We start from the raw sequence: 72,089 nt of genomic DNA, 5'->3' as shown, positions 1-72,089 counted from the left end.
TTCGCCCGAATTTTTTCCCGTATTATTTTTCGGTATTCTTTCGCGTATTGAAAGTTAGCGAGTTTTGCTTTTCGCCCGAATTTTTCCCGTATTATTTTTCGGTATTCTTTCGCGTACTGAAAGTTAGCGAGTTTTGCTTTTCGCCCGAATTTTTCCCGTATTATTTTTCGGTATTCTTTCGCGTATTGAAAGTTAGCGAGTTTTGCTTTTCGCCCGTATTTTTTCCCGTATTATTTTTCGGTATTCTTTCGCGTACTGAAAGTTAGCGAGTTTTGCTTTTCGCCCGAATTTTTCCCGTATTATTTTTCGGTATTCTTTCGCGTATTGAAAGTTAGCGAGTTTTGCTTTTCGCCCGAATTTTTCCCGTATTATTTTTCGGTATTCTTTCGCGTATTGAAAGTTAGCGAGTTTTGCTTTTCGCCGGCATTCTTTACCGTATTATTTTTCAGTTTTCTTTCGCGTATTGAAAATTAGCGAGTTTTGTGTTCGCCCGTATTCCTAACCTTATTTTTTCGGTATTCTTTCGCCTATTGAAAGTTAGCGATTTTTACTTTTCGCCCGTATTCTTTTGCGTATTGAAAGTTAACGGGTTTTGCTGGGTTTTCAATTCCTAGTTAGCTTTTCAGTCGGCTAATTAAAGAACAAACTCATAGTTATCTCCCAAAAGTTATTAGGAAGAATCGTCAGAAGGAAATAAAAATACGAAGTTTTCTGAGGTCGTTTTTGTTATGGTGCCGTACTTTTATTCCATACAAATCCAAAAGACCCCGGGCGAAGCCGGGTATTAAAGCTAGTATCATATAAATAAAAAAGGTCCCTGGAAACTCTACGTGATGAGTTAAAAGACTGAATTAAAATAGCTTAATAACTAAAGCCTTCGTCGTGGATAACCCGTATTTGAATCTCAATTTGATTTTACTGGAATTCAGCTCAATTATATATTGTAAAGTTTTTTTTAAATAAAGCTAATACCCAAGGCACCACCTTCGACCACATAAGCAATGTTGCTTGCGCGTGATCATGTATCAGGTGGCCGGAATACAATGCGTAGGAGGGTCGTGGCAAGCCCTTCATGCCACGCGAGCCAACCGTCAGCTCCCTACACTTACTATTACCGTTAACATTAGCAAGTTTTTATGAGGTCAAAAAGAATTTAATTTTTTAATCTTACGTTTACTGTGATCTCTCCGCGGCATTTCTCCGTCTCACCGAGAACAGACGACAGCAGAGAGGATTTCCCAGATCCGACTTTTCCCACAACAGCAGCCAAAATCCCTTTTTCACATTCCACACTTATACCGTGGACAACGGGCTCGTACGAAGAATCCCAAGAGAAATATCCGTCAATTAATTCGATTGCTTCAAAAGAAAACAGTAAATAGCGCAAAAACAATTCATATGAAATAAAACCCATATACCAAGTTGCATAGAATTTTGTAATTTTTTTAAGAATAAATCTTTATCATTGCCGTGTTATTGGTTTCGCCAATAAAATAACCGCGTTAGGTTTTATCAAGAGCATATGATATGATTTTATTCATTTTTAACAACTAACAAATTATTGTATTATTTCGAAAGGGCCACCTCCTTGCTTTTTTCAAATATTATTCGATTGAATTACTTTAATTAACAAATTATGTCAAACCTCACATCTCAAATTTAGATTTTTGGTCTTAGTAAGGGTTTGCCACTGGGCCACTGTATTACCGTTTGTAACATAACATATTATCTCACTATTTTCTGTAACCATGCTATAGAACCTCTTGATAGAAAAGCAATTTTTAGTGGAAAAATAACAATTATTTTACCAGTGCTCTTTTTATGCTTTGAGTGGCCAGTTTGAACGTAGGATTTTATTTCACTGCCGTTCAGAATTCCGTTAATTCGTTTCAATGAAACCCTTAACTAAAAAGGAAACAAATAAATAATTATTTTAAACATTATAGAATTACTCTAGAATTAGGTTTACCATTGAAAGTTCATTTATAAAATTTGGCAAACCAAAAGAATTTGCAGAGACTGCTGCTAATATTTGCAAAGATGTAAACGCAATTGAAGGTGACAAGACATTATCATCATCCAACAAAACGAACATCGTGAAAGATAGAAACGCTCCCTGCAAAATATGTTGTTTATAATTAGACAAAAATATAACTTGGTAAATAGTTCAATAGTTTTCACTCAAAGTTACTTTGGTACATCAATAAACATTTATTGTAGAATTTATAGCCTAAACTCTCGATTATAATACAAAACAAAAGCCCATCCGGGGTGTTATCTTTCAAGCATGCTGTTTTTTAAATATTGATTTTAAATTACTGATATTAACTTAACCGATAATTAACAAAGCTAGAGCTCGGCGAAACAGATAAATTAACCGCTAAAATTTCAATTAACCATAAAAATAACGATTAACTGTTTATTCGTGGATATTATCCAGACTAAAAAGCAATTTAACATGTAAAAATAATAGATTTTTTCGGATAATTTGTGGATAAAAATAAATAAAGTGATTAATTCTTATCCAAACACCGAGCTCTAGACAAAGCTCACAGAATTAAATTATGTTGCTTAATGGGAATATAGCCTCAAGTCGTTTTTTATGTTTTTTTATGTAAGTAGTTTTGGCGGGCTGTCACTAATATCTAAAGTCACCAAAAACCTGAGGTTATATTCCCTTTAATGTTGGGGTTACAAACTTATAAACTGATAAACTCATTAATTTCTGATTAATAACTTTATCATTTCATAAGTTCTGATTCATAGTATATTAAAAATTAACTTTTAGTTTTATGCTTTTCAACTATTGTGTTATAATATTATCTTAAATTTGATCGATTTCGTTTTTTACCATATACATGTTTGTATTTAAGGAGATAGTCATTAACCTTATCGAGAGTATGGGTTTATTCAAGGTGGTTTGATTCATAATTATTTTGATGCATCCATAGCTAAATTTGTATTAAACTTTGGGGCTCTATAAATTCTGGAATTGCGGCTAGACTCGAACACTTATGAGTTATATTGTATCTGGTAAAAAACCTTAAGCTTAAAATTCGCAAGGTCCTCTGCTTAAAAACCAAAATGTGTCGTCCACCCAATAGCTACAAATCAAGTTATGGGCAAGGTCTTAATTTGTCCACCAGTATACGTTGTCAAATCATAATTATGGACAAATTCTAAATAGTCTAAGAACCCATGCCAAAATAAGCATGTGATAAGGTACACGGTGGGTCAATACATATTTGAACGACTAATCAAATGTCTAACTAATATCGCTTTGTTTTACAGGTCAAAGTGGATGCTTTTCGAAGATACGGTCCATCTGAGGTCATTTCCGGAGACCTATTAAGCATGTCATAAGTACACTGCTGAAACACGCGTCATATATTGGCCATATGCATATAAAAAGGAATTGTCGAGTCAGAAAAAGGGCGTACGTCATATCAGACTGATTTACGTCACAGGCTGTAGGGACCATTAAGCAAGTGATAAGGTAAACACTTGATATTATTCTCAATTCGATAGGTCTCGACGTGTACTGTACTTTCTTTTAAACATCGGCGAAATATCCGAAATGGGGGCAAACGGCGAATCTGACAACTTTTGTCACATCCCACCCAATAATTTCGATGTATCTCAAGTCGTTGGGAATGCGATTACAAATCGATTCTAATTCGTCGGGGCGCTGCTCTAGAATATGCAGGTTTTGATACTAAATATAAAATCGGATGAAAAATAACGGTTAAATACCATAAATCGACAGCCAGGTTTCAGAAGAAAAAAACCTCGATCATTCGTTGAATTTAGCTGGCGTACATGCAGCTAGTGCATGCGCTAACTAATGTGTTCTCTACATTTTTTACCTATCCGAGGGGTTTTACAAACACCGTGTCTGTCTGTCTGTGTGTGTTGGTGAGGGTGTGTGTGCCTGCGTTCGCTGCGCAGGGTCAAAGTTCAAAAACCGTGTTCACAGTTTAAAGGTAAAGTTGCCTCACCATCAGGGCGGTTTCAACTAAGTTTTATTGGAAAGTTTGTTATTGTAATGTTAATGTGTAGTGTGGGAATGTTGAGTTTGTGTTATGGCGGTTGCGGGTGATGAGTATGTTGTGTATGCGTTTTGTATGTATCGCTGCTTCCCCTCCAACTTCTTCTTTTGACTTTTGGGACCGACCGAGTGCTGAGGGTTACGATACACGTCCAAATGGCAGGGTTTCCACCAATTGTTTACGGTATTCGTCTTAGTATTAATTTACGATCGCATCGGGCGGGATTTGAACCCGAGCCCTCCTACATGTCAGGCGAGTGTTCTACCACTGAACCACAAATACGTGTTGCGGTTCAATGAATATTATAAGCTCAGCTTAAGCGGAAGAGTATATTAATAGTTTTTAAAGTCTAAATTGTTTTACGTATGAAAACTTTAAGATCAAATCTTGTTTTAGCGCAGTCAACAGATAAGATGGTTAAAGGGTAGACCCGGGGATGGTCCACTTAGTTAATTTTTTATAATTTATTTGGTTTTTTCAGTCGTATAGTTTTATCGATTGTGTTTTAGCGTATTTAGTTTCCAAGCGTAATCGTTCATTTATGAAGACAATTTCGAGTTGTATACATCGTGCTCTTACACTTATGTTGGTCTGGTTTTGAACTGGGTCGTCATTATTTATATTTATTTTACACGTTTTCTCGACGGATTAAGATGTTTAATGCAGTTCATCAATTGGGGTAGTTTGTTTTTAATTATAAAGAGCCCTAACTATTTAGTCTACGGTCATTTATTGTACGTTGTAAGCCGTGTATTGCCAACGGTAATGTGTTTTTAGTTTTTCCTTTTACATAATTTTTTCAACTTTCAGTATTTGGGTTTATATAGGGTGTTTTTTTTCTCGAAATAGTGATTTTTTTCATAAACTATGTTTTCTAGAACGTTGAAATTTGTACTGTGCATTATACGCCGGGGGACACTTTCTACCAAAATTGCATCTAAATCAAAAATTATTTTCACGTTTTTTGAAAATTTAAATTTTAACCGCTAGGTGCTATAAGAAAATTTGTCAATGAGAAAATTGTAGAGCGTCACCGAAAACATACAAATAGCGTTGGCGCGAAAAATAGAGGTGTTTTTCACTGACAAAATACGACTTGAAAAAGTTTTAAGTTGGGCAAGCTAAAATATCTTTTTTGAATTCCATTGGGAGAGTAGTGTAACTTTATGAAAGTCAGAAATTTGTTATCCTGGTGTTTGATGCTATAAACACCACTGAAAAATCGAGGAGGCAATGGCGAAGAAATTAAATTAATTAATTAAATTATTAATGGCCGAACCGTTTCACCCTATTCATCGTTTTGAAAAAGAGTATTTCACATTTCGGGGGTCATGAGGCGTGGCACTCTTTTTGAAACCACAATCTGGCTCATTTAGCTATTGACCTTTCCTATTAGATCGCGACTATTTGTCACCGAAAATCGGGGGTGTCTGATTGTCGGTGGCAAGTAGTCTAACCGCGCGGCCAAAGCTATTTTCCACCGACACGAACCAAGCCCCGACTTTCGGTGGCAAATAGTCTAACCGCGCGGCCAAAGCTATTTTCGACCGACACGAACCAAGCCCCGACTTTCGGTGGCAAATAGTCTAACTGCGCGGCCAAAGCTATTTTCCACCGACACGAACCAAGCCCCGACTTTCGGTGGCAAATAGTCTAACCGCGCGGCCAAAGCTATTTTCCACCGACACGAAACAAGCCCCGACATTCGGTGGCAAATAGTCTAACCGCGCGGCCAAAGGTATTTTCCACCGACACGAACCAAGCCCCGACTTTCGGTGGCAAATAGTCTAACCGCGCGGCCAAAGCTATTTTCCACCGACACGAACCAAGCCCCGACTTTCGGTGGCAAATAGTCTAACCGCGCGGCCAAAGCTATTTTCCACCGACACGAAACAAGCCCCGACTTTCGGTGGCAAATAGTCTAACCGCGCGGCCAAAGGTATTTTCCACCGACACGAACCAAGCCCCGACTTTCGGTGGCAAATAGTCTAACCGCGCGGCCAAAGCTATTTTCCACCGACACGAACCAAGCCCCGACTTTCGGTGGCAAATAGTCTAACCGCGCGGCCAAAGCTATTTTCCACCGACACGAACCAAGCCCCGACTTTCGGTGGCAAATAGTCTAACCGCGCGGCCAAAGGTATTTTCCACCGACACGAACCAAGCCCCGACTTTCGGTGGCAAATAGTCTAACCGCGCGGCCAAAGCTATTTTCCACCGACACGAACCAAGCCCCGACTTTCGGTGGCAAATAGTCTAACCGCGCGGCCAAAGCTATTTTCCACCGACACGAACCAAGCCCCGACTTTCGGTGGCAAATAGTCTAACCGCGCGGCCAAAGCTATTTTCCACCGACACGAACCAATCCCCGAATTTCGGGGGCAAATAGTCTAACCACGCGGCCAAAGCTATTTTCCACCGACACGAACCAAGCCCCGACTTTCGGTGGCAAATAGTCTAACCGCGCGGCCAAAGCTATTTTCCACCGACACGAACCAAGCCCCTTTCGGTGGCAAATAATCTAACCAATGACGACGTCTATTTTCCACCTTAAATCTGAAAATGGCCGAAATCGTTTTTTTTTTTCATTTTTATTTCATCTGAGCAGAGAGTTTGAATATACCTAAGCAGCTGAAATTTTCAATTTGGACTAATCTAATGGTGCCATATCCATTAATATTGACGATTTTTCGATATTTCTTGATGGAAGCTAGTTTCGCCGCCAGGAGGCGCAGTGCTTCCGTTCTTATATTTTATTAAATCGTATAGTGAACTGAACAAGAATATGTAAAAATATTTCGACATCAGTTTTCATGGAATTTATTCCAAAATTTAGGCTCTCTGAAACACTGTGCACTCCCATCACAAACTGACCATTATTTACTACCTTGACCACTCCCAACCCAAACTGACCAATTTTGACCATCTTGACCACTTTCAAGCCAAACTGACCATTTATGACCATCTTGACCCCTCCCGGTTCAAACTGGGCAGTTTTGTTCATTTGAACCAATTTCTAAATTGTAATTATTTTTCAGTGGTATAAAAATTTAAGTATTCATCAACCGAAAGGCCACGGCGATAGAGGGCGTCCCGAATTGGGCTCAGCATAGCGCATTTTCTACTTCCATTAATTGATGCAAATTTGTACCAATAAATACGCCTTAAATGTTATTTTAATAGTAATTTAGCTGATCTTTCCTATCCGCATACCAGTGTATTTGTAAATTGAATAGAATTTTAACTAAAGCTTATTCCCCAAACCATCTGTAGTGCCATGTCATTTATTTTTGTTGATTTTCAGTGAAGGAAAGTTCTATCCCTCCCAGTATAAAATTTTAATTATAATTAAAATAATTGCGACGAAACAACCGATTTTAATTTATTCAGAATAATATAAATTAAGTAGTTACAGCAGTGCTTTAGACGTACTAAAACAATGCACATTTGAATTTAACCCTTTTTACAGTACAAGTTTATCAGTTGAATTTAATACGAAGCCAATTTTAATGAAAGAAATATCTACAGAGGGTATTTGTATTTTTCTCGCTTACGAAATAGTTGCCGCATCTTTAACGCTCATTTTATTTCAACACTCACCCTTGATGAAGATACCGTAGAATAGCTATATTCGACATCTGGTAGTAGACGACTCGTAGACTTCCAGTTGACGTTGTGACACATACCGCATGAAAAACACCAATTCCGTCCAAATACCAATATCATATAATGACTCGAACACCCAGGAATTCACAGACTGCGTTAGAAATCGTAGATATCCAAATATCCACACCAAATGTATTTACAAGAAGCAAAAACCTTACCATCAACAAAGCACAGAGAGCCACTTGACTAACCGACAGCTCTTAAAGCCATAAACGTTAAATTATCGCCTTTGCATTAACATAACTATATATAGGTCGATAATAAAACCCGTAAATAAATAACAAAAAACTAACAAAGTGGACCACCCACACGGTCTACCCTTTAACCCTCTTATCTCGGCTGACTGCGCTAAAACAAGATTTGACCTTTAAAATTGCATACGTAAAAAATTTAGACTTTAAAAATCATTAATATACTCTTCCGCTAAGCTGAGTTTATAATTTTCAAAGTAGCGTAACATCTATCGGTGGTTCTGTGTTAGAACATTCGCCTGTCATGCAGAAAGGCTCGGGTTCGAAACTTAGCCGGCGCTTTCGTTTTTAATCAACAGAGAATACGCTACATAAGAATTACTTCGATGCAATAATTTAAATGGAACACTAAATTTTGTTATATTTAATAAAAACCGAAATTTAATAATCTGTTAATTTGTAATAAACGCTTCCGATAAAGCTGAAGGTCTAATTTTCGATAAAGCGTAATAAGCGTCGGTGGTTCTGTGGTAGAACGTCCACCTATCAAACAGGAGGTCTCGGGTTCAAATCCCGCCTGATGCGATCGCAAATTGATACTAAGACGAAAACCGTAAACAATTGGTGGAAACCCTGCCATTTGGACGTTGAGACGTTTATCGTAACCCTCAGCACACAGTCCGTCCCAAAACGTCAATAAGAGAAGTTAGAGAGAAAACGCCCATACATTCAAAATTCAAACGCAACGCACTGAACACCCACAACCGCCATAACACAAACTCAACATTCCCACATCACGCATAAACATTACAATAACATAATTTCCAATGAAACTGAGTCGAAACCGTCACGACGGTGAGCGTTAACGAAAAAACAACCATACCAAACCGCACCAACCGTCAATTTCTCCGTAAACGCTCACCGTCAGACGGTGGTTTTGCCAACCTTTAAACTGCAAAAACGGTTTTTCGACTTTGCTCCGGTAACGCGTTTTGGACTTTGCCCCGGTAACGCGTTCGCAGCCCACAGACAGACAATCACACACACTCACAGACAGACACGATGAGTGTATAACCCCTCCTAGGGGACATAATCCCCTCGGAGAGGTAAAAAGAACCGCATTGAAGACTTATAAGCGATGAGCTTGAATGCTAACAAGTGTATTACTTCATGTTACCGTTACTTACCTAGTGTACAAGTAACAAGAACAAGTAATAATAATAAGCTAGGCACCACCCTCGGCCTAAGTCATCGTGCGACTTTTAAGTTTATTATGATTATTGAATTTATCCTAGGTTGCCCGTTTAGGGATTGTCTAAACTAAAATACATTTTTGAAAAAGAAATTGGAAAAACGAAAAAGTAAATATCTTTTATATTTACAGATAATTTATCAGAACTATTTTTTTTGAAACTTGCTTTTTTCTAAGTGAAAAATATATAATGGAAGAATAAAAATAACTTTTTTTAAAGTTTTATAATAGCTATTTTATAAGATCAATTTATTTAAAAAAAATATATATATTTTCTATCTGAGTAAGCTAAAGTAATAAAACCAATATGAATATTACTTGAAACAATAAAGGGAATGAAACTAGTTCGACTAAAGGACCGCTAATGAAAGGAACGCAGATTAATTAAAATATGGTTGATTGAATGATGTTTGACAGGAACACTAAAAATTCCTATAATATTTACAGTTTATATATACGCTACTAAAAACAACGCATTTATCAAATACGAAAAAAAACCTTGTCGTTAAAGCAAAAGTAAAAGATAGTTTTATTATTTTTGAACCGAACATTTGCCCCGCCTTGACATCACAGTCAATTACTTAAGTTGTCGGTTATGGGAAGGGGTCAAAGTTTCATGATAGGCCTTTTGTACGTCTTGTTGTTACTTTTCACTGTGACGACACGAACGACTTCATCCGACCCGGGATGAATTTCGACTACTCTTGCCAAATTCCAACGGGTAGGTGGTTATTGCTCATCTTTAAGGAGTACAATATCATAGATCTTCAGACCTGATTGCATCGTGGCCCATTTGGGACGTTGCTGAAGTCTGGATAAATACTCCTCGGACCAACTTATTAGACTAAGACCCGATGAGGAAGTTGATTTTACGAGAGTGTCTGCTGGTGATGACGATGATTGCGTCTGTTTGTCTTCTCGCCGTCACTGAGAAGAACGATAAAGCAGTGTATGATGGCCACCTTTACACAGTTGGCATGATGACGATCGACAATCCGACGCCAAGTGTCCTTCCCGAAGACAGTTGAAACAAAGAGACTTCTGGCGAGCTACAGCTGAACGCTCGTGAATTGGTAACAACTATAGAATTGATGCGACTCGGCACACCCTAGACCATTGGACGCAGAGCTGGTTGAGTGACATCCAATGATCGACTGTTTCCGCTGTGGGGAGCTGAATCGGGAGGACGTAGCCTGATGACATCCCTTTATGTTTGAGATTGCTTCAAAGGCTCGACAACGCTTTTCAATAAAGATGATCAACATCTCGAATGTGGGTAATGAGTCTTTTGGAGATGCCAGTTCCCACTGACGCCGAGACTCTGGATCGAGTTTGTTTGAAGTTAAGTAGACCAGAAGAGTGTCCCAGTGTTCTGTTTGTTGTCCAATAACTTGAAGCGAACGGGTTGATTCTACGGTAGTTTCGAGTAATTTGCGTAGATCTGACACGGACTCTTGTAGTAATTTTTTCTAACCAAATAGCGTATCTAATTGAGATTGGATGATATAACAGTTGTTGTTATATCGTTTCTGGAGTAATATCCATGCTTCTTCATAATTAGCGTCGGTGACTGCCAACGGACGGATCAAGGATGCTGCTTCTCCCTTCAATGAAGACTTCAGATAGTGAAGGTGCTGTGCGTTTGTCAACGCTTCGTTCTGATGAATAGCGTCAACGAACAGATCTCGAAATTACAACCAGTCTTGATAGTTGCCAGAGAATGTCGGTAGGTCTAGTTGAGGCAACTTGACGTTGTACGTTGCTCGGCTGCTTTGAGACGTTGATGCTAATTTCCCTATAGCGTCTTGAATGTCTGCATATAGTTGATAGTAGAATGTCTCGAACTCAGTGCGCTCGAACTCTTGTAATGCATAGTCTTCGTTATCGCAACATAAGTCCTCTATCAGCTCCTGTATTTCCTGAAATCGTCTCCACTGATCTTCGACGGTTTTAAAACGTACTTCGAGCTCGAATTTCGTCATACTTTGCGTTAGGGAAGCCTGAATTCTTTTGACCGCTCCAATGATGGAACTTCGTTTCCTTTGTAGTGCGTCCATTTGCGATAACCGGTTCGACGGACCAAAATGAATGTTACTTGAAACAAAAGGGAATGATACTAGTTCGACTAAAGGACCGCTAATGAAAGGAACGCAGATAAATTAAAATATAGTTTATAGAATTATGTTTGACAAGAACACTAAAAATTCCTATAATATTTAAAGTTTATACATGTATATACGGTACTAAAAAACATCGCATTTATGAAACACAAAAAAACCTTGTCGTAAAAAGCAAAAGTAAAAGATAGTTTCATTATTTTTGAACCAAACACAATATTTATAATTTTTTTTAGATTTAAAGCTATTTTAAAGGATTTCATTTGTTTTTTGACTTTTCTGAATTAAATTATCTTTACAATTAACTAGAAATAGAAAAACGGATAAAAATAACCGATTTTGGCGGTTATTTGAAAAATAACCGAAATTTCCTCGGATAATGGCTGGATAAAGCCGACCACTAGTATTGACTACAAGAGTTCCAATTAGAGTTAAACGAGTAGCCGAAACAAGATGGAGTTCTGTATTCGATGCAGTTCAGGCTCGGGTTGGTCAAGTTGATACTATAATATACACGTTGGAAACGTTTTTGGCCAGATTATTTATAATTTGTAGTTCCATAACTATTAGCTGAATACTCGTTAACGAAGACTTTAATGAAATGGGGTAAGTCGATTCGAAAAACAGCATTTGGCCACCACTCATTTGTAATGTCAAAACGAAGTGTAAAGATAGATTATAGATATAATAATTTTTTAAACATAAAATTTGACGTGGAGCAAAAGAGTTTCTTCATTAACAAAATGATGGTTAGGTCCTGGGGCTTATCGAATAAGCAGTTTTTGCTCTAAGAGTGGACTGCAAGGAGAAGTATGTAAAGAGAAGAAGATTATTTTTTTACCATTTGGCTATCTTTGACTACTTCCCATTCTTAGCATAATTATCCAAGAGTGAAAGTTTCAATAAATTTTTACGTTTGCGTGTGAGCTTTTCACTGGTATCAACTACACGAATTTGTAAGGTCAATAAATATTTCCAATCACTTCTTCCAATCAATTTTTCCTTTTTTTATTTAGTAGGCTTTTGACATACTTATCAACTCAGTCGTTCTCGAAAGCATGTAATGATTTAAATACGATTATATAATCGTATAGACGAAACAATGGTTGATTGGAACTTTTTTCTTCAGTAAGATCATCGGAATACCTCGTAAAAGCATCAATTCAAAAGGGAATACTCAATGATTAATAAATTCCAAACTTTGAATTTGGGTAAAATTGTTTATTGCTTCGGAATGGTAAATTTAGAGTTTGATTTAATTTAATTTGAGCGGAGACTTTGATAATAAATGTCTTGATGTAAAGAGAATGCTCACCAATAGCTATGCAATAAAAGTAGTGTAATATTGTTAATCTCAGTAAAATTTGAACGTTATTTTTAACCTTAGGTATGAAAATTTCAAACGCAATGATATAACTTGATCGACTGCAGGAAAAGTTATTAAAAATCCGTATTTTTGGTGTTATCAAAATCGATTGAACGAAGGATTTGGTGGCGCCAATGAGACTTTGTTCGGGTATAAAAAGTGTTATTTTGATCCTGGCTCATCTTAGAAAGTAATATGCTAGTTACATGAACCAATCTTGTAAACGGTTTTACTTAGGTTAGGGTTATATGGGATCACGTGGATTGATAGGCTTGCCACCAGCGTCCTAGGCATTGTAACCCTGCCACCGGATTTAAACGCCATAAACGTCACTTGGTGACTTGAGCCCAAGATGGTGTTTCAGTTATTTGCCTAGTTGATTATTGTTATCGTTAGGTCAAAATGTACTTACCAAGTAGGGAGTTATTGGAATAACGCGCAGACTTATAGCTTGTAAAATGGCTGCTTTTTTCATCAGAATCACTTCTTGATCCCTGAGCTCATCAACTTTCGCCTGAAACGACTTCTCCCAGGCGTACATCTTCAGAACACGAGCTCCGTTCAAAATCTCGCTCATCAGTTTTATTCGTTTGTCTTTGCAATTTAGTACATGGCGCTAAACATAGAATAACCAAGGTTATTTGTATCTTTATTTATAAAGTTCTTTTCTAAACTGTTCTAATAATTTACATATTTTATATCTGCTTATTTTTGGCCTTAATGAAATCTTTTTTGTTATCACTTCTCTCAATAGCTCACTTATAGTTTTAACTCGTCTTACGAAGACATCACAGTTCGTGATACATAAAATAATTGTACACATTTGGTCACCAAAACAAATTAATTGGTTAACTTAGTAAGATTAATAGCAAATTCAAAGCCTATTTGATAACCTGGTATTCTTTGGAAGTATTCGCTAATAGTTGAAGGAATGGCACAGCTAAAATGACACTAATGATGCCAACTAACGCTGAGACTCCCAATAACGTCCACAGAAGATACGTTGCGATTACGATTGTAACGGGAAAACAGATTATTTGATGGTAAAAAACAGCCAGAAACTGAAATCGTGCTGAGTCGACTGCCATGCAGTTAAGTAAGGTACCACTGGCAAAATCATTTCGACCTTTATGAGACAGTCGCAGACACTATAAACAAAAAATAATAATAAAATATCAATAGCACTCCATTTTATTTAAATTGAATTGAATTTTACCAACGTACTTCAAATTATTCAAAAATCTAGTAATTAATTTCCTTTTAAAAGAACGTAAATATGCTGTAGGCGTACAGGCATTGTAAGTAAAGTAAAACTGTTGCCGATTTCTCAAAACTTGCGTTGATTAATATCGCATGAAAATTAAAATTTAACGTTGCAAGTTTTTTGTTGCATTGTGTAATTGATTAGAGCCATTTATGAAACAAATAAATATCGTTTGCTGACTAGTTAGAGCTAAGACAACATATCATTGTCTTAACATTAAATTTCTCGATTTCTTCGAGACAAAAATGTTGTCAAAGATTTTTTATTCTGTGGGGTTTTATGCAATTTAATCATGTCCGAAGCATTTCCTGTAATAGTGACGGATGTGGATTATTAAATTTAAAATAATTGAATTACTTTCTTCACACTTAAATAAATTAGCCTAAGAAGATTCAAACTATTTGATAATGAAATCGGAACTGATTACAGTTTAATTTTGTCACCTTCTGGATTTTTTCAATAAGAACTTGCGGAAGTTGAGACAAATTAGAAATAAGGGAAAGTGATTACATCTACCCCAGGAATGGTTTTCTATATTAACAAAAATTATTCTCTCAGTGGTTGGTTTTCTTCGGATATTCATTAAGATCGAATCAAAGCCGTAAAATTTCGGCATTTTTATAAATATAAAGCAACGTTTTTGCGTTAGTACAAGCAGAAAAGACATTCTTTTTTACTACTGCTAGGTTTTCTTAGTCACATGGAATTAACAGTTCTCTGATTTAATGCTGCCCAGTATGTTATTTGTTCCGTAGATATCCATTTTCGTCGTGGTTAATATGGTCTGCTAGATATTTTCAATAATTAACGACATCTTGTTGTAATCGGCTCGATTTGGTTTCACATAAAGTAAATAGCGCCAAAGTGCCAGTCCAAAACATATTCCATGAAAATAGCAAAGCATAAGATAAAGCGGAAATTTTCGGAAGCAGCGTAATCGAAATCTACTTGACTTTTCTAGTTTGGGTTTAGACCAATCGTTTCCCCTAAAAATCTCGCAATCTATCACATCGCCAGTTGGTTGGTATCGCGCAATTTTTGGTATCGTCTTAAATAGGCTCATTAAGAACTGAAAATATATTTTTTGTTCGATGTTTTAGCAAATTTCCAAAACAGGACCTGAGAAAGCCGGACAGTTGAGATCCTCCATTTTGGCGCGTATCTGGTAAGTGCCTCTTTCTTTTCTGCCTCCCCCATTTGCTCCCGCGGATCGGTGCTCTTGGCTTACCTTTTTATATAAACAACTGACAGTAGAAGATCGTAATGCGGATGCCATTGTATTAGCAAGTTTCAATCTATATTCGGAGATTATAATTCTAATAAAAGATGTAATAGTAAGTAGAATGACGAATAGTATCCCATGCCACATTGGCGTATCAGATGAGGCGAATTCAATGAGCCACCTAGAACGGAAAACAGTCCTATAATTTCTTAAAATTTGGTATTAAAATATTTTGTAAAACGTCAACGCCACCCATTTTAAAATACCACAACAAGCAAAAGTGTACCATGGTAGTAAGTGTTCAGAATATTTATCTAGCACTTAGTAAGGGGAAAGAAAAACATTTGCATAATCTCGATTATCAATTGTAGTTTTAATATTGTTTCATTAAATTACGTATTTCGAAATTGTTTTTAAAAAAACAATTGAATACCGAAATCAGAGTGGGAAAGAAAATATACTATAGATATATAATATAAGTCAACCTAATTGTTCAGAATTTGGAAATTATCACAGTAATGTAAGTTTTTTTAATATTAAAATTAAATTTACTCGCAGCGCCCCACTGCGGCTTTTATTTTGAACGAATATTTTAATAAGCCTAGTTTGTGACGTCATTAACTACGGTTGTGTTTGAATTATTCCCACTGCTCTGGTAGATTATATAGTTCCCACTATCTTACCCGGGTCATACTCACTTGGATTGGCAAGCCTTTACTACACGCCAGTGAGAAAAGGCAGACGCCGGGGAAACGGCCAAAATTCGCCAGCTGCCGGTCGCAAAAAAATATTCTTATCACAAGAGCTTTTCGCCACCTATTGTTTACTGAAGTTGATATCAAGCGCGAAGTCAAGCCTAACTATAGACGCCAAATGTTTGATGGTTACTTTTACGAAAAATTATTTTTTCAAAATGGTTAAAAGTTGTTCATTGCCAAAATTATAAATTAACCCCCACAAAGCCGAGCACAAATGTTAATTTCCATATGTTGTAACAGTTTGTAAATATTTATATTAATTGTAGGCCTATAATTGTTTTAAACCATAGGTTTCAAAGTGGAAAAAGCTGTGAACAGTGATGATTAGCACCCAAACAACACTGACTTTGTTTGAAGTGATCATTTTTTCCCCGAAAATCTTCAGATTTTAAATGGCAAACACAAACTTTTACACGACACCATTCCATAATTTGGTTTATGAAATTGAAATAAGTGACACATTCTTTGATCACAAATCTGTTCGTTTAGGTTTAAGCTTGTTTTTAAACTATGTAAGCACTAAATTCAGTAGTTGAATGGTTCTATAGGAGATTTTTTGGTTTCGATCACGTAATCAAAAGCATCATCATTTTATACGCGAGCCTAAACTCTATGTTGGGGATAGTAACTTATGAGAAATAACGTGTAGTCAATGACGTTAATCACCACGCTAAAATTTGAAATTGTTTTGGCGTTCTTCTAATTATTTCCAATTTACTACTAAACGGAAAGTAACGAAACCTTATATTTGGGTATTTTAAACGTAAACGCTTCATTTAATAACAAAATCAAGGCGGTTACAAATAATTTGCAACTTACTCTTTAAGAAAGCATGGAACTAGAAAATTGCCGTGAGCTTGAATTTTGCCATGGCAACCGAGAACGCTTTCGTTAATTCAAAACTAAAAATTCTTTCATTTTAAGGATCCCAATTTTCATTCTATTAACCAAAATATACCTAAACTTACCCATCGTTAGATTTTGTTTTGAAAAATTATGAAATTATCAGTATTTTGAAAAATAAAATAAGCTTTTTTGTGTTTATTCATAAGGTAAACGTGTTCGGTTTCCACAGCAAAAAATTAACCCCATGGCAACATTTCCCTTTAGGAATTTGACTCACGAGTTGAAAGATATTTTGTGAAAATAACTCCGGGATGTCCCCTTTTGAGATTTTTATTTAGAAAGTTATACTTTAAATCATCGTTCGAACATTAAATACGATAGACAGGTTTGACAATTTGAAGTCCCTAGTGACGAAGCTTCGTCTCCTTCCCATAAAAAAATGATAATTAATTAGTATTTGTCACGTCTAACCAGGCCCTTTGAATTTGGAGAAGCACCAATTTCGAACTCCTCTGATATTATTTAAGAAATTTCGAACTGGATATTTGCATTGAGAACTATTATATATTTTTTTCAAATTTCATTAGGATTAATTAATTTTCTTTAGCCCATATCGTTTTTCGAGCTAATCATCTCATGATAATTATTTTCTTTTATTAAACTTGTATTAAGCATTTTATATATTAATTGAAACATTTTTTTTGAAAACGTAGAACAATATTTTTTAGTCGTTATTTATATCGTTCGACGGATAACATATATATCTACTAACACCAACGTACATGGAAAAACACGGCGATATAATGCTACTGATCGTTATCGATTAAAAAGGCTCATCAAGCTCATTAGTCACTTCCAAATCCCAAATATGAGGAATTGTTAAATTATTTAGACGTTGTTGTGATATTATTAATGTACGTCTAATTACTATAGCGTATTTCGAACACCCGAACAAATTTCCAGATTGCAAAAGCAAGGCTTATGACATATTAGCCAATAAGTATATCCGAAGTGAAAATTGCCATTTGTTTGGTATGTTATGCAATTGGAGGGATTTATTCCCTTTCGTCGATAAGATTTAGAGACATATAAATATTTTTCCTTTTATAATCGGTAGAAAATTTATTTGTGTAACTCTATAATGCACAGTGTGACTTGCAAAGGTACTTTACCTACAACGAATTTGTCGTCGTTGATACGTTCTGTTACATTGAATCGTTTCCTTACAGAACTAAGTTTTTGGCAAAATTTAATTTATCCGAATTTTCTGATAAATTGCTTATAAGTTAAGGCAAAGTTATTTTTGTGCTAGCACGGTTTACAATTTGAATTTTACTGTATTGAGTTCCATGTACTAAGTTCAAAAGCGTTCCATTTAGAGATTCAAACGAAAAGCAAGACACTGACCACAAAGAACCTAAATTCCTAACGCAGTTCGCGGCATGCATTTGAGAATGCGGGTTATCTGTCACATGACGTTTTCCGTACAACGTTTCAAAGTCACATTCATATCGACATAGCATTTTTTCATCTCGATCAATTTCCTGTTTTTAATGATGTTTTTGTTCAGTGAAAATATTCCCGAGATGAGTAACACATGATGGTTTAAATATTTGCTCTCCATAATTCCATTTAAAATTGGGATAGAATAGTATAATAACGAGTACTTGTACTCTGCGAATTTCCAATACTTTATATCGTTTAAACTTCTTGGAACTCGATACTTAACAATCTGGAATTAATGTCAGTTTTCGGAAAAAATTCAATTTCCGTTTCAGAATTTGTATCTGCCTGTAGTAGAAAAGCACTGTTGCTTCTCTGACTATATGTACTCGCCTAATTTGGCTGTACTAAAATAGTAAATAGAGACACTACCAGCAATTGTTGTTCTATATATGGTATGTATGACTTTAGCTAAGGAATTTGGCCTAGTTTTGAATATGGAATCAAACAATAAATAGCGGTCAGTGGCTTACTTCCAACTCTTCAGCAACCTATCTACCGCTCAAGTGAGGATTAGCATTAAAATGTGCTAGAACAAGTAGGTTGTCATTTATGCCAGTGCTTCGAACTGTATGCCTACTGCCTGGGAACCGTTCGGCATAAAGCGTTTCCGCTTGAAGTCAATGTTCGTGAATAGCTCAATCACCAATATCTTAAGCGCTGGATTGGTAGAGGCCAACCAATTCCGCAGCTGCCAAGGTCTCCTGATTTTCACCACTCACTTTTCCTACTGGGCTATGAGAATGGCGAGGTTTACGAGACGGAAGTTTTGCATTTAGATAACTTGAAGGACAGAATTCGAACCACCTTGGCCAGAATAGCTTCTCGAATGCTTCAAAATGTACGCCCAGAAATGGAAAGTCGGCTCGAACCATGCCGACACGAAAATAGTAGACACATCCAGCATTTACGCTGATGTTGCCTCTAACCGAACGTTGTTTATTTACATAAGGCCAAGTTTTTAGAAACACAAAGTTTGTAACATTAAAGCGTTGTCCCCTCATTGATTTATACGTCCTATCTCTAATTACTCATTATCCAATTAGATGCTATTTAATAACTACTAATTAGAGAAATCAAAAGGCGTCTTTCTTATTTATAATTTTATACCATGTTACATAAGTCTGTAGTTTCGTATACTGCAATATTCCGTCGCCTGTTTTGAGTTACACAATTTTGAGATTTTTAGATAAATAAAGTGAGTCGTACCGTTTCCACCCTGTATAATGTTAGTAATCTTAAATAATAAAATCTCATGCAATTTATTAAAACCAAAACCTACTTGATAATTAATGGTAAGATCAAAGAAAGAATGTCAGCGCCTATTTGTACCAAAGCAGTAAATATCAACGATGGCCCAAATGCTTTCAATAGAGCGCTTTCTATATTGAAAGTTGATGTTTTATTTTTTAATTCTTCTCTTTCATTTGCACTGTTAAAATAAAAAGCATTATCAGTCAAGCAGTTTTTGAAATATATTATTACGTTTCAATGTATATATACATTTGACTGTGACCAGTTACCGTAATATTAAACGCGTTATCATAATTAAGTTATTCTAAGTTCCATAGAAAAAGCAGCCAGAAGTTGTGAAATTGATTTATTTCCCTTTAGGTGTGTCACCATAATCTGATTGCAACAGCGATTAGATCAGATGAGACATATACCCAGGAATAGGCATGGCGTCCAGGGGATGAAATACTTTCAATTGGATGGGTTAATCGTATAAACAGTGTTAAGCTAGGTTTAGTATAACCAAGGTTGTTTTTGAATATGCTGTTATAACTGTTTAATTTCAAGGGTTAATAAATTCACGATGATGATCCGAGGCACAAAGTGATTTTTTGTAAGCAACAAGCGAGACCGTCAGTCTGTAGTAGATATAGTTCCAACAAAAGATGTGGTAGAGAAAATGAGGATAATTATCGTACGCGAAAAAACATTTGTCAAACGCATCAGTCTTTTAACATTTCAAAATCCTTTGGCGGCAATAACAACGACCGCGTGACTTTTTTAGTGACAACTGTTCCAAATAATTTAATTATTTTTCAAATAAAATAAAATTGATGGAAAACACCGGTTTATTTCGCTTTTGTGAACAAACAAGATCACTTTGCTGTAACATGGTTTTTGAAAAAAATCACTTTTTCGAGCAAAAAAAGACACCCTGTATAGGTAGACCCGAGTCATTCGTTGCAACCAAGAAGGGACAGGTGTTTGAGTGGATAATAAATACTTTTAAATGTAAATTAAATCCAATAAAGTTTATTTATTGGGGTTACACATATACAGGTTTACGGTAACCTCATTAATTACGTAAAATTGTGTAGTTTTTGACTATCGCCTTCTAGTGACCGACGCTGTATGTATATATCAAAACACACTAAAAACTACATAACCGTAATGGCAACCACAATTGTTTACTACCCGCTAGCCGTGTATTTGATTAATGAAAAAAAGTTGAGGTTTTAACAAAGTGTACAACACCAATGTACAAATATCATCTTATGTATTGCTATTTTCCTTTTCAGCCTATATCAGTGATTTCTTTGTAAGCAGTAGTTGTCCAGTCGTAATCGTCCAAAAAGGATTTATCACAGATGTGCAAAAATATATAGCATAAACAAGGAACACATTTCCGCATGAAAAAATGGGAAAATGACATTAGTTGCTCTTACTTTTTTCTTTCTTTAGAAATGAGCGATTGATTGGACATATATTTCTCCAGTTGAAAATTTGTGTTCTTAACCTTTAGATTTCGTTGTAATCTGGGTATGTCGGAGCTTTTTATTTCTCTTCTATATCCGATATATATTAATCTAAATGGAAAATGATAATTTACTGATAAAGGGTTTCCCAAAAGGCAATATCTCCTTTTATTTCAAAATATACAATTTAGATTGATGTGCGATAAAACGTATTTCATGAATTTCGCCGAATTATTTATTTTATGGTAGGGTTTAATAGAAACATTTTTGCTTGCTATTTTAATTAAATCATTACTAAGTTAAGAAATACAATTTGTTTATCAATTTTTTTTCTACCTAAAGATATGACATTTTCTATAGCAATTTCGAGACCAACACTAGCGATATTTTCAAATTTTACCTGGCTTATCAGCGTTAAAAACGTTTATCAGGCTTTTCTTGTTTTTCGGAATGTATAGAACTATATTTAAATTATCACTACCAGTGGTCATCTCAAGCTCCTCACAGAAGTTATAAGCCTGCTGTTGGTATAAGAAAGCCTACTAGGTCTCTGCTAACTCAAAAACGGTACACATACTTGCTCAGCCATGAAAAAGACAACTGTGAAATGATAGAAGCGTGCTCTTCGGGAGATTCAGTCTGTTCCAAATAAATGAACCATTTCAATGACCGTGCTTAATATAAATCAATAAAAAATAGAAACAAAACACCACACACAAAACCTTAAATAGTTCTATCACGAAGGTTCGCTTGAAGCATCTGTTTATCCAGTTGAATATAAGGCGTTCCTTACGGAAACTTATGCGTTTTCGAAATTTATCAAATCACTTTGCCCTTTATATGGATCGAAACTTTATATGGATTGGACTCTCGAGGCTTGGCCTACATCGGAAGGCTTGTTTTAAACATTCTGTTCAACTAAAAAATATAGGTTCCTTTTTACATTCCTAAGTAAGTTATGTCCTCTTAGGTGGGATTCGCACTTAAGATTTATATACCCCTGTACCGTAAATAAATACATATCTATATATTTTTTACACGAACTAGGCTTTATTAAAAAACTATCTATTATTCTATTTATATAAATGGTATAAGAGATGTGTATTTTAGAACCATAACTTAGCATTTAATGTTCAATGAAGTTACTGTCAACGCTTATGTAATTAAGCCCACAAAGTCCAAAAGGCAGATCGTAGAGATTTTTAAAAAGGAGAAACGGCCCAATTTTCATACGTATTTGTAGTAATACGATGGCAGGAATTGGTAAAAGGAAACCAACACAACATAAATATATTGTCAAGACTATTATAACGTACATCATGAGGAAGAAAGTCGGTGTTTGGCGGTTTTTCGTATTGAGGTTTTGCATCTAACAATGAAGACAGCAAAAATAGCAAGGCTTCTGAAGAAAATTCGGCAATCAATAATGAAAATGTTATAACATTCTCTATATGCCCCTAAAAATAAACCAAATTAAAAATTAGTTTAGAGTGTAATTAACTTGGATATACACGTAATAATTAAAAAAATTAAATATCTTTTTATGAAATAAAATTCTATAAGAAATTTCATAACAGTTATGTTTCTTCTTGCTCTTTTAAAGTTAATTACTTCTTTAAATATATTTAAAACATAGATTTTGCTACGCAGGTAAGAATTCTTTTTAAATTATTATTACCTAATAATAGAACGGAAAGAAGAACGAAGAAAGAAAGATCTTTTCGTTTTGATATATTTAAAATGTCACTTTTGGAGCAATTATTTTATAAAGTTATGTTATTGCAGATCCTCGAAATATTGTATTTGTTTCGGAAAAACGACGAAACATTATCGACAAAGAACTGTCAAGTTGAGTGCTCCACTAAATTAAAAATTATTATTTTAAAAAACCTCCAAATATCTTTAATAAAATGTTTAGTTAACCCCAAACTGCTTTTATGGGTAAAACATTATAGGATGATTATAACCACCTTTGAAAAATATCCAAATAAAATTAAAATATACCACCAAACTGATATTAAGAGAAGCATACAGATGTAGACAGCTCCGATGGAAAATAACAAAAACTTTGTTCAACTGACAATATTAAAGAAATAGTTTTACTGTTGTGGGGAGATTTTACATCTGAAAGCTAGAGAAAAGGTAATTTGAAATACTAATTATATATATTTTAAAGGAGTAGATATACTACTGGTAAATGTTCTTATGTTTCAGGGTAATTATTTATTCTCTGATAAAGGGAAGATCACGAAAATAAAATTACATTGGCCATTTGAGCCCAAAGAAGAGAGTTGTGTATGGCCACCAGAATTTTATTGGTTTTGTTCAAATGACTCGAAAAGACGAGAGAAAATTGCGCATTTTGTTCTATTTGGGATTCCATTTAGTTTAAAATAATTTCCAAAAGCCCATTCAAACGTTCTTGATAATTACCTCTCCGAGGGTACTTTGTACCCTGGAGGGGTTATACAATCACCGTGTCTGTGGGTGGGTGTGTGTGTCCTGCGAACGCGTACGCATTTTCGGGGCAAAGTGTAATCACTGCGTACGCTTTGTGTTGAAATCACCGCGTTCGCAGTTGCTAGGGCTCTTTGCGTTCGCAGTTGCTAGGAATTAGGGAGCGAAGTCTAACGGATGGCAAAACCACCGTTTGACGGTGAGCGTTAACGGATTACAATGCGGTTGGGTTTGGTTTTGATGGTTTTACGCTCACCGACGCGACCGTGTGGATGCAGTTTGATTGGATATTGCGTTATTTTAATGTTTATGTGTAGGGTGTGAATATTTAGTTTGTGTTATGACGGTTGTGGGTGTTGAGTGTGTTATTTTAGTGTTGGTTATGTTAGGGTTGGTTGTGTTAGTGTTGGTTGTGTTAGTGTTGATTGTGTGTACGTGCATTTTCTCTCTAACTTTTTCTTGTTGACTTTTGGGACGGACCGAATGCTGAGTGTTTAACAACCTCTTAACTTCCAATGGCAGGGTTTCCACCAATTGTTCACGGTATTCGTCTTAGTGTCTATTTGCGATTTATTGGCGCCGGCCGGGAATTGAACCCGGGTCTGCTGCGTGGAGAGATTTACTCTAACACCTCAGCCACCGACGCTTGTTAAGTTTCGGTGTTTTTCAAAAACAGATAAGCGATAGTCCTTTACGCTGTTATAAAGTTATTGACGTCAATTTTTTCCTACAACATTTTACACTTTGTAAATTTTTTTTCAACAACATTTTACGCTTTTGTGAATTATATTGAATTTAAAATTAATTAATTATTTTTATGTAAAATGCGATCGGTAGCAGAAATCGATCCCGGGTCACCTAGTTTTATTTACTGCTAAAAATAACTATATTTGTCTTTATAAAAAATGTCTTTAGTTTCTGATTTATTTTAATTTGTTTAATCTCTCTATTTTCTGGTTGAGATAACGAGTGTTTTTTATTTACCTTTTTTTTTTGGTATTATTGGTGTTGGTAGGTTTTTCATGTCCATAGTACGCTGTTATCTATTATTTTTTAAGAGTAATAACTTTTTGGTATTGTCAAGGTTTGTGAGAAATCGTTAATTTTTACCTCTCCGAGGAGGAGGGGTTATACAACCAGCATGTCCGTCTGTGGGTGTATGTGTGTGTGTGTGGGGGGGGGGTGTGGGTGTGGGTGTGTGGCCTGCGAACGCGTTCGCATTTTTGTGGTAATCACTGCGTACGCAGTCAAAAAACCGTTTTAACAGTTTTAAGGTTGGCAAAACCACCGTGTAACGGTAAGCGTTAACGGATAAATTTGCGATTGCTTTTTTTTTAATTCGTTAACGCCCACCGTCGCTACGTTTGTTATTGGTGCGTATTCTCCAACTCCTTCTTATTGACTTTTGCTGAGTGTTATGGCAACCTCTCAACTTCCAATGGCAGGGTTTCCACCAATTGTTTACGGTAATCGTCTTGGTATCAATATGCGATCAAATCGGGCGGGATTTGAGCATGAGACCTCCGACAGGCGGACGTTCTACCACAGAACCACCGACACTTAGTACGCTTTATCGAAAATTAGACCTTCAGCTTTATCGGAAACGTTTATTACAAATTAACAGAGTATTAAATTTTGGTTGTTATTAAATAGAACGAAATTTCATGTGCCATTTAAATTATTGCATCGAAGTAATTATAATGTAGCGTATTCTCTGTTGATTAAAAACGAAATCACCGCCCAGGTTTCGAACCCGAGCCCTTCTGCACGACAGGCGAATTTTCTACCACAGATCCACCGATAGATGTTACGCTTCTTTGAAAATTATAAACTCAGCTTAGCGGAAGAGTATTTTAATGGTCTAAATTTTTTGCATATGCAATTTTAAAGGTCAAATCTTGTTTTAGCGCAGTCAGCCGAGATAAGAGGGTTTAAAGGGTAGACCCTGTGGGTGGTCCACTTTGTTAGTTTTTCGGTATTTATTTACGGGTATTCTTAACGACCTATATATAGTTGTGTTAATGCAAAGGTGATAATTCAACGTTTATTGCTTTAAGAGCTGGCGGTTAGTCAAGTGGCTCTCTGTGCTTTGTTGATGGTAAGGTTTTTGCTTCTTGTAAATATATTTTTTGTGGATATTTGGATATCTACGATTTCTAACGCAGTCAATGATTTCCTGGGTGTGCGAGTCATTATATGATATTGGAAATTGGACGGCATTGGTCTTTTTCATGCTGTATGTGTCACAACGTCAACTAGAAGTCTACGAGTGTTGAAATAAAATGAGCGTTAAAGATGCGGCAAGTATTTCGTAAGCGAGAAAAATACAAATACCATCTGTAGATATTTCTTTCATTAAAATTTGCTTCGTATTATATTCAACTGATAAACGTGTACTGTAAAAAGGGTTAAATTCAATTGTGCATTGTTTTAGTACGTCTAACTCACTGTTGTAACTACTTAATTTATAATATTTTGAATGAATTAAAATCGGTTGTTCCGTCTCATTTATTTTAATTATAATTAAAATTTTATACCAGGCGGGATGGAACCAGGATTACGTTTTTAGTAAATAACTTTGAATTAAGGAGATATATCTTTAAGGATCATCTCAAGAAATTAATACCACTAGGGACCATTCTTCCGAGGAGAGGTATATTTTGGCAAGCTTGTCAACTTGTTTACTACACACAGGGCATAACTATAGTAGCAATAGGTTCGGAGGTCACTGGTTATGTATGATGTTTTTAATGGCTTTTTTTATCACCAAAGATTTTGTATATGTAAATTTATGTCAATCTGTTTTTGAGGGAATCTAGGAAAAGAGCAACATTAACAATACTGCTTTTGAATTTTTCCTTTACCTTTGGCTCAGGTGGATCGGATCTAAAAGTGGGTTTTCAGCCCTTGGGTCTATTTCATAAATGTAACTGAGCTTTATCTACTCAAAAGTAGTATATTTAAACCGAGTCTTACTAAATATAATCATTGCATTTACAATATCTTGCATTGTAAATCTTGTTTTTTTGCCATTGTTTTGTCATCAATATGGTAAGCTAAATTAGGTTTTTACCTCTCCGAGGGGACAAAGTCCCCTAGGAGGGGTTATACAACGACCGTGTCTGTCTGTGGGTCTGTGGGTGGGTCTGTGGGTGGGTCTGTGGGTGGGTCTGTGTGTCTGTCAGGACTGCGAACGCGTTCGCATTTTCGGTGCAAAGTGTAATCACTGCGTACGCAGTTTCTCAAAGGGTTGGCAAAACCACCGTGTGACGGTGAGCGTTAACGGATGCATTTGCGGTTTGGTTTGGATGGTGTTTTTTCGCTCACCGTCGTGACGGTTTGGTGTATTACGTTTTTGTAATGTTTATGCGTAGGTTGTGAGTGTTGAATTTGTTGTGTTTGTGTTCTGATGGTTGTGCATGTTGAGTCTGTTGTGTTTATATGGGCGTTTTCTCTCCAACTTCTTCTTAATGACTTTGGGACGGACCGAGTGCTGAGTGTAATGCTACCTCTCAACGTCCAATGGCAGGGTTTCCACCAGTTGTACACGGTATTCGTCTTAGTATCAATTTGCGATCGCATCGGGCGGGATTTGAACCCGAGATCTCCTGATTGACAGGCGGACGTTCTACCACAGAACCACCGACACTTGTTACGCCTTATTGAAAATTAGACCTTCAGCTTTATCGGAAGCGTATTTAATAGAGTAGGAAATTTTGGTTTAATTGAAATAGAATTGAAATTGAAATTATTGCATCGAAGAAATTCTAATTTAGCGTTTCTCTATTGATTAAAAACAAATGCGCCACCCAGGTTTCGAACCCAGACCATTCGGCTTGGCAGTCGAGCGCTCTACCACAGAACCACCGATAGCTGCTTAGATTCACTGAAATTAAGACAGGCATCGTAAGCATAATAGGTAATAAAGTCTTTTTTTATTAATGAATTTATGAAGGCCTAATCTGGTATTTTTTAAAGGTTAAATCTTGTTTTAGCGCAGTCAGCCGAGATTAGAGGGTTAAAGGGTAGACCCTGTGGGTGGTCCACTTTCTTAACGACCTATATATAGTTCTGTTAATTCAAAGGAGATAATTTAACGTTAATTGCTTTAAGAGCTGGCGGTTAGTCAAGTGGCTCTCTGCGCTTTGTTGATGGTAAGGTTTTTGCTTCTTGTAAATACATTTGGTGTGGATATTTGGATATCTACGATTTCTAACGCAGTCAATGATTTCTTGGGTGTGCGAGTCATTATATGATATTGGAAATTGGACGGCATTGGTCTTTTTCATGTGGTATGCGTCACAACGTCAACAGGAAGTGAACGAGTCGTCCACTACCAGATATCTACGGTATCTTCATCAAGGGCGAGTGTTGAAATAAAATGAGCGTTAAAGATGCGGCAAGTATTTCGTAAGCGAGTAATTCCAAAAAGCCTCTGTAGATATTTCTTTCATTAAAATTTGCTTCGTATTATATTTAACTGATAAACTTGTTCTGTAAAAGGGTTTAATTCAATTGTGCATTGTTATAGTACGTCTAACTTACTGTTGTAACTACTTAACTTATGATATTCTGAATAAATTAAAATTGGTCGTTAATTAATACCACTAGGGACAATTCTTCCGAGGAGAGGTATATTTTGGCTTGCCAACTTGTTTTCCCCATGTGTTCTTTGTTTATTCGAAATTCTGTTGCAGTTATTCGTGGTATTTCTCTATTGTTGGAAAAATGTGAATGATTAAAGTTTCATTTTCTCTTAAAAATTTGTCAACCTCGAAATAGCTCTGCTGCTGTATTAAATGAATGTTTTTACCAGCTGGTTAACAAAATATTCATTAATATTCACGAATTATAACCGTGAACAAGTCAGTCAGATAAATATTTAAATTTTTAAATTTTTGGTTTGTTTTTCTGCAAAAACGGTCTTATGGTGCTTATAAGAAAGTAGCCATACCTCATTTAACGTTGAGGAAATGATTGATCTGATTGAAATTATCCCGGTAACTGTTGAGAGACACCAATATACAAATAGAAGTCCTGAGCGTCGAATGCCACGCGCACGCCCCGATAACATGAGAGACAATGCTAAACCCTAAGACGAAAAGATAAGTTTCATACAATTCAAGATAATTAAAAGATATATTTCAACCGATTTCAACTGAAAGCAAATAGCTGAACATATTTAAGGATTTTTCTGACCTCATACACCATCTGTATGAACTTAAGGGTAAAAGGCAAACATGGAAACAAGTCAACTACAGAAAGACTCTAACTTAAAATTTGAAAGGTCAAAGGTAAATTTTCTTTCTCCATTGATGAAAACCAACTATCTCACTATTTTTCATATTATTTCAAATAGTAATAAATATTGTAAATAATTACGGTTTTAATCACGACAACAGGAGTTGATCAAAATTTGCTTTGGATCGAATAAAATAAACTCATGCATTGCATGTGGATGAATTACAACACATTTTGGAAAAAATCACTTTGTATTCCAATTTCAAATAACTTTTAATTATTTTCTGTAAAATGTCAGGAACTTAAAAATGGGAAATTTCGAAAAATTGTCTTCAGTTTTTATCCTGCTCCAATGAACCATTGTTTTCATTTTAATTTAATCATAATTACTTTTAATTTTACTTTAAATTCTGCTTATTCAGAACAAAATAATAAAAACTTACTTCTGTCAAAAGTTTGATTGACGAAGGAAGACTATATATCAGGAAAGGCTGCTTCTGGTAAACGTGGTAGGCTATTTTCAGTACATTGACGACTAGAAGTGCAACATTTGCAATCTACATAAAATTAAAAAATATATAAAATTACGAGAATGCCAAGAAAAGCGTTCAACCTAATGAGTGCTAAGTGGTATTTTTCGCCTAAAAGCATTTCGTCTAAGGTACCACGTATAATCTCAAATAAAGTTTTCCTTCCAAACGTTAACTAGTTGTTCAGGCCAACGGTGGCACTATTAGGAAGACCACTTCATGTGGAGATGGTTATCCTCCACAGTGAAGTACATCAATAGCCAAACGTTAAAAATTCGTGTTGCATTGAGTTTATTACTGCCGTGCTAGCCAGATATTGTAGTAACGAACCATTCGATTGACTTACAAATGATTGACAAGGCGTTCTTTTGATCGACGTGAATTTTTTTTAATATATCTCACTAAAAATTATTCAATAAATACAGTAAAATATTAATTAGCGTGTGACCCCTCCTAACTAAGCACAATGTTGGTTTTTAGGAGGGTTTTTATAATATATATTTAAATCTAGTTATAGTGATCGGTAATTACATCATAAGAGGAAGTCCATGGATTAGTTTATACAATTAGATTTCCAATTACGTTCATGTATAGAGGATACTTAAAAAGTTCGTTTGAAGCTGTACGACATTTTTCAAAAGTATCTTAAGTTATTACATAGTGTTGGTCCTAAAAGTTCAGCATTTCTTTGGGGATTTGTTTTTTACAAAGCGGATTTTTTTTTAGCTGAGTCTTAAATCTTGTCGACCCGTCGTGAATAAAATTTGCATTTTGATAACTTTCGCTTACAGTTTTTTAAAATAAAATAATAGTTCGGATTTATAAAATAGTTGTTTCAAAGCTAATATTTTTAGTTCTTCATATAAAAGATTGGTTGGGTAGTTCCAAGGTTTACTTCAAGCGACAGTTGTAAGAACCACCCCAGCATATTAGAACGCAACGGTATGATCAGATATGCCAGTTTCTAAAAAATTGTTTAGTTAATTCGTTAATAATAGTACTGTCCCTTGAGAGAGGCCAAAGTGGTATGTTTCAATATTAAACAAATTATATTTTATTTTTACTCTAGCATTTCTGTTATTTAGGTAACTTTTCAACCACTGTAAAGCATGTCCATTTCTACCGAGTTGTTCTAGTTTTTCGAACATTCACTTGTGACTCACGTTGTCGAAAGTTTTCGTCAGATCCAGGGAAATAGCAAGGAATTTAGTATTACTGTTCAGTGCGTTTACAATAAAATTGTGAAATGAAAATAATGCTTCGTTAGTACTTAACCTTTTTTGAAATCCAAATTGATTTTTTGAAATTCTGTTCAATTTTAATAGGTAACTATATAGTTGTATTTAAATGCATTTTTTATAATTTTCGCTAAACAGTTAAGTACCGATATCGGTCCGTAATTGGATATCCGCATTGAATCCCCTGCCTTATACATTGGAGTTATTAATGTGACTTTACAAAGTGTTGGAAAAATACTAGTACCTAGACTGAGATTGACTATATAGGTTATTGGGTATACAACATGTTTTTGTGTTTTTTTTTATAATTATAGTGTTTATTTTATCAATTCCTAGAGTGTTAGAGTTGTTTAAAGAACTTATACAATTCTTAATGTCATTTGTATTAACTTTGTTAGGGTAAACATTTTCTAGTTGCGCTAAATCTCTCGAATTCGTAATCCTGTTAGCTGAATTTTGGTCCACACCAGCGAAATATTTATTTAAAGAGTTGGGTTTTTTTTTAGTCTATTGTGACGTGTGGGACAATTCAATCATTTACGAAGACGTTTTTCTATTCATGTCGCATTTTGAAGAATGATTGGCACATTGCTCCGCGTTTACGACGTTATTAAATTATTTTTATCTTTTATTTTTATATTCTTGGGGCTACCATTAAATTAGCCCCCTTTTTAATTTTATCTATTACTGATAACATTCCAATCTGGTAACTTAGAACTATTTATCTCGATGTCACATTTAGAAGAATGAATGTAGCATTATTTCGCGTTTAATGTCGTAATTTAATTTTTTAACACTTATTTATTTAAATATCGGGGGACTGCCATTAAATTTGCTCCCTTTTTCTGTTATCTATTATCTCCTAAACAAACTTGTCGCATTCGTCTAAAAGAGTGTCGCATTAATTCGCATTGATGTCTCATTATAGTAAAGGTTATTAAAATTATTTACTATTTACTCCCGTTTCTCCACTAATTATCCCAGAAACTATATTTTCGCATTCAAAATTAAATGTGTCGCATTTCTTCGCATTGACGTGTAGTGGCTTATATAATGTGTCCTTGTTGTTTAACGAAATTATGGGGGCTGTCGTTAACTTAGCCCTCCCTTTGGATTTAATTTTATCTAGTTAATGGTTAAGTCGCATCTCTTTTTTTCGTTGTCGCATTTGGTCGCATTGTGGATGTATAAGATTAAAGGGTTTCCCCCGAGTTCTTCGGTTTCCCTTTTCCATCAAAACTTGTGGAGGTTTACGGTAATATTGAGTGTAGGGAGAGGTTGGCTCGCGTCGCAAGAAGGGTTTGCCACCACCCTTCTACGCATTTTAACCCGGCGACCTGCCTAAGATGGTGTATTGGGTATTAGCCTAGCTGATTATTATAATTATTAATTTTTAAATAGAAATTTCCCGAAAAACAGAGGAGGCCAACCTAATGGAGCCTAAGAAAATGCTGTCGATTAAATGGTCCTCTTAAAAAATGTGAAGATAAAATTAAACAACAGTGCCGATGAAAAGGACCCCTTTTCGATCACCTAGAATTCGATCGAATGGACCAAATCCGGACCAATATGGTTAATCGGGATAATACTGAACCAGTTTTAAACTAATTTAATGCGAGGACATGATCAAATGAGATGTGAATCAAATTACCTTTTTTAGATATTCGGTATATGCAACTGATAAATACCAAATTTTATCAGTTCTGTTCTCAACAGCCTAAAGCCTAGTTCCCACTTAGCGAAAAAAACAATTTTCGCGCTGAAAATTGACGCTCGCGAACAAAATTTGCGATTTTTTTCAAATTCGCCGCTAAAGTCGCGTCTCCGCGGTATCTAGCGAATGTTCTATTTTTTGACATCCACACCTTGGTGATAAAAAGCTTCAGCCAATCAGAAAACGCGTTCCCTCGATCTATGCCGCTCCCGTCCGTCACTTATTAAGCCTAGGTCTTTAGAAAAGCAGCTCAGCCAACTTGACCAAGATACTGAAGTAAAGGTAATTATCTCACGAATAGAATCGTTTATTTATTGATATTATCAACAGGAACATCCATTTGGTTCATTTTGAACTGATGTTTTATGTTAGACCTAAAACATTACTAAAAACCCGCACGAGTTGTTTTCAGCGTTTTTAAATTTTCGCGCTAAAGTGAGAACCGCTTCCCCAGCGACCGAAAAAACGCGTCTTTTTTCGTTGCGCGAAAATTTTAATCGTCTCGAAAATTCGCCAAGTGGGAACTAGCCTTAAGTCTGCGTTTATATCCACATTTTTCATCATTTTGAAGATAAGCTTCAATGCCTTAGTGAGTATGTGCGTGCTTAAGCCTATTAAACGTGTTTCTCTTAAACGGCTTTTTAGAATTTGAACGCCCTCTACCGTCTAAATGATAAAGCAGGCAATCAAAGAACATTTTTCCAGAAATCAGTACTTCATTTGGAGGGCTTTTTTGGGCCGTCATTTTATGACGGACCACCGATGGAAGTTTGTGTTATGCATTTTGTAGTTTAACTATGGGGATGCATAATTTATATTATGATTTATCTATTTGTCCTAGTGAGTGACAAAATGTTTTTTGACTTTAGCTGCATAAGTGTGGAAACAACTTCTTTTATAGGTGCTTTTTTTCTTATTAAATTCAACGGTCCTATCGCAATTGTGTTATTTATTATGACGAATGTCTAATAATCAGCTAGGCTAATACCCAAGGCACCACCCTAGGCTTAAGTCATCGAGCGACTTTTAAAGACATCATTACCACTGCGAAGGTGTTGTTGAAAGATATTGGTATAAGCTTGGAAGTCTATATCGACTTATTCTCCTAAACCATTTTTTGTATTGTTTATATTGGTAGGGCTACTTTTAATTTTTGAATTGACCTTGGCAAATTTGTTTGATGAGGGGGTGGTAAATACGAGCTAAGGCCACACCCAAAAAGGGCCTTACGACGCCACTGGAATTCAATTTCAAACAATTTGCACTTTTTATGTCATTTGGCTTTCATGGCTGCCGGCGTCATGACTAGAACAATATCTTCTATATTATAACAAGACGTACGACGGTCACAATACACACAATCCTTCTAATGTGTTAAGTTTGTTTGAGCTATTCACAGCAACCTGCAACGTCGGTATCCCAACCAATATATAAACACTTATTTGTTACGTCTAGTCATACTTTGAAAGCAAGTTCAAGTTCAAGTTTCAAGTTTATTGTTGTTAATTCGTAGTAAATTTACAATATTTGGTTACGGGCCAAGTCATGAGTGACTTATAGCATCGAAGATTCCTTCCATCAGTGTCACTTTTATTTTTTACTTCTGATCACACATATTAGTTACTACTAGTCAGCCGTTGTGTGTCACACTTATGAAAGGCTATCAATGGCGATGTATGTACATTCGAACGAGATGTAATTGACTCTTCTAGCCCTAACCCTAGCCATCGACGGCATCGACATCGGCAACGGCTACACTGTACGTAAAACTAATACCCACAAATCCTTAGGATTGTGTGTAAAAACCACTTCATCGTCGTTCGAGCTTTTGTTTAGTCAGTAAGGAAGGCGAATGCGGAGAGAAAGTGACCCGTGTAACAGTGGGAAACCGAGACTGCCTTTCGCTTCGTTACTGAGGTGGTTCGACTATAGACAGAGCGGCCCGCGGGACAGATTGATGTCGGGGCTCAGGGACGAGCGTAGTTTTCTGTTCGTCATCAGGGGGGAGCAAATCTGCTAATGGATCCAGGGGTTTTACAGGGGTAAAAAGGGGTTTGGGACGAGAGAGAAAGGCGAGTTTTTTAGTTATTTTCGTGGGGGGGAATTCTGGCATGGGAGAAGGGGAGAGGGGTGCCTTACTGGGTTGGTTCAGTTACGGGGTAAAAGGTACCACGGAAATTCTCGCATGGTAAAAAGGGGGGGAGGGGTGCCTCGATGGGGGGGGGGGTTAGGGACGAGAGAGAAAGACGAGTTTTTATGTTATTTTTGCGGGGGGGGGGGAGGGTAACCCGGTAATTCTAGCATGGAGAAAAGGGCCAGGGGGCCTTACTGGCTTGGAGTGCCTCGAAACACACAACTAGCTAAGGGCCCGCTCATAGGGTGGGCTTCTCGGCTAGTATAATATATAAGGTAGAGTGCTGAAAATGTAGGCAACCCTTTAAAAAATAATATTATCTATTGAAATAAGCTGATTAGATTGAAAGCTTGAGGCATTTTACACAACATGTCAATTTGTTTACGGAAAAGCTGATCGTTTGAAATCGCTACCAATCCTTTTTAGATAAGCGCGAAACTTTAAAACGAAAATATTTTATCGTGGTACCCTAGATAATTATCTCATTTTCTCTGGTTTATGGCGCAAAAGCAGATGGAGATTTGATTCAAATTTCTAAGCAGTTTTAACGAGTCATCTGCACCACTCTCAAATTGAATTTAATATTAAGATGATAAACTATAAACACAAATCAGTAACTTTAACATCAGGAATTATCTGTAAACTAGGTGCACCACACTTAAGAAAAACGCTTCCTCCACTTACCATTTTACTTATATTCAGAAATGTCCATGGAATATGAGTTCTTTTCGATCGCCTGAACGTTTGAATTTCCGGGATAAGGAAAATCCACAGAAATGCGCAAGGAATCCAAACCAGAACGGTGCGTTGGAAACATGGCGTGAAGTCCGGATTGGAAGTATACCAAGTCAAATTTGAATCCTGCAAAAATGAATTCGCTTTACTTTTCCGTACAGTTCGAACTAGATGAAGCCGTTTAATACCATGTTTTATATAACAAACTGTGATGGTGATAAAGTTAAGCAAAAAACGTGCAGACTTAAAATTCGGAAATAACTACAGATTCAATAATAATTCAGCATTTACCAAATAAACGTTACTTTAAGCTTAAAACGTGGTTCAATTTTCAACAGGCATTGGCTTACGGAGAATTGTTTTAAATGGTCACGGGCATAACAAAAATTGCGTCGGCAGCAAAAGGAGTATCATACGTATTTCTTAATGTTACTTATGCTCGTAACACAGAGCATTTCGTAGTATTGAATGTCGTGGTCTTTCCTTCAATACTACGAAATGCTCTGAGTTGCATCTCGGCCGGCGCAATCCGAACTTTGTTTACAATATTAAGGGTACTCCGATAGTTTCTACACTCTCCGAGCGTGACCTGGAGGTCGTGATTGACCCATACCTAAAATTTTCTGCGCAAACCAATAAAGTTACTAAACGAGTTCGTTCGGTGGCTGGGCTTATTCGACGTAACTTTAATTTTCGGAACCCTATTCTTATTAAGCAGCTTTATAATTCGCTAGCTCTCCCGCTCATTGATTATTGTTCCCCCGTTTGGACTCCGAGTTTATCTACTGATCTTTAGGTTTTGGAAAAAGCGCAAAATCAATTTACCAAATTAGTTACCAAATTTTCAAAGCTCCATGCCCCCTCCCGTTTACATGCTCTTGGTATAAATGCCATCTCTATTCGTCACAAAATTAATAATTTAAGCCTTCTGCATAAGTTTTTAATAACAACTTAGAACTTAATTTTTCGGATTATTTTTCACTAAACGTGGAGTCCAGAACCCGTGGGCACTCGCTCAAACTTTACAAACCTAAAACAAAATCTTCCGTTCGTTTTAATTTCTTTTCAAACAGTGTAATTAATGATTGGTATTCGCTTACCAACGATATTGCAACCGAGAATAATTATAAAATTTGCCGCTCAAAATTGTCCCTCTTTTACAATGTATATTTTTAAAATATGTTCTTTATTGTACTCTTATATCTCTTTTTTTGTTTTTCTGCACAAAAGCCAATCTTTGGCTTTGCAGTTGTTGTTTCATGATATTAAATAAATAAATAAAGACCTATGTCGGTTATTTCCTTTAAAAGGCAGTCTCTACTCCTGCCTATAAAATATGTTTCATTGCTATTTATTCAATAAATATTAAATAATAATTTGAATAAGAAGACTGTTTTCAACGCCAAATTTTAAAAAAAAATATTTTAATAACTGTAAATGTGAAATCTGTTTCGTAATTAAACTTATATTCGCAGTGTAGAGGAGTCACATTTTTAATCAAATGCTTAAAATCGCTGAGAAGGCTAAGGCTCAAGGTTCATTGCAGAGTTACATTTTTTACAGCACATACATGTATTTGTATTTAAAACGTTATATACTTATGACACTTTAGTTGAAGAATGAGATAAAATATATATTATTAAGCTCTCATTTGAATGCATTGCTATTTAATATTGTTCCCAAAGTATATTCTTATGAAAATGTTTCCCGCTTTCGTCGATAGTAAAGGTTGAAACTCTTTCGTGTTGGTGGATTATATTTTCAGAGAATCAATAAATCATAGAATGTTGTTAAAGTTAGTATTTACTGTTACCTGAGTTAATTCTTGACTGTACTTCTTTAGTATTTCCCAATTTTATCGATAACCGTAACATTTTAAAATCTTACTAAAAGTAGAATGCTGGAATTTTTAGGACATTCCTATTCCATAGGGATCTTATTCAATGACCTTTGACCTATTAACCCTCAATTAATCGCTCTCTTTGCTTTGGATATACATTCGCCATTCCTCTTCATTGAACCACTGGCTCGTTCTCCCTTCGTTCTGTGAGGCAGTGGCTTTGACAATGGGGTTCTGTGTCCCACTCTTCTACGTGTGCGTAGTTTTGACTTAATGAAATTTCAATTTCAATGAACCTTTACATTGGCAGCCCACCTTCTGGACGAAATTCGGACTTCGTCTAGAGTGAATATGTTTTAAGGCATCCCGAATAAAAGGTTATGCCAACTATATATCTCAAGGTACATGTATATTCGATAATAACAATAAAATCTTTAATCCCATAATCATCTTCATTTAATCGGTGTTATAAAATTTAATCTTATCTCTATAAATTAAACCCAAATAAATCTAGTCTGTGAATCTCTTCTGTTGCAGTGAAATCTTAGTTAAATCTAGTGAAACCTTGTGAATCTCTTCTGTTGCAGTGAAATCTTGGTTAAATCTAGTGAAACCTTGTGAATCTCTTCTGTAGAAGCGAAATCCAGAGAAACCTAGTGAATCTCGACTGTAGCATTGTAATGCTACTGAATCTCCTCTGAAGCAGTGTAATCCTTGTTTATCTCGTCTGTAGCAGTGTAATCCTTGTTTATCTCGTCTGTAGCAGTTTAATCCTTGTTAAGGTCGTTTGTAGTAATGTAGTTCTACTAAAGCTTTTCTGCAGCAATTTTTGATCCTATAGAATTTCGTCTGTAGCAGGTAAATCCCACTGAATCTAGCATAACAACAGAACAGGGTTGGCTAAAAGTAAAAATTTCACCCGGGAAGTTGGGCTTTTGGTGCCCTCACCAGGGTCAGAATTGCCATTAGGTGCAGTGTCTGGTGCCTACGAAGGAGCTTTTAGGGCCTTATGAGTAGGAATATTTATGACAGAACAGAAACTTTATTTTAAGAAATATGGGATAATAAATCTGAGATCGAAGATATAGATATATTAATATAATGCGATTCAATTCTTTCTATAAGTATTTATGTTAAAATTTATTTATCAGGCTAGCTTATAAAAAATATTTCATATAAATACTGATAGAATGAATTAACAAAATCTTACTATATTAATATTCATTTAATATAAATTCCTAATATCTGTCTCTTCTTAGCCGTAATATTTTGAAGAATAAATGCCGTTTTTTAAGTTAAAAGAACTGGTTTTTGTATAATATAGGTATGCCCATTTTTCATTTATATAATTTTTTTTATATTTATGTCAAGTTTTGTCGACTATTTGTTCAAGTATTGACTCATTCGTAGTTAAGTATTTAAATAACCATAACTCAACTTTGTTTTTATAAATCTCAAATTTGGATTAATATTGTTAACGGTAATAGTTAGTGAAGGGAGCTATTATGAATGGCTTGCCACCACCCTCCTACGCATTGTAACCCGGCCACCTGATTTAATGGCTTTGAAAGTCGCTTGATGACTTACATGTAGGCCTAAGGTGGTGCCTTGGGTATTAGCCTATCTGATTATTATTATTATTAATTGTACCAAGGCTTAACATTCAAAACTCATTTTTGGGTAATAAATATCATTAAAAATACCTTGAACGTTTCACTACCAGATTTGAAAACTAATTAATCACTTCTTCGTTTATATTTCCTGACTACCTTTTTAAATACTATATGATAAATACCAAGAACTAATTCACGCTAGGAAGAACTTGGGAACGTAACATTGAGCTTCGTTGTTATGCTGTTATACCGACGCTCCATCTTGCTTTTAAGTCTACACCGCCATCACTTGTGCGAAATACGAAACATTTTTAATAAATAAAAATTCCCGAGAAAGTAGATGGAACAACGTTTCTATTGAACGCGAATTTAGTTCAAAAATTATACAGCGATAGTTAACTCGGGTTTAACTGATTTAAATATTAACTAAAAAAACCAACGGTGAAAATTCGGGAAGCTACGCTATTGTTATAACTAGGAAACAACATTATTTCTTTTCGAAAATTACTCAGGATCCAAGGCTTAGTGCAACACCAGCAAACAGTAAGGAATCCTTAATCAAATGTATCCTTAAAAAGCCACATATTGCCGATTAAACTATATTTGATGAGACAATTTCCAAAACGAGCGCCCTAAACATGTATTAATCCTCAGCAATCCTATATATGACATTGAAACCAACTATTTATTGGCTGATTTTTCAGTTATAGTTTAAACGAATGCGGTTGCAAATGATCATTTAAAGAAAAGGACAAAAAAATTATATTGAGTTTAAACTTACTATAAGAATAACTAAGAGACAATTCCCCAGAAAAGACTAAAGGAGACTTTAAGAAACAAAATTAGACGCTAGTGTACAGATTTTAGCAAAACATCGCAAAGATAAATTAATAGCCCTTAAAATACTTATTATCCATTTACATTGTATAAAATCGTTTATATTTCCCTTAAATTTAAATTCAAATTGCCCAAGTAACATAGTTTTTATGGGATAAATCGTAATGAAAACCAGATACCCTTAGACCCAAGTTGTAAAATATAAGCCTCTTTAAAAGTGTATACAACGAAACTCTCGCTAATTTCTGGGACCATAAACGCTTCGTCAATTGTCCTCTTGGTATATAAGTAGCCCGAAGGCGAAGAGCACACTGGAAATTCGAGGATCACTTTAAGAACACATGGAGAGCACTTAAGTGTTTCTAGGTGTTCTTAGAGTGTATTAATGTGAACTAGAAATGTTCTTACACTTTATTATGTGCTCTTATTGCAATTCTTCGTGAACTAAACATGAGCTAGTGTTCTTAAGGATTAAAGTTGAACTTTTAAGTTATTTTCGCATTACAAGAACATTTCATTTTATAAGTGCTCTTAATGTGTTACATTATATGTGGTGTAATTATTATATAGGATAATTTCGGCGTAGTCTAAAAATTAGGTTGTTGATAAAAGATAAAATTAATTGAGAGTCCATTCAAGAATTTTAAAATAATATTTTTTTAAATTTGAAATTTTTTATAAATTTTGAACTATGAAAATTAAATTTAAATTAAATAGCTATAGCGACACGACGGTCTAAGTTTTAAAATTTACCTAATTTTAAATAAGAACTACAATTTGAAAATCATAACTTTTGGTTAATTTAAAATTTAGCCCAAAAAAATCTTATTTTGACGCTTGATTGAAAAAAACGAGTGGCTGCCTCAAAAATTAAATTTCCCCAGCCCCGGCCTCAATATTATCCGTTTGTATTGGTAAATTTCCCTGAAATCTTGTTCTTCTAAAAGATAATAAGAAACGTCAGTAATATTTTCTCGACAAGGCACTGTGGCGTTTGGAATTGAAAAGCAAATAATCATGAATTTTTAAAGAAATGTTATATAGATATTAACTTAAAAAAATTACCCAGAAACTGGGAAATTTATCGAGGTTCGTGAATCGGGAAATAAGCAAACCACATTGATATTGTGTTCCCGCGATCCGCGATTACGCCTGAAGAAAGTTTTAAGGATCTTTTATCTACACTAAATTGAAAAATTGGATTTATTTAAGTAAGTAAGTAAATGTTTACATAAAAGAACAGTATAGTATCTTTAATGCAAAGTTAGGATTGACTTTAATTGTAATTTGCATAATGAGGCGAAGAGTCATTGGCGTCGCTATACATAGCGAAGACTATTTCCCATTGTGAATTATGCCATTTATACTGTGGACCTCGTGTTTTAACGTTAATATAAAATAACGAAAAAGTGTATTAGAATCACTTAAAATTAAAATTAGATTCAACTTTGCATAAATGGTTAACGTTGCTTTTATTCTGTTACGTAGCTAATAGTAATTTGTATCAAATTGTTATAGGCATTTTCTGTAATCAACATAAAAGTGAGTTCAATTTTATATTTTTCAAGGTCTACAAGTAAGAATTCAGAAGCCTTAAAACATATGGTTTTTAAGCCAAGATACTATTCAATATCAATTGACGGAGACACATCTGGAAATTTAAATTTAAGAAAACAGACTGTAAAATTTCAAATTGACGGAGAAACAAATCTTATTTTCTTTCATTTGAGTATAATTTTTCTAGCCAATGAATAGTGAGGCCCTTAAAGGCCCATGTTTCTAGACCTAAATACTATTAAGGTGGTAACATAACTAATTGGACCCTCATTTGATATTAATTAATTACCTGGAAATTTAAATTGAAGAAAACAGGTTGTAAAATTTTAATTGACGGAGAAACAAATCTGGTTTTCTTCCATTTGAGTATAATTTTTCTATCCAATTAATAGTGTGGCCCTTAAAGGCCCATGTTTTTAGACCTAAATACTATTGAGGTGGTAACATAACCAATTGGACCCTCATTTGATATTAATTAACTACCTGGAAATTTAAATTGAAGATAATAGACTGTAAAATTTCAATTGACGGAAAAGCAAATCTGGTTTTCTTCCATTTGAGTATAATTTTTCTAGCCAATGAATAGTGAGGCCCTTAAAGGTCCATGTTTCTAGACCTAAATACTATTGAGGTGGTAACATAACTAATTGGACCCTCATTTGATATTAATTAACTACCTGGAAATTTAAATTGGAGATAATAGACTGTAAAATTTCAAATTGACGGAGAAACAAATCTTATTTTCTTTCATTTGAGTATAATTTTTCTAGCCAATGAATAGTGAGGCCCTTAAAGGCCCATGTTTCTAGACCTAAATACTATTAAGGTGGTAACATAACTAATTGGACCCTCATTTGATATTAATTAATTACCTGGAAATTTAAATTGAAGAAAACAGGTTGTAAAATTTTAATTGACGGAGAAACAAATCTGGTTTTATTCCATTTGAGTATAATTTTTCTAGCCAATGAATAGTGAGGCCCTTAAAGGTCCATGTTTCTAGACCTAAATACTATTGAGGTGGTAACATAACTAATTGGACCCTCATTTGATATTAATTAACTACCTGGAAATTTAAATTGAAGATAATAGACTGTAAAATTTCAATTGACGGAAAAATAAATCTGGTTTTCTTCCATTTGAGTATAATTTTTCTAGCCAATGAATAGTGAGGCCCTTAAAGGCCCATGTTTCTAGACCTAAATACTATGGAGGTGGTAACATAACCAATTGGACCCTCATTTGATATTAATTAACTACCTGGAAATTTAAATTGAAGATAATAGACTGTAAAATTTCAATTGATGGAAAAGCAAATCTGGTTTTCTTCCATTTGAGTATAATTTTTCTAGCCAATGAATAGTGAGGCCCTTAAAGGTCCATGTTTCTAGACCTAAATACTATTGAGGTGGTAACATAACTAATTGGACCCTCATTTGATATTAATTAACTACCTGGAAATTTAAATTGAAGATAATAGACTGTAAAATTTCAATTGATGGAAAAATAAATCTGGTTTTCTTCCATTTGAGTATAATTTTTCTAGCCAATGAATAGTGAGGCCCTTAAAGGCCCATGTTTCTAGACCTAAATACTATGGAGGTGGTAACATAACCAATTGGACCCTCATTTGATATTAATTAACTACCTGGAAATTTAAATTGAAGATAATAGACTAAAATTTCAATTGACGGAAAAACAAATCTGGTTTTCTTTCATTTGAGTATAATTTTTCTAGGCAATTAATAGTGTGGCCCTTAAAGGCCCATGTTTTTAGACCTAAATACTATTGAGGTGGTAACATAACCAATTGGACCCTCATTTGATATTAATAAACTACCTGGAAATTTAAATTGAAGAAAATACACTGTAAAATTTCAATTGACGGAAAAACAAATCTGGTTTTCTTTCATTTGAGTATGATAAAATATCTTTAAAGCGTTTATGCTTAAAAATTAATTTAATGAGCTTTTTTCATAGCAATGTGGCAATTTCCAAACCAAAGGAAAAAAAACCAAGTCTATCATCGAGGAAATTAAAGTAACAGGTGATATGAGTATCCATCAAAAATACTTGATAGAAAAAAATATTCAATCTCGACCTCTTTATGATGCAGGTTGGAAATTATTATACTTTCCTATGTTTAATATTTATATTTGCTGGGGTTTTACACTAAAAACTTGCTAAGGTCAAAGCACATTATTTAAATTAACGATGTATTTTATGGATACTCTATTATTAAACTAAATAATATAAAATAAGTGATAAATGTTTTCATGATATATAGGATTCAGATATCATGGATGAAATGAAAACAAGAAAAAATGGTCCCCCTATGTGCCTCGTGACAACAGCAAATTCGAAATTAGAAAAAGCCGTGATTGTGGGAAATAATTTGCAAATTATTTTTAAAACAAATGAACTTTCAATTCCCTCTATAATGATAGGATTAATATCTGTATATTATGCCATGGAGTTGGACTACCCAAAAGAATATTTGCAGCCCATGGCTTTGTGCGGTAAATGGGTAATTGGCCATAATTACTATAAACTTTGCAACCGCGCTGCAAAATTTGATGTGGAAATTAAAAAAGTATGGAAATAAAATAATGAAGTGAATAATAAGTATTTTTTTGGAACACTTTAAACACACTTTTAGAAAATATTATTTAGATCTTTTCAAATGTTCTTAAATCGAGAAATTAAGTTCACTTTACAATTTTAGAACATATTGAGAACGTTTTACTAGCACATTTTGAGAACACTGGAACGTTTTTAGTTCACATACTTGAAACATTTTAAGATCACTTCAAGAGACCAAGATCAGTTTCAGAGCACATTAAGATTATTTTTCAAGTGATCTTAAGATGTTCTTGAAATGCATGTGATCTTAAATCGCTACCGTAAAAGGCGTTCTCGACGCGTTCTATTAGTGTTCTAAAAATGAGCCTTGAATTTGCAGTGCAGGGTCCCAGAATCTATCACACATGGTGCCCAAAAAAAGCAAAAGTTTCGTTTCCTCCGCTGCAAACTGCTCTACAGTTCAACTGAAACGATGTTTTGAGAGTTTTCGCGTGCTTTGAGAAACACCATTAAGAAAAACCCCCCTATTTTACAAAATAAGCTATTGATTCTAAAGTAGCTTCTTCCCAAATTTTCGCCAGATTCAACCGAGGAATTTCAGGGAACGAACGCCGTTTCGTTCCAATCCGGCTCTACCCATAAATGAGCAAATTCTCCAAAATAAAGTTAAAGTTTTTTAGTAAAATAATAATAATAATAATAATAATAATTTTTTTATTGTTTATCATTCCATTTTTTCCTACATGGGAAAGTGACGGGCTAAGTCAATATTGACTTTTAAGCCACAACGCAGACTATAAAAAAAAATACTTTTTTGTAGTGTTACAATTGAAGTATATACAGCGTCATATTTAGACTATTTACAATATTATGTTTAAGGTATTTACATCGTTATATTTAGGTTTTAACAAGTTAACTTTAAGGTTTTTATCGAGTTGATTTAAAGGTTTACAAAGAGTTGATTTTAATGTTTACACAAAGTTGATTTTAAGGTTTACACAAAGTTGATTTTAAGATTTACACAAAGTTGATTTTAAGATTTACACAGAGTTGATTTTAAGGTTTACACAGAGTTGATTTTAAGGTTTACACAGAGTTGATTTTAAGATTTACACAGAGTTGATTTTAAGGTTTACATATAGTTGATTTTAAAAATATGCACAGAGTTGATTTTAAGGTTTCCACAGAATTGAATTTAAGGTTTCCACAGAATTGAATTTAAGGTTTTACAGATTTGATTTTTTTGCGGGGTTACATTTAAAGTTAATTTTTATAAATTTGCATTTTAAGCTTGTTTTTACCAATTAAGTTTCCTTGAAACAAAATCTCTGGCTATTTTTTTAAATTGGTGTTCGTTGGGGAGTTCAGTTAAGCCCAAAGAATTAAAAAGATTTCTTCCGTTGTAAAAAATTTAGTTTAATTTGATAAGGGTTCGGGAAGGTGTGTTTATTAGGAGCCTTTGACTTCTTAAACCATGCGCTAAATTAGAATTATATTGGAATATATTAAAAGTTGTGTTTTTCAATGATTTGTTAATAAACAGCATCATATTATAATAATATATTTCCTTGATCGTCATAAGATTTAATTTTTTAAAGATAGGCGCAGTGTGTGCCTTAATTTGCCTATAACGTTGCACGCATTTACTAAAGTTTTCGAACCCAGTCATTTTTCAGTCGGTGGCTAGGGTCTAGATATAGCTCTCCCCTCCTAAGAAAACCACATAAATTGCCAATTATTTATACTAATGGAAGGCCTATTGTGAACTTTTAGCCTAATCTAATGAGTGGTTCCGAAATTATAGACTTTTGAAAATACCCCACGTTTTTAAGGTTTCGTTTGCGCAAAAGTCGTACCCCTAAGCGTTATGGTGAATAAGGCTAATATCATGCGAATCTCGTCTCTAGGAAAATTCATAGCGTTGATTTCTATAATGCTAACAAAAATATTGTATCTGTAACGGTTGTTTAAAAAATCGAACGTTTGTCAAAATATTTAGTGCATGGGGGGTCAACTTTGAAGCCAAGTATTGAAAAAGGGCATACTCCCGATTCAAATGTTTCCTCTATATATTGATAACCATACGCCTAAGCATTCATCTGATGTGCAATATATTTGTGATATCGGGGCGTTAAGACAAAAAACAAAACCAACATTATTTTCATTAAAAACACGTTTTTAAGAAAAAAACCACCATATTTTTAATCAGCTCTGGTAAATTTTATTTAGATAGAAATATAATCTGTGCATTCGCTATGCAAATTTTAGGAATTTTCAACTTGGTTGACTTACGTTGAGATGAAGACAAATTAAAAACCATTTATATCTAATTTAACGAAGATAGATGGTGACCTTTTTTCTCCCGTATTATATCGGTCATTCTCTTCACTTTGAACAGTAAAAATATTACTTCTTATTTCTTGACCTCTTTTATCTGTATTTCGTCTTCTATAGATTCTGCTAGTTATGTAACTTGGTCACACGGATTCGAGTCTCATCACGTGTTGTTTAGTACATCTATTTTCGAAATTGTTAATAGTATGCAAGTAGAAAAACCATTAGAAATGTGTTCCGTTGGAAAATTTATTGAAGAAGAATGCCACAAACTAAACCATTGTAAAACCGAAGGAAGAGAATGACCGATTTAATACGGGATAAAAAAGGTCACCATCTATCTTCGTTAAATTAAATATAAATGGTTTTTAATTTGTCTTCATCTCAACGGAAGTCAACCAAGTTGAAAATTCCTAAAATTTGCATAGCGAATGCACAGATTATATTTCAATCTAAATAAAATTTACCAGAGCTGATTAAAAATATGGTGGTTTTTTTCTTAAAAATGTGTTTTTCACGAAAATAATATTTGTTTTGTTTCGGGGTCTAACGCCCCGATTTTAAACAACCGTTACAGATACAATATTTTTGTTAGCATTATAGAAATCAACGCTATGAATTTTCCTAGAGACAAGATTCGCATGATATTAGCCTTATTCACCATAACGCTTAGGGGTACGACTTTTGCGCAAACGAAACCTTAAAAACGTGGGGTATTTTCAAAAGTCTATAATTTCGGAACCACTCGTTATATTAGGCTAAACTTTCACAATTGGCCCTCCATTAGCCACAATTTACAGTGTGTAAAATTTCATTAAAATCGGACGACCCATTGTTCCCTCTGTGTTCGAACCTCCGTGGAATGACCCGGGCCTGGATCTTCGTTCCAAAATTAGAAAACAAATTCCATTTCGGAGGGTTGTTTGCAATTTTGAACAATGTTTGCACACTTTGTTTTGAGAACGTAGAGGAATATCATAGAAATGCAAAAAGGTCTTTTAAATGTTTAAGTTTCCTCTTCGACAACTATTACTTGTCAATTTTAAAAACGGTGATCCCTCATGCCATCTAGTGTGTTTCTTTTGTGATCCTTTCATTTAAATTTTGAATTGAGCCAGGAGTTTTTGATTTTGTATCTGCACTTTGATTGAAATTTGATCTCACATTTGGGTCATTCCAGGACAGATTTTCCCACTTGTTCACCCGACCATCGCCAAATTTCGTGAAAACTTGTATTTAGGGTTAAAAGTCGAAAATGACATTGAACCCTACCATTAACCATTTTTTATCTCAACTTCTACTTAACCGAAAAAATCGAAAGAGGGCTCATTTTAAAGGAAATGAAAAGCGCAATGTAAATAACCACTTAGGTTCCTGCTTTATATAAAACAAAATACAATAAATCAAATTTTAAATAGTTGACCTTTGACCCTGAAAATAGCTCATTTTTAATTTTCAAAATTTAAAAAAACTGCGAGGGTATTATTTTTTGTTTTTGAGAACAAAAATATTTTGAATACCCCTCCTTAAAAAAATATATAGAAATTTAACATTAGAATACCACACACGACCTTATGGTTTTTGGTCGAACATTTCTCGGCTTCCCATTGGTCAAATTAGATCAGTTCAAAATTGCTTAGACTTAAAATTAAACGTAGAACACATTTCTAATTGGAACCATTTTTCTAATCCTAATGGTTCTCGTGATAAAATTTGAATGACCTTGAAGACCTGGTTCAAGGTCATTGAAATTTTCATTGACATTTGTCCCCCTGCACCCTCTATGTAACCTGCAAATTTAAAATTCTTACTTAAAATATATGTTGAGTAATTGGCTCTGTATCGTTTTTTAGTTAACACCCTGTATATATTTTTTAAATTTCTATATATTTTTTTAAGGAGGGGTATACAAAATAATTTTTTTTCTCGAAAACAAAAAATTATTACAATCGCAGTTTTTCGACTGCAACTAAAGCGCGTATAGGGAATGCGGGAAAAAATTAAATTTTGAAAATTAAAAATGAGCTATTTTCAGGGTCAAAGGTCAACTATTTAAAACTTGATTTATTGTATTTTATCTTATATATAGCATGAACCTAAGTGCTTATTTACATTGCGCTCTTCAATTCCTTCAAAATGAGCCCTCTTTCGAATTTTTGGGTTACGTAGAAGCTGAGATACAAAATGGTTAATGGTAGGGTTCAATGTCATTTTCAAAAATGTGACTACACTGTATCTCAGCAACCACTCAACCAATCTTCCGGACTTCTACGGCCGAAATAACCCTAAACACAAGTTTTCACGAAATTTGGCGATGGTCGGGTGAACAAGTGGGAAAATCTGTCCTGGAATGACCCATTTCCGAAAATGACGCACAAAGTTTAAATGGATCTTACAGTTACTAAAAGGACGCACAAAGTTTAAATGGATCTCACATTTCCAAAAAGGACCCACAAAGTTTCAATTTGATCTCACATTTCCAAAAAGCACCCACAAAGTTTCAATTTGATCTCACATTTCCAAAAAGAACCCACAAAGTTCAATTTGATATCACATTTCCGAAAAGGATCCACAAAGTTTCAATTTGATCTCACATTTCCAAAAAGAACCCACAAAGTTCAAATTGATATCACATTTCCGAAAAGGACCCACAAAGTTTCAATTTGATCTCACATTTCCAAAAAGAACCCACAAAGTTCAATTTGATATCACATTTCCGAAAAGGATCCACAAAGTTTCAATTTGATCTCACATTTCCAAAAAGAACCCACAAAGTTCAAATTGATATCACATTTTCGAAAAGAACCCACAAAGTTTCAATTTGATCTCACATTTCCAAAAAGAACCCACAAAGTTCAAATTGATATCACATTTCCGAAAAGGACCCACAAAGTTTCAATTTGATCTCACATTTCCAAAAAGAGCCCACAAAGTTCAAATTGATATCACATTTCCGAAAAGGACCCACAAAGTTTCAATTTGATCTCACATTTCCGAAAAGAACGCACAAAGTGTATTACTTTCATTTCCTTATATGTTCACAGCGACGCGAATTATGTCATTTTAATAAAATTATAAGTTACGCTAAAAGAAACTTCTGACAAAATCTATCAGCGCAAATCCAATTCTTGTTAGAGCAAATATCAAAGACTGTAGTTTCATCAGAAGTAAAGTTTGGGCGCTAGTTTAGGGGCCACGGTGGCTCCCCTGCTATACGCTACTCAAGGAGGCATCCAGGGCATTCACCCGGCCCTTAAGCCACCCCTGCAACAGAATCATCTCTGATATTCTTCACTAAATTTTATAAATTGAAGAATTAATCTGGTGTACAGTTTTTAGCGAGTTTATTAACACCTAAACATGACCACTTCTTATTGAGGTGAAAATTCCACTTACTCCGAAATTTTAATTTCACGAATGAAATAATTACATAAGAAAATATTTGATTTATTTTTGGGGGTTTACGTATACTGAGGGAAAAATACTCAGTAAAAATTACAGAAAATTTCTGGAAACCCCTGATGTCAGAAAACCCAACTTCATTTCACAGAAAAATCTGTCGGTCAGTACTCCAGAACCTTTCTGTCAAATCTACATATTTATCAATTTCCCAAAAAAAAACAGATCAATTTCTGTAAATTCTACAGTTGTCATCTGTTTTTTATGTATTATTTACAGAATTAATTATAAATTTTACAGTTTCATCCTGCATTCAAAACCTGTAATGTTTACAGAAACAACTGTACATTTTACTGTTTTTCACTCACAAGGAGACATCCCGAAGTGTAACCCACCGATTTTGTTCAAACTCGGGGGATTGGTAGCCCTTCATGTATCATGAAAAATCCTAAAGGGAATTTATTCAATGGGCAACCGTTTTGCCATGGCAACCAAAAATGTATTTGACAACACAAATTATTAAATTTTCTCATTGCAAATAACATGGGATTTTGACCTCAAATTGATCAAATGTTGATCAGTTTTGATGTTTTTTGTCAATTTTATCTATTTTTTCTATTTTTGGCATTTTTGAATTTTTTAAATTCTTTAAAATGTTTCACAGGGGGGCCCTAGGAATCGGTCTGAATCCCATGTTATGTTCAATGAGAATATTTAAATTTTTTGTTGTCAAAAATATTTTTCGTTGCCATGGCAAAACGGTTGCCCATTGAATAAATTTCCTTTAGGATTTTTCATGATACATAAAGGTCTACCAATCCCCCGAGTTTGAACAAAATCGGTGGGTTACACTTCGGGATGTCTCCTTGTCAGAAACAAAAACTATCGAATTTACAGAAATTTTCTGACAGCACATGATGTATGTTAATTTCAGTAAGATTTACAAATAATACTGCTCGTAGAGTTTTAGATATTCACTGTAAAATTAACCTGTATGTCGCTATCCGCGATCAATAGATAGGTTTCGCCTTAAGGGGCTCAACAGTTCGGCTTAGGAACTTTGGCTATCTCCGAAAACTGCCGATATCAGTAGAACTAATATAGAACTATTTTGCCCTATATATGAGCGAACCATTGCAATTTATAGTGACATTTTTCACAATTATTGCGTAGAGTTTCCATATTCATCGAAAAATCTTTATGCTCGGGCATCGGTTGAAATTCGATTTTCGGATAAATGTCCCAAAGTCCAAATTTTCATTGGAACTCAAATTTAGGGCAACATTGTTGTATTTTAGTTCTATTAATACCTGCAGTTTCCGAGAATAGCCGAGTTCCTACACGGTACCGGTTACTGTAGAAAACTCTTCCTGAAATTTTCAATTTTGTTTATTTTTCGAAACGTTGGATTTCGACCAATGTCGGAGCGTAAAATATGTTTGTTGAATATCGATACGCCATGCAATCAAATTGACGATCACTATAAATTGCAACGGACCACTCACATAAAAGGCAACATGATTATATATTTGTTCTACATATATTGATGAAAATGTTTCTAATGACACCAAAATTATATTGTATAAAGGACCGTTGAAATGGAAATTAATTTTCCAAATAATTGCGCAACGGGGATTTTACATAAGTTATCGTTATATAGATTAACCAACACAAATAATTTATTGGTAGAAATATGTCAAGCAACTTTCGTAAATATTTTCATTTGTTAAATTATTGTTTAAAGGTATTAATGTCTGTATATGTCACATTAGAATGTAACTGAAAAGAACTTAGAAATTTCATCGGTCCTTTATGCAATATAATTTTGGTGTGGTTAGAAAGATTATATACACATTAAAACCTATACTTGTAATCTGTGTTATAGGGTTTTATGCTCGTCTAAAATAACATGAAAGCATTCATTCCTTTATTAAAATATTTAATAATTAACCAAAATCCTCGTTTTAAATATCATTATTCTATAACGTACTCCAAGCTACGCCCACCTTTCGCGAAATCCGAATTTCCTTAGATCATAAGAAGTTGCGCGTTCGAAAAAGGTCCCTTGAAATCATAATTCTAAAAATAATTTTAATACATAAATTCTTATTTTATCGTTAGCACCTTTATTTATTATATTAATTTATGCGAATTTATCTCCTTTATAAAAGAATCTTGAATATTTAATTGGTTCGCATTAAACCATGTTTTAGAATAGCACGTGGAGTACTTTGTAAATTTTAAAATAATTATTTGTCTGGAAACACATAATTATTTCAAAATAAACTCGTATATAAAGGTTTCAAAACGCTTGGCGCCCATAAAAATTGTTACATATTGGTACCATTTTGTACCGCATGTTATAATACCTAAGGACACGGCTGGCTCTCGCAGCCGATAAACGAGTAGAGGCGTCCCCGCCGAGTACAGAATCAAGCGCACCGCTGCGCATGGCCATCTGGCAATACTCAATAGTTTATTTTCTCGAAGGACCTGGACCGTGGGTTACCGTTCAGGTGAGAGAATTAGGCCTTGGTTCATATCCAAAGCTTATTGGATCGCAAATGAAGTAGTTATATGTTACGAACAGGATATAAATGCCTTAACATAAAGGTAGCATTGCTCATAAATTAGTAATAACTGTGGTAATTCATTAATAATAAGCTAATGAGTGATACTCGTTCTAAATTTTAACGTAACTCGCAGCTCGCTGCCATTTTATTTTAGCCTAGCGCCTTTCTTCGGGGAAATCTTTGCCGTAGGTACTATTTTTCTGACGTAATCATGATTCCGTCTTAAAATTGATTCTATTGGCTGAAGCTCTTGGCCGGTTACTTTCCATCCAGCTACCAAGTATATAAAAAATTAGTTGGAGATATACGTTTATAAAGGGGTTTAAACAGTGCTTTAGACTGTAATTACGGAAATTTTATATTTTCTGCTATAGGGTGCTACTCACTTCAAAATTTGCGGAATAATTTATTACTTTAACGAAAATATTTGCCGTATTCAAAGGATCTCTGAAGTATTCGTATTATTATATGGTTCCACTCATACCATTAATACCAACTTCGTCTGATCAGTAAATTATTGCGTTAGCTGAAACCAGCCTCGTCTTAGATATCATTTCAATAGACCACACGTGTGTAAAATTAGAGATCCGCGAGATTTTAAGGTGGAGATATCATTTTCTAGGTCGAGATACGTAGATATTTTTTTCAAGGTCAAGATGGCCATTTTTGAGATTGATATTTCTCAAGATCTCCCAATTGGGCAACCCTATAACGAAACGTGTTACTCTCTAAACCTATTCCAGAATATACCTGAGTGTTTCAAAAATATTTTATCTCTTTTACTTCTTCGTTTTTTTATGTCGACGGTAGTTGTTGCCTGTTCGCTTAAGCTTATTCAGCTCTTTGGAAATTAATCGTTAAATAATTTCTTCTATATTGGAACTAATTAAGGAGGCTAGGATCTGAGACATTTCATATTTAAAATAAAACCCAATGAGTACCACCTGAACTCTTAAAAATTAAAATCGGTTAAAGGGATGAATTAACATACTATACTAAAATGAGTGATATACGAATTAAATGATATTAGGAAAGCTTAAGGTACTTACCCAGAATACAGTTTCGCACAGACCATAGAAACCATTATCTTCCTCCATTGCAAGAAACTAGGTTCAAATCCTTCCCGACATTCGTAAACTATATATTAACGAGACAGTTACTGCAATGTAAAGATAAATATTAGAGAGAGAGCTAGAAATGACCTCTTTTTGAATTATCTTTGTTGATAATTGTAAGATGATAGTGAGATTTTTACGTTTACACATTTACTACCCCAATGTAAATGATTCTCCTTATCTTTGCAATTAAATTGAGACTCAAGCATTTTTAATGTTATAAATAACCCTGAAGATCTATGCGATTATATCTCTAATATTTTATTAAAGAAACAGAGGACGTTAAAATGGCGAATATTTACGTTTCGGTAGACAGATAGGATTCTGATAGTGTCTTTGATTTCTTGTGAAATACCGCTTATGCTCCGGACCATTTAATCACGAAGGTCACCTTTGCATGTAGGAACAGATAAATTACAGGGAGACAGACGATATAATTTATGTTTACTATATTAATTCCAAGAAACCAACGAAACATTAAAACTTACGGTAAAACGAAGAAGAGATGTTTTTCACTTCTAAAGCTTCACTGTACGCTGTACGCGTGGAACAGACGGCTGGAGTGTCGTTTATCTTTTTCAAAGCCATGTGGGGCTTCATGCTCGGTAACACTTGTGACAATAACAAAAAGACGTCACCAATGGCAGAAGTATGTAGTAGTAATACTTCAGCCTATGACGCTTTTAGTATAAGGAAAACATAATGTAAATGTAACAAATGTGTATTTGTTTTTACAATGCGGCACTTTTATCGCTCATTGCTGGCAATATTAAGTGGATAGTAAAATTTCAAAATATAATTTTATTTCGTCAGTTAGTAGCCGTAGCGTGACTAACTAGAACGTAGCGAAGTGTCTAAAAGTATACCAAATTCCGGTTTTAAAACTTCCTTGTTTCGGTTTACCATGGAACGTAGGGTAAACAGAGAGGGCAACGACCCTCCCAAATAGTTGACTGGCAAGATGGTTATTATAAAACCACAAATTAACGGGATAAAGGTATTAAAGGCTTCCCCATTAGTACAAGCTATCCGTTTTTGGGTCGGATTTAGTCGGTTAAGAGTCAGAGTCCTATTTTTGGTATCATACCAACTCACTGCCGACTCTCGCGATTTCTTCCTTTTCTGTAGCAGTAAATTTATTTAACATATTTTTGCTTGAATAAAAGTTGTTTACAAAATTGGCCTCAATTAACGAAGCTCGAATTTTAAACTTATTTGTGCTTAACTATCATTACCGTCGGGCCGACGAAGATTTCACTATCGACTCTCCAATGCGAGATAGTTAATTTGATTTACACTATAGTCAAATTAATAAAGCTTTGACAGTGGTCGCCATTAACGGATAAATATTTTCCTCGAAAACTATGTCAGTGACGCCAGGGTCAAGAGCCAAGACTGCCTCCGCGCGCTCGTGCACGAGCATCTGACGATTACTCTATTTACAAAATGTACTAAGTAGGATTGGGGACTTAAGAATAAAATATTCCAAATCTATAAATTCTTCAATAAAAACATAGATGCTGATAGAAAATGTCTATATCTACGATAATTAAATACCTCCTGAACACACATTCGTTGACCCGACGATAACCGTAGGTGGTTCAACTGTCGGGCCGACCATAAAAGTAAAATTGGCGAACTTACAAAAAAGAATTTATGAAAGTTCGTTGTATTTATGTAAGAAGAGGTGAGGTTGCCTTTTTAGATAAAATAAAACACTGGACCGAGCTCTGGACCCCAATAATTAAAAAAATCGCTTTAATTTATATAAAAAAAAACTGTAGTATATGCTACCAGTTTTTTCGACATATTTGACGTTTCTGCTATATTTTTTCAATTTCTGCTTTTGATTATGCGATTTAGTTTTTAAAATTAGTACTTAGCTGTAAGCTTTTTGTTATAAATATTACAAGGGCTCCATTAAGTTGGCCCCCCCTCTCTACAATTTTAAAAACTTTCATTTGCGATCGAATGCGACCTCGATGCGACGTTATGCGAAACTAAAAAAAAAGATGCGACATAATTGTTAAGTTGGAATAATTAAAACAAAAGGGGGGGGGCTAACTTAATGACAGCCCCCCACTTTCAACTATCAACCCGGAAACACAACCAATAGAATGCGACCTCAATGCGACGTTATGCGACACCCTTACTTTCGAATGCGACATCTTAGTTAACGAGATAATCGCTTTCGTAAGTGGGGGGGCTAACTTAACGTGAGCCCCCCCCCTATAACAGTTGAGGCCTCCAAACACCTTTATTCGATTGCGACCTCAATGCGACGTTATGCGACACCCTTACTTTCGAATGCGACATCTTAGTTAACGAGATAATCGCTTTCGTAAGTGGGGTTGCTAACTTAACGTGAGCCCCCCCTATAACAGTTGAGGCCTCCAAACACCTTTATTCGATTGCGACCTCAAAGCGACGTTATGCGACACCCTTACTTTCGAATGCGACATCTTAGTTAACGAGATAATCGCTTTCGTAAGTGGGGGGGCTAACTTAACGTGAGCCCCCCTATAACAGTTGAGGCCTCCAAACACCTTTATTCGATTGCGACCTCAATGCGACGTTATGCGACACCCTTACTTTCGAATGCGACATCTTAGTTAACGAGATAATCACTATCGTAAGTGGGCAGGGCTAACTTAACGCAAATGAATGGGCCGCCATGTTAAATGAATGCAAATGAATGCGACCTCATTTTAAATGAATGCAAATGAATGCGACCTCATGTTAAATGAATGCAAATGAATGCGACCTCATTTTAAATGAATGCAAATGAATGCGACCTCATTTTAAATGAATGCGACGCCATTTTAAATGAATCCAAATGAATGCGACGCCATTTTAAATGAATGCAAATGAATGCGACGTCAATGCGAAGCAATGCGACACCATAATTATCGAAATAATCACCGCTATTCGAATGCGACAGCCGTGTTAACGAGATAATCGATTGAACCAGATCGAGAATCATCAAATATAAATACGGAAACACAGGTCGATTAAGTTGGCCCCCCCTTTTTTGATTTCCCAGAAAATTTCTCTATCAATTTTATGCACCCACAATGCGACAGCAAGTGAAAGAGATGTGACTTAACCATTATCGAGATATAATTAAAATTAAAAGGGGGCTAAATTAACGTCAGCCCCCATAATTTCGTTATTCAACCAAAACAGAATATCATAGCCACTACATGGCAATGCGAAGAAATGCGACAGATATAATTTTGATTGCGAAAAATAGTTTATGAGAAAATTAATAGAGAAAGTGGGGGGGGGGGGGCCTAACTTAACAGTAACCCCCCATATTAATTCATAATTTTAATTAACCTTAATATAAAGAGACGTCAATGCGAATTAATGCGACACTATTTTTAACGAATGCGACAAATTAGGTTATGAGATAATAGACAAATGAAAAAAGGGGGCTAATTTAATGGCAGCCCCCCCCCCGAAATATAAAAAATAAGTTCTATAAAAAAAATTAAGTCGTCAACGCGGACCAAAGCGACAACCATTTATCCAAATGCGACATCAATAAAAATAGTTCTTCCTAACCAGATTGTTATGTGACCAATAATAGATAAAAAAGGGGGCTAATTTAATGGCAGCCCCCAAATTTTATATTTATAATTTGTAATTAAAAATAAATTACGTCGTTAACGCCAACCAATGCGACAATCATTTTTCCAAATGCGACATCAATAGAAATAGTTCTTCCTAACCAGATTGGAATATGACCAATAATAGATAAAAAAAGGGGCTAGTTAAACGGCAGCCCCCAAAATATAATGAAAAATTTAAAAAAAAATAATTTGCGAGTGTAACGCTAATTAACACGACAATCGTTTTTTCAAATGCGACATCCATAGAAAGAGTATTTCCTAACCAGAATTTTTTTTATCAGATTTAGAAAAAAAAACAATCTAAGGAGACGGCAATCAATTTAATGCAACACTGTTTTACACGAATTCAACAAATTAGGTAAAGTAAAAAGCTAATTTATTGGTAGCCTCAGAATATTAAAAATTAAAAAAAAAATTAATTATGTTTTTAACGTGGACTAATGCGACAACACCTTTATTAATTGTGACAATATTTCATACCTGCGAAACTGACTACTAAATGCACTCCATTTATGTTTTAAAAGCGATAGTTTTATTCAAGAAAACTGATAGTAGCGACTGCGTATGATTACGAATCATATCTTTTTGATAGCGACATCTGGGTGACTGCTTGAGACATAATTTTAATGAATGGGACATCATTTTAAGTGAATGCGACATCAATATAAATGAATGCGACATCAATATAAATGAATGCGACATCAATATATATGAATGCGACCTCATTTAAATGGACTGCGACCTTATTTTAAATTAATGCGACAATTTTAATGTGAAACCTGTAAATTAATGCGACATCAATATAAATGATTCCGACATCAATATAAATGAATTAGACCTCATTTTAAATTAATGTGACCTTATTTTAAATGATTGCGACCTCATTTTAAATGAATGCGACCTCATTTTAAACGAATGCGACCTCATTTCAAATGAATGCGACATTATTGAAATAATTGCAATATAATTAGCATTGAATGCGATATAATTTGAATTGAATGCGATATAATTTTTAAATAATGTGACTTTAATTTAATTGAACGCGGGACCATATTTATGTCATCAAACCGCAATTGTACGACGTAAATAAATTCTATTGAGGGTGTTAAAGATAAGTTTGTCAAATATTAAGAGGAGTGGCGTAGACAAGGGGTTTCTGTGTCCAACGCCCCACCCCTTTTCAGCCAACCTTTTTCTGTTTTATATATCAACTCCTTCTTAACATTGACACTCGTCGACACCTTTGACGTATTTCCGGCTACGTCACAGATAAGGAGCTGTTTTCTATGGATCCTAATGAGTTGAACTTGTCTAATGAACATGAGTTGTAAAGTGCTTTGTTTCAGAGATTTGGGTTCCTAAAAAATTACTTGGAAAACCCAACACAGCCTTAATACTGATAATCGGTATTCTTCCTTAAACCAATTTTGATTTCATAAAGTGATTAGATATTTTTTATCAGTGAAATGAAATACTTTAATATGTGGCAAAAAATCATTATTGTACCTTTAGAAGTAATGTAATTCTGAAGAGGGATTCATGTTTTTTAAAATTAAACGCTCCAAAATAGTTATTTCCGTTTCGATGTCAATTTGAATGGCTATAAAATCACCGCCATTTTGTAATCCCTCAAGTCATTTTGTACCGCCTCCTTGCTAGAGGTCGGCGGAACAAATAAATTAACCGCAACAATTTCAATTAATCATTAATTAGTATTATCTGTTTTATACGAATAAACAACGATTTAACATGCACAATTTATAATTTTTTTCGAATATTTCTGAATAATTTTCGGTTATGGATAAATATTAACAATCGTATAATTTCTTATTCAAACGCCGACCTCTACTCCTTGCAGAGACCCTCTCAAAGATCAAATGGTTGTTCATCTCAAAATCAAACTAAGACGCTGCAGTCGCTCAGAAGTGAAAATAAGAAAACTATAAAAAATAATTAAAAAACGACCGCTTTATGTTTTTAGCGTGGTTTTCGCTTGACGATTCCCCTGCAATATTACGAGATTATAAAGAACGATCTAAAATAAAATAGTGGATATTACTTTAAATTTAAATTGGGGCCCAGTTATTAACTGTTAGAAGGCCCAGAAAGTTGATATGGTGAAGCCCCAACCCCCCTGGAAGTTGGGCCAAATTTGTATATAAAAATACTTGAAACATTTTAAAATACTAGCACCACCTCTGGTTGCCCGTTTTTTGTGACAAACAAATTTATTCCGTTAGCCACAATAATGTTGTAACTTTACAATGCCTTTAATTAAATCGCTATTTAAAAAATGAACCAGGCTTAAATGAAAAACTCATTCACATTCATTTAAAATGAGGTCGCATTCATTTAAAATAGGGTCACATTCATTTAAAATGAGGTCGCATTCATTTAAAATGAGGTCGCATTCATATATATTGATGTCGCATTCATATATATTGATGTCGCATTCATTAATATTGATGTCACATTCATTTATATTGATGTCGCATTCACTTAAAATGATGTCCCATTCATTAAAATTATGTCTCAAGCAGTCACCCAGATGTCGCTATCAAAAAGAGATGATTCGTAATCATACGCAGTCGCTACTATCAGTTTTCTTGAATAAAACTATCGCTTTTAAAACATAAATGGAGTGCATTTAGTAGTCAGTTTCGCAGGTATGAAATATTGTCACAATTAATAAAGGTGTTGTCGCATTAGTCCACGTTAAAAACATAATTAATTTTTTTTAAATTTTTAATATTCTGAGGCTACCAATAAATTAGCTTTTTACTTTACCTAATTTGTTGAATTCGTGTAAAACAGTGTTGCATTAAATTGATTGCCGTCTCCTTAGATTGTTTTTTTTTTCTAAATCTGATAAAAAAAATTCTGGTTAGGAAATACTCTTTCAATGGATGTCGCATTTGAAAAAACGATTGTCGTGTTAATTAGCGTTACACTCGCAAATTATTTTTTTTTTAATTTTTCATTATATTTTGGGGGCTGCCGTTTAACTAGCCCCCTTTTTTATCTATTATTGATCATATTCCAATCTGGTTAGGTAGAACTATTTCTATTGATGTCGCATTTGGAAAAATGATTGTCGCATTGGTTGGCGTTAACGACGTAATTTATTTTTAATTACAAATTATAAATATAAAATTTGGGGGCTGCCATTAAATTAGCCCCCTTTTTTATCTATTATTGGTCACATAACAATCTGGTTAGGAAGAACTATTTTTATTGATGTCGCATTTGGATAAATGGTTGTCGCTTTGGTCCGCGTTGACGACTTAATTTTTTTTATAGAACTTATTTTTTATATTTCGGGGGGGGGGCTGCCATTAAATTAGCCCCCTTTTTTCATTTGTCTATTATCTCATTACCTAATTTGTCGCATTCGTTAAAAATAGTGTCGCATTAATTCGCATTGACGTCTCTTTATATTAAGGTTAATTAAAATTATGAATTAATATGGGGGGTTACTGTTAAGTTAGCCCCCCCCCCACTTTCTCTATTAATTTTCTCATAAACTATTTTTCGCAATCAAAATTATATCTGTCGCATTTCTTCGCATTGCCATGTAGTGGCTATGATATTCTGTTTTGGTTGAATAACGAAATTATGGGGGCTGACGTTAATTTAGCCCCCTTTTAATTTTAATTATATCTCGATAATGGTTAAGTCACATCTCTTTCACTTGCTGTCGCATTGTGGGTGCATAAAATTGATAGAGAAATTTTCTGGGAAATCAAAAAAGGGGGGGCCAACTTAATCGACCTGTGTTTCCGTATTTATATTTGATGATTCTCGATCTGGTTCAATCGATTATCTCGTTAACACGGCTGTCGCATTCGAATAGCGGTGATTATTTGTCTTAATTCCAACATGGGGGGCTAGTATTAACCTAGCCCCCAGATTTGTTTATTTAATTATCTCGTGAACCGAGCTGTCGCATTCGATAATTATGGTGTCACATTGCTTCGCATTGACGTCGCATTCATTTAAAATGGCGTCGCATTCATTTGCATTCATTTAAAATGGCGTCGCATTCATTTGCATTCATTTAAAATGAGGTCGCATTCATGTGCATTCATTTAAAATGAGGTCGCATTCATTTTCATTCATTTAAAATGAGGTCGCATTCATTTGCATTCATTTAAAATGAGGTCGCATTCATTTGCATTCATTTAACATGAGGTCGCATTCATTTGCATTCATTTAAAATGAGGTCGCATTCATTTGCATTCATTTAACATGGCGGCCCATTCATTTGCGTTAAGTTAGCCCTTCCCACTTACGATAGTGATTATCTCGTTAACTAAGATGTCGCATTCGAAAGTAAGGGTGTCGCATAACGTCGCATTGAGGTCGCAATCGAATAAAGGTGTTTGGAGGCCTCAATTGTTATAGGGGGGGGCTCACGTTAAGTTAGCCCCCCCCACTTACGAAAGCGATTATCTCGTTAACTAAGATGTCGCATTCGAAAGTAAAGGTGTCGCATAACGTCGCATTGAGGTCGCAATCGAATAAAGGTGTTTGGAGGCCTCAACTGTTATAGGGGGGGCTCACGTTAAGTTAGCCCCCCACTTACGAAAGCGATTATCTCGTTAACTAAGATGTCGCATTCGAAAGTAAGGGTGTCGCATAACGTCGCATTGAGGTCGCAATCGAATAAAGGTGTTTGGAGGCCTCAACTGTTATAGGGGGGGCTCGCGTTAAGTTAGCCCCCCCCACTTACGAAAGCGATTATCTCGTTAACTAAGATGTCGCATTCGAAAGTAAGGGTGTCGCATAACGTCGCATTGAGGTCGCATTCTATTGGTTGTGTTTCCGGGTTGATAGTTGAAAGTGGGGGGGCTGTCATTAAGTTAGCCCCCCCTTTTGTTTTAATTATTCCAACTTAACAATTATGTCGCATCTTTTTTTTTTAGTTTCGCATAACGTCGCATCGAGGTCGCATTCGATCGCAAATGAAAGTTTGTAAAATTGTAGAGAGGGGGGGCCAACTTAATGGAGCTGTTTTGGCTGCGTGAAATTAACAAGTTGGCCTAAGGGTCATGTAAAATATTTGGATAAAAAAGTAAGTTTATACTCTAAAAAATGTTAAAACAAATGAATCGCACTTCGGACTATATTTATTCACGCCTCGAAAACAAGTTCGCCCGTTAGGAGGGGGTATAACAATCACCGTGTCTATCTGTCTGGGCTGCGAACGCCTACGCATTTTCGGGGCAAAGTGTAATCACTGCGTTCGCAGTTTTTTGGAATTAGGTAAAAGCTTTTTCCAAAAGATCAATCTTTTTGTCATTAGGTATAATAAAATTTATTTCGATTTGGATAACTAATTTATATAAACGTTTTGATCGGTTATTCTACTGTAGAAATGTTTTTTTACACCTTTTCTTTAGGCCAGCGGTCATGGCACGCGATTGAATAAGGTAATCAATCATTTTTACCACGATTTACAATATATAAGGCCAAGGCTTATTGTGTGGTTTTGGTTTTCAGGCTAGTAGGAGCCGGCTTTTGGGCCTGTTTATAGATTTGAACCTCCAGTGAAGCGTTTTGATTATGGTCAACGCACCCAATTTCATAAGGTAAACCACGATTTATAATATACAAGGCCAAGACTTATTTTGTTTTGTTGATTTATGAAATGTAGAGTTAAATTCAGAAAGGCTCCTGACGGAAACTACATGGATGGCTGAAGAATTGGAGAATCTGGGGGCCGTTCTGTATAACTTTGAGCCTCTACTTGTTGACCACCCCGAGTATTTTGCAAATGAAGATAATAGTGGAGATGAAAATGAATAGCAAGTAGTAGCGGGAAATAATGAACGTATTATTATAATAAACAAAAATGAACTGGGTCCCACACAACTGGACTTGAAAATGAACCACGCCGTGGTCACTTTTGCCGAGGGCTGCCGATAACTTAACACAGGGTCAAAGGCTAGGGACAGATCGGAGGTTAAAACCAAATCCAGAATATTGTCCTTACAGTAAATACCACCGTACCGTGTACACTGCAAAAAAAACGTTCACTAGTAAATCACTAAAAGCACGCTAAAAGTGCGCAACAAAATCGGATCACTATACACCAAGAGATCACATTTGGAACATAGTACTTCGTGTGTGTGTAACTAGTGTACTATAAGGATCTACAAGCGTGAATAATACGTTCTTTAAGCAATTCAAAAGTGTGTACAGGTGGATCACTAAAATATCACCAGCGCAACAAAATTGGCTCACTTGCTCACTTAAATCACACTTAGGAAACACATAAGAGAACACTACTGTTTAAGTGTTTTTTTGGTGTGTTTTTAGTGTTCCTGAGTGATCTTGTAGTGTTTTTTGGCATTCTGAAAGTGTTTCAAAAACAGTTCAAAATAGAGCACTAAAAGATCACCTGCGCAACAAAATTGGCTCACTTGTTCAATTAAAGAACACACCGGAAACACAGTAGAACACTTAAACAGTAGTGTTCCCTTATTTCTTTAAGTGAACAGGTGAGCCAATTTTGTTGCGCAGGTGATCATTTAGTGCTCTAATATTGAACGGCATTATTTTTGTTTGCAATTTATTAACGTGAATGATATAAGTATCTTTTTCTGCTACTACAGATATATCTAAAAAATAGTTTAGACCCCGTGCGTTAAAAATCTTGGTTTTACCGATATGGGTAGGAAATAAATATGTAAGGCAATAGGCCCCTGGCGTAGATTAGATATCTGGCAGCATTAAAGCTATCCGCAATGCGGAAAAATACCACATGTGGCTCTCATTTTCGTCTGCTTTATTAAGTTTACACTATAGTCCTTGGATAAATTAAAAGTTAAGCATACGATATTGAATTTACTTGTATCTTCTCTTTTCATGCACGGGGCCTATAGACGCCGTGCGTAGAAAAACAGGAATAAGAGTCGGCGCCTACTGTCCGTGTTTGAAAACAAGTGTGTTAGCCATACTGAAACGAATCTAGGTGGCGCCAGCGACGCAGAAGCTTTTGCTTAGCTTCTGCTAAGTGGGATCACCGTGTATCAAACGTCTGTTAAGCCCCCTGTTCTCGTAGCTTTGACTTCATTACGTATTTGTATCCTCTACATGTCGTGGATGGCCGCCGAAAGGGGGCATAACGAAAGTTTTCAGTAGCTAGTGGGGATAAAACAAAAGTATAAAATTTCAATTCGCTACCGAAATTAGACTAGGTGGCGCAGCGACGCTCAAGCTTTAGCGTCTGCTAGGAGGATATATATACACAATTTGATGTTACGCTTAGTGTACCAATTGGCACTATAAATTTAAAGTGTTCGAAAAGAGATTATGTGGTGTACCAAATTTTACAACGTGGTGTCCTCAAAGTGATAATTTAGTGTACCAAACCATTGATACTAGTGTTCTAAATGTGTTATGCGTTCTTTAAGGGCACCCTGATCACTTTAAGATCACTGATAGGTGAAACGAGATCACTTATAAGCGATATTTTCAAAAGAGTGAACACTCAGAGATCGTAAAAGCACACATGAGATCACTTTGTAAAACATATACAGATCACATGTATGTGCTACCAATGTGTACAATAGTGATCTTAAGGTGAACGATTTATTTGCAGTGTACGGGTATCAACAATTTGAGCTAGGGAATTATCTACAACACAATCAAGAAAGGATTTAGTAAACCGACAGGCTTTTGGGGTGGATAATAAAGACGGCCAAGATACACACGGGTAATTAAAATCACCGACTAGTAATAACGAGTTTACGACGCGCGCCATAGTCATTAATGGTTCAAATAAAGGTGCATACTAGTTCGTGATTATTATATTTAGGGTTATTAGACCGATTCAAAACACCGACAATAGTTACTGTTGGAGGGATTAAAGTACTCTAGATTAATGTCCGAAAACGATAAGGTACTCGCGATGAAAGAGTTGTCGACATAAATAGCAACACCATACGCGCTAGAACATCGATCCTGCATGCCAGAAAAGATTGTAGCCTGAAATATTTTTGCTCGGCGTCTAGATGATCCCGCGTCCAGTGTGTTTCTGTTACAGCGCCGAAGACCACCTCATGGACTCGAAGAATGTGCGTTAGTTCAATATGTTTGTACACAGAGGTTAACCCTTGAGCATTGGTGAGTAGAGCTGACGATGACGAAATAGAGGGTCCACTCGATTACGATCTAGATATTGGTGGCGAACACGGCAGAATAGACTTTAAGCACTGGACGTAAAGAGAGGGTTCCAGCCGAAATGGAGAGGCGAGCGTACTTAGATGAGAAACGTTGGAAGAAAGGGGCGAGGTAGAGATGGAGCGATGAGGAATGAAAACCGAAGCACTGTGGTTCAAAGTATAGAGACTGGTCAAGCGGGCAAATTGTGTATGCGGAATTGGCGAATGCGAAAATGGTAATAGCGTGACGGGCGAAAGCATGACGGGTAAATTACTGAAAGTTGGTTAATTGTGAAGTACCGTTACACGTTTTTTGGGTTGGTAGGTGAGTTTTTAATAGAAATCGGCAAAGAACGTTGCTGCGAAAGTTCGATTCGAGACAAAACTGTGCCATCACGTATAACCAAATTAGTTTAACCATCGGCCAATCGGCGACGAAGTTCTACGACCGCTTTGAGATGCTTAGCCTGTTGGAGTTTGGTGCGGTCAATTGAGCGTGTGAGCGACAACTGCGAATCGGATGCGTGAAGCGACTTCATTCCTGAAAGGAATTTATGCTTGAGAGTCAGAGTAGGGAAGATCAACTGGACGAGATGCGGAGTCGAACGCTGAAGACTTCCCAGGCGTTCAACCAAATTGTTAGAAAGTTCGGAGTGCAAAAATCCAATACCGGATAGGAAACCACAAACATTAGAGACACCGTGACGCGTGGTTTGGTAAGGATTCCGGAAGGTTGCGAAGGATTGCGTTAAATTGGCGGCGCAGAACTTCCTCTCTTTCTTTAAGTGACTCTTCTATGCGAGCATCCAAATCAGTGGGATCCAGGGAGGAAGTCGCAAAAGTCTGCTCAAGTCTGCTCAAGTCTCCGCACGTTTAAAGATAACAAAGCAACAGATTCGTCCTTATGCTTTATAAAGTGCTCCGTACATTGTATAGCCGATCGAATCTCAGAACAAACAGAATGAGTTGACGAAAATTCAGTTTGCAAATCAAGTTTCAATACTTGGAGATCGTATTGGTAATCCAAAATCTCCTGACCTTGGGTAGGGTAGCGATATCAGTTTATAGCATATCTAATAATGCTTCGATTTAAAAACTATTATAAGTATTTTTAATTTTTCTAGTTTGTGACAGAACCTCTTTCAAAGTACAAAGATGCACTTACGAGGAGACGACCCGAGGTGGTTCTCACCGATTTCGTTCAAAGTTGGGGGATTGTTAGAGTTAGATGTAACATGAAACCAGTTAAAGGGAAAAGTTACGCTGGGCTTCCGTTTTGCCATGGCAACCAAAAATGTTTTTGAGAACATAAAATGAGAAAAAGTCTATGTAAAATAACATGCGAAAATGATAATTCTAAGTTCCCACCCTGTGCAAAACTTCAATAAATAAAAAAAAAAGTTATTTTTTAAAAAATTCAAAAAATAGTAAATTTTACATTTTTGGATTACTTTGGACAAATAGGGGGAATAAAAACCATTTTGAATGAACTCGAGCTAATTTGAATAAATAGGTCGAAATTTTAGGTATAATACAAAATATTTGTAAAACTTATGCCGTGATAACTGCCAAATATTTTTGCCGATAAATCTTAAAATTACATTCTGAAAGATGTAAACAGATTTTAAGATTTCGATAGAAAAACTACGCCATTTTATAAAATGGCGGATACAAATATAAATCATGGTGCAATAAGTTAGGTAATTTATAACCGATTAACCTAAGATTTTCTACGTTAATTATTCGTCAACTATTCTGAAATTTTCTATTTCTGAACGAGTATATTAGTCCTATTTCTTTTGAGAGAAAAACGCTGTTTTTCAAAATATCAATGTATCCCTTGGTGCGATAAATGTTATAAAACAAATTATAGGAAACTTCATATAAAATGGGTAAATTTTAATACATTTCGCCAAAATCCAATAATATTGGGTAAGTTCTTATATCATTGGATTAATATAAAATAATTATGGTTAAATTCATCATTTAGGCATAATTTGGGTAAATTGAATTATTATTAAATTAGTTCAATTGGCATTGTAGAATTATTGGTAATACGTGAAATGTTTGGTAAATCAGAAAATGGTTGTAATTTGGGAAATTATTGGTAATTTGGGAAATTATGGGTAATTTGGGAAATTATTGGTAATTTGGGAAATTATTGGTAATTTGGGAAATAATTTGTTATTCTTGGAAATTATTGGTAACTCGGGAAATGTTATATAAATATACACAATACCATTATTTCAATTAACCAAATATTATTGGAATTTACTCAAAATTGTTCCAATGTAATCAAAATTATTTGAAGTTACTCAATATTATTAAAAACACCAAAAATAGTTTGTATTTCTCCCAATTTATATGAATGTCGACAATGTAATTTGAACTAATTAAATGTAATTCCATTTTACCCAAATAATAAGTATTTACCTAAATGTATTCCTTTCCAAATTTAATGTAAAATTAACCTTCATTATTTCAGTTAACCCAATGAAATAAGAACTTATCCAATATTATTTGAATTTGCCGAAATATACCCATTTTAAATAAATTTTCCGATAATTTTTCTAATAACAATCAAGAGATACATTGTTATGCGCTATTTTTAAACGGCAGATTTCAAATTAGTGGACAAATAATTTCGGCAGTTATCGTATTATGAGATATTGATATCTGCCATTTTGTAAAATGGCGTCAGATTTCTATCACAGTGTAAGGGGCTTATTTATTCGGTCAGATAATGTAATGAAGAAAATTTCACGTAAATCGACAAATAATTTCGGCAGTTATCGCAGCATAAGTTATATTTATATCCACCATATTTCAAAATGGCGTCGGATTTTTATTGGAAAACCCATAGGTCTTATTAGCTCGGGCAGATAATGAAACGTAGAAAATTTCTGATTAATCGACGAATATTTACGGAACTTATCGCACGATGAGTTTTATTGATATCCGCCATTTTCCAAAATGGTGTCAGATTTCTATTAAAATCTATAGTACGAATTCATTCGGGCAGATAATGTAACGAAGACAATCTCAGGTTAATCGGATACAAATTACCTAACTTATTGCACCATGATTTATATTTGTATCCGCCATTTTATAAAATGGCATCGTTTTTCTATCGAAATCTAAAAATTGGTTTACATCGTTCAGATAATGTAATGTAGAAAATCTCAGGTTAATCGGATACAAATTACCTATCTTATTGCACCATGATTTATATTTGTATCCGCCATTTTATAAAATGGCGTAGTTTTTCTATCGAAATCTAAAAATCTGTTAACATCGTTCAGATAATGTAATGTAGAAATTTTAAGATTTATCGGCGAAAATATATGGCAGTTATCACGGCATAAGTTTTACAAATATTTTGTATTATACCTAAAATTTCGCCCTATTTATTCAAATTAGCTCGAGTTTACCCAAAATGGTTTTCATTCCCCCTATTTGTCCAAAGTAATCCAAAAATTTAAAATTTACAATTTTTTTTATTTTTTTTTTAAATAATTTTTTTTTGATTTATTGAAGTTTTGCATAGGGGGACCCTTAGAATTTATCATTTTCGCATGTTTTTTTACATAGACTTTTTCTCATTTTATGTTGTCAAAAACATTTTTGGTTGCCATGGCCAAACGGAAGCCCAGCGTTACTTTTCCCTTTAACTGGTTTCATGTTACATCTAGCTCTAACAATCCCCCAACTTTGAACAAAATCGGTGAGAACCACCTCGGGTCGTCTCCTTGTTAGTGATATCAAAGCACACTCCGCGACTACCTATCACAAATTTTCAGTACAATAAGCTGGAAAGTTCTTAGCCACGCAAGAGAACCCCGCAGAGAAAAGAATTGATGTTATTCTAGACCGCCGGAAAGAGCTGATTATTGAAGATAATAAGGTTAAACTTGTTTCAATAATTAAATCTATTATCTTTTGCGCTAAAAATAACTTGCCATTGAGAGGACATCGAGACGACTGCGTATTTAGTGAAAATGCCACTATTGGGAATCAGGGAATATTCAGAGGGTGGCTTGGGCTTAGAATTGATTCAGGTGATTTGGTTTTAAAACATCACCTTGAAAAATCCCCGAGGAATTCACTCATGATAAGTAAAACTATTCAAAACGAAATTATTAAATCCATTGGATATTTCGTCTAGAATCAACTCATTCAAAGAGTTAAAGAAGCTAAATATTTCCCTTTGTTAGCTGATTAAACAACGGATACTGCCGAGTATTAATACATTGCTACAGATTTTAGCAACAATTCCAGTTACATCTGCAACCCCCGAAAGGACATTTCATCGACTGAAAACCTATTAACGTTCAACAATGGGTCAAAATAGGTTGAATGGTTGGCGTTGGCTAACATTCATAAAGAGAAAGGCCTTGATCCCGATGAAATCGCAAAGATTTTTGCACAAAAAAACCAAGAAGAATGGAAGTCGGTGACTGGTCGCATGTATGAAATATCTTGTATATTAAATAATGTTTTAATAAAATAAATAACTTAATTTATCTTTTCATATATAAGATGTATCACCCCCCTCCCCCCTCCTCTTTGGCAGATCCTAGATCCGCCCCTGACCAGGGTAGAAGCAAATGTGCTTGAACAATACCAAAACCCGCAATATGTTTAAACGCGAAGTTTGGTTTTCGTGTGCCCTGGCCTATCTCGATTGTTTCATTTTCCATAATCTTACCGATTTCGCCACAATTATACGTGGCTTAGCCATATATCAATACAATTTCGTCTTTATGTTCAAAATATTGGACTCCAAATATAAAATCGATTGTAGACGTTGCCGTTTGACCGCTTTGCTTAATCTCTCCAGTTCTCAGACAATTACTCGTCAGCCAGTTGTCCCGATGGAAGATACGAGAGGAAGTTTCCCAAAGAGAAGACCATGTATCCACTCTTGGTAGCACACCAAGTCCCACTACATTCGAGTTGAATGCAGATAAATTACATTTACAACCCAGCTCAATTTACTAAAAGCACAGTGGGTACGCAAAAGTTGGTAAAATAAACAGATTCGAGAACTCATGGACTAAATTTCATTTCAAGTAGTTTTAACTATGCCTTCGATAATGGCAAACATTTCGTCATTTGATAATTTAATTTCAAAATTTAAATAATGAAATAATAAAATAATCAAAAAGTCAAATAATAAAATACTCCAATAGTCAAATTATCAAAATATCAAATAGTCAAATAATCAATAATCAAATATTGACATATACTTCACGGTATAATGTCACTTTCTTCTCCAGAAGAAGAAAATCGTTTAATTTAGTTGAAAAATTCCCCATACCAAGAGGATTATAAAATACTTTTCAAAATCCTTTAGAAACCAATATTTCTTGAGGTCGCCCAGCTCGCCACCCCGAAGCACATTCCTGATTATTAGTTAGGTCATTAAAGTTTCAGTTGGTTCAATTTCTTGTAGGTTCATTTTTAACGAATCATCTTGACCTGTCACCAGTCTTAAATTTTAGCAAATATAAAACTTTACTTTGAAAATTCTTAACACATTTAATTAACTTACTTTTCGAATTCAACAAGCGTATCTGGCAAATGCTTGTTTTGGGTTTCGGGTAAGAGCAGGAACACAACGCCCGTGAACAGTGACAGAACGCCGTACAAGATAAAAGCAATTGATTGACCATAAAACCTGCCCTAAAACGCAATCATTTTTAACGTACCAGACAGATTGCGATATGAACATATTGGTTCTTGTTTACTTACCAAGAAGTCGGCTAACGGACTGAGGATCGAGCCAATTCAGCCAGCGGCCATGGCCCCGCTGACCCCAACTGCCCTCACGTTCGTAGGGAACAGTTCGTTACAGAACACGTACAGTAGAACGTAGGCCAAAGAGTTCGTTATCCTCCCAATCATTATTAACGTTAGTTTTAACCAGTAAATATCTGCAAAAGAGTATATAATATTTAGCTTTCGTACCAAAGTCTTCTTTTATAGAGCGAACACCGCGTGTCAAGAGAGTATTCCGTGTTTGGAAGAAGGTGGCGTTCATGAACTAATTTCAAATCAACATTTAACACGCTCTTGAACAAGATGCGCGATAGGAGTTTTCCCCTATTTCAGTTGAGCAGAATCATTTTTGAACGAATCACTTTCCAGAAAGGTACACGATTATAGTGAGTGTTGCAAGCTTTTGGGTCTTAAAGCGTTCGAAGTTTAACCCGACCTTTTCAAAAAAGGTAATAAACATAACTAGCTAACTTGGTGGCACCTTAGTTTTAAGCCTAGCATATTATTATTATTTTTATTAATATAATTATTATAATTATTATAATTATTATTATTATAATTAGTATAACAATTATTTTGTTTACCCACCATTGAACATCCTAGTTTATAACTTTATACTCTCTTTAAAGAAAACAATTTTGACTGACCCCCAATTACAGTGACGGCTAAGAAAATGATGCCGGTCAGGACGAAACTGACCAATAGCCCTTTCCGTCTTGTGCAGTACTTGACCACCACAAAATATAAGACCACAGCCGGAAAGCCCATCAAACCAGTCAAGAATAGATTGAGGTACAGTGAACCGCCCATCAGACCGATGCTCAAACTGAAGCCATGGTTGATGAATACGGTTGCTATGCTGTAAAGACATTATTGTTTAATGATTTATTACGAATGGAAATGCAGATACTGCTCTGAAATTGTACTATGAGATGTAAAGTATGGCCGCCACTTTGCGCATGCGTCTGTTACTCAAAAAGTCGACGAACGATGCCTGGTCAGATCTCGTATCCTGGAATACCCACGAAATATCAAACCTCTCAACTTCAATTACTGACCAATTGTTCTTCGTACCATTTCAGTTTTCTGTTTGAGTTTGCTCATAATTTCGTCAATGTTCTCGATTTCTTTTCCGTTCATTTTGGTTTGTTGCAGGAGTTGTTCCTTGGCTCTGCCATACTGTTTCATAGAAAGGAGCCACCTGGTTGATTCAGGTACTGCCCTTAAATATATTTATTAAAAGTCAAAATCTTGTTTGGTAAATTTTCCATTTTAAGAGTTTGGGTGATATCGGTTATCGCATGGTGATAGTAATTGGGCCTTCTGACCTTGAAAATGTTCATCTTGAACTTCATAATGTTTATCTCATAAAATACATAAAAGAACTACGTATAATAGAGTGAACTTAAACTGGGTTACCGATTTCTTTTATATATAATATATGATATTCTAAAGCACTTTTGTATTAATTCCTATGCAATAGTTATTTATCGGTAAAATCATAATATCGCTAAACTTGACGATTTCTAACAGGTTATCGATAAATATTTTTTTACATGATCGATTTTTATATTAGTTTCGGTTTCTGTTCGGTTTATCGGCTAAATACAAATATAACCCAACATTATTTCCAATAATTAGTAACCCACCAGTACAGCAATAA

The 72,089-nt window shown here is 35.0% G+C and overlaps 2 protein-coding genes across 2 annotated transcripts; both read right to left on the bottom strand.

Annotated features, from left to right (window-relative positions):
* Positions 1-11,997: 11,997 nt before the first annotated feature.
* On the bottom strand, positions 11,998-15,244 carry LOC149962187 (ATP-binding cassette sub-family C member 3-like). Its single transcript, XM_090179032.1, has 4 exons — positions 15,134-15,244; positions 13,535-13,789; positions 13,054-13,257; positions 11,998-12,073 (listed from the first exon to the last, which is right to left on the bottom strand). The coding sequence occupies exons 1-4, from the start codon at positions 15,179-15,181 to the stop codon at positions 12,026-12,028; spliced, it is 555 nt and encodes a 184-aa protein (XP_090035158.1). The 5' UTR covers positions 15,182-15,244; the 3' UTR covers positions 11,998-12,025.
* Positions 15,245-18,887: 3,643 nt separating this feature from the next.
* Positions 18,888-53,392, bottom strand: LOC149962186 (ATP-binding cassette sub-family C member 3-like). Its single transcript, XM_090164424.1, has 8 exons — positions 53,331-53,392; positions 52,777-52,864; positions 34,941-35,117; positions 29,084-29,197; positions 28,354-28,491; positions 22,259-22,399; positions 21,520-21,581; positions 18,888-19,158 (listed from the first exon to the last, which is right to left on the bottom strand). Exons 2-8 carry the CDS (start codon positions 52,822-52,824, stop codon positions 18,888-18,890), a joined length of 951 nt encoding a protein of 316 aa, XP_090020550.1. The 5' UTR covers positions 52,825-52,864; positions 53,331-53,392.
* Positions 53,393-72,089: the final 18,697 nt, after the last annotated feature.

The sequence above is a fragment of the Leiobunum rupestre genome, chromosome 1 (assembly GCF_980474605.1).
Source record: "Leiobunum rupestre chromosome 1, qqLeiRupe1.1.hap1, whole genome shotgun sequence".
Lineage (NCBI taxonomy): Eukaryota > Metazoa > Arthropoda > Arachnida > Opiliones > Sclerosomatidae > Leiobunum > Leiobunum rupestre.
This window is presented reverse-complemented; position numbering and strand designations above follow the sequence as displayed.

Bases quoted from the DNA above. Each gene is read 5' to 3' on its own strand.
- LOC149962186 (XM_090164424.1), bottom strand. From the start codon at position 52,824: ATGGAGGAAGATAATGGTTTCTATGGTCTGTGCGAAACTGTATTCTGG. The intron at 29,198-34,940 runs GTAAGTGGAGGA...AATTTTATGTAG, and splicing joins TTCTGAATATAAGTAAAATG to ATTGCAAATGTTGCACTTCT. The intron at 21,582-22,258 runs GTACGTTATAAT...TATTTGGAACAG, and splicing joins CCGACTTTCTTCCTCATGAT to ACTGAATCTCCCGAAGAGCA.
- LOC149962187 (XM_090179032.1), bottom strand. From the start codon at position 15,181: ATGGCATCCGCATTACGATCTTCTACTGTCAGTTGTTTATATAAAAAG. The intron at 13,790-15,133 runs GTAAGCCAAGAG...TTTTGTTTATAG, and splicing joins TCAGTTGTTTATATAAAAAG to TGTCTGCGACTGTCTCATAA. The intron at 13,258-13,534 runs GTTATCAAATAG...TTCTATGTTTAG, and splicing joins ATACTTCCAAAGAATACCAG to CGCCATGTACTAAATTGCAA.